Source organism: Capra hircus, chromosome 8 (assembly GCF_001704415.2).
Source record: "Capra hircus breed San Clemente chromosome 8, ASM170441v1, whole genome shotgun sequence".
Lineage (NCBI taxonomy): Eukaryota > Metazoa > Chordata > Mammalia > Artiodactyla > Bovidae > Capra > Capra hircus.
In genome coordinates this window covers 97,130,484-97,202,572 of record NC_030815.1, presented here as the reverse complement: position 1 = coordinate 97,202,572, position 72,089 = coordinate 97,130,484, and positions in this window count along the sequence as shown.

The following is a 72,089-nucleotide window of genomic DNA, read 5'->3' as shown; positions in this document are numbered from 1 at the left end:
CTCACGTCACAGCCACTCCCCTTAGCGGCGGGAGATGGGCTGGCCCTGCTGTGTGGTCTGTGAACTGTCAATCAAGATGCCAGACAGTCCTTATTTCCCTTCTAGAGGGAACTAAGAGAAAGAACTCAGTGATCACTCCTATTCCCCTCACACACCTCCCAGAGCCCAAGCCTGACGATGGCAAAGACTCTGGCCGGGTTTGGTGCTAGAAACGGCATTGCAAGAGGAGGGTTGTTTCAACTCATTCATTCACTCACTCCTTCACTCACACGCACTGACTCACTGATTCACTCAATGAGTTGGTCCTCTAAATGTGTACGCAGTGTACACTCTGTGCCAGGCTCTGTGCTGGGCGCAGGGTGAGGAGCTAAGTGTGGCTCCGTTGGTCTTTGCAGTTGAGGAGCTGAGTTCTTTACACACGTCTCTGCTGGAGATATACACGTGTGTACAGGCCTGGCCTGAAAGCATGCCACAGCCATGTGCCTTTTAAACACGCCATGGAGACTCCAAAGACGGACCTGTTTCTGCTCAAGGCGGGAGGCTGGAGTGTTGGCATGAAGTGGTGAAGTGTTGGTATGAAGTGAGCCAGAGGTGAGTGGAGAGAGGGCTTTGAGTCGTGGAGACCTAGACGGTTCCTCCAAAGAGCTATTCTTTGCACCTGGTGAACCAGAGCCATTGAAAGCCTTAAAGCCAAGAATTGACTTAAGAACCCCGCTCCTTTCTGCTGCAATCCCAGTGCAGTTCAATCTGCTTTCCCCAATGCATTCCCCCAGGAGGCTAGAGACAAAGTAAATAGCCTCCCAGTTCACACCAAACACTCCTTTGTACTACTTCGGCAAATCGCTTCATTACTTTGAACCTCCAAAAGGCAAACGGCAGCAATCATGAGCCTCCTTGCCAAATAGCACAGCCATATTTTGAACAGGTACAGTTTCAGGGATTAAGCAGGCAGGTGCAGGGGTCAGACTTAGTTGACAGGCTACCTGTTATTTTGAGATCTTAACCACTTGGATCCTCAGCTTTCCTACCTCTAAAATGGGCATGATCACATTTCCCTTGTGATTGTGTGCATGGAAAAGGATAACATATGTAGAAACATGGCACAATGCCAGCACACAGTAAGGGCACAATGCATGATGTTATTACCACTGCCTCTTTTTTTTTTTTTAATTTTTATTGGACTATAGTTGCTTTACAATGCTGTGTTAGCTTCTGCTGTATAGCAAAGTGAATATCACGGCCCCTTTGTTAATACCCTATGGATATTATCCATTGCCTGGCACTAGAGTCTCTACCCAAAATGCAAGCTCAGTCCTTGTTTTTGCTGATCACTCACAAAGGTCTCAGGCCAAACTCTGAGTCCAGGCTCCCACAGTGCCCCTTCCTAGGGTTCCAATATCCATTTGAGAAGAAGAGAACTGCCAAAGCAAATCCAACCACACGGTTTCACTATCAAAGAGAAACATTACCAAAAAAAAATGCAAAACACTCTCCGGAACACACTGGTTTTTGTCCAGGGACTTCCTAAATGTCTGCGGGCCTTTCCACAGCGCTCGGGGCATGCCAGCCACCAGGATGGTTCCCGGCAGAAGCCACGGGTGCCCTCAGCCAGGCTCCAGGGAGGGCGCAGGGGAAGGCCCCGCCAGGCACAGCTGCACCCCAGGTCAAGCCGTGCCCATCTTCCCAGCCTTGCTGGCCTGCGGAGAAGGTGGAGCAGGCTTTGGGTTGCGTCCAGGGTTCTGAGGAAGAAGCTCTTTTATCTCCAGAACAGTGAAGTGCTCCTGGCACGCTTGGCCTCCTGCTGCTTCTCCTGGGCACCCAGAGCATCGTTCCTTACTGTGGCTCCTCCTCCACCATTTCTTCCCTGCTCTGCTCTCCCATTTGGGCAGAGCCAAGACTTCATCCAAAGCCCCACCTGTACCCTGGAGAAGGGCCCCAGATCCTCGGGAGGCAGATGGGAGAGGGGGCTGGACCAGCTCTGGAAGCCTGAGGGCAGAGCTGCTCAGAATTACCGCCGCATGCTGGAAGCTGGCATTGCAGCCCCAAGCACACAGTAGGGGCTCCCCAAATAGATAATTAAGCAACTTATCAGGTTTCTGAGTGATTAGATGCTATATTACTTCATTTCATGCTCATCCTAACCCAACAAAGCAGGCCTTCTGAGCCATTGTACACGCTTTGTAGAATTGAGGCCCATGCTTGTGTGGCTGACATTTCCTCTTCCAGGGGATCTTCCCAATGCAGGGATTGAACCTATGTCTCTTATATCTCCTGCATTGGCAGGTGGGTTCTTTATCACTAGCCCCACCTGGGAAGCCCAAAGGCTAAATAAATTGACTGCGGTTCCAGGACTTCCCTGTAGCTCAAACGGTAAAGAAGCTGCCTGGAATGCAAGAGGTTTCCGGGGTTCAATCCCTGGGCCAGGAAGATCCTCTGGAGAAAGGAATGGCAATCCACTCCAGTATTCTTGTTTGGAGAATCCCATGTACAGAGAAGCCTGGAGGGCTACAGTTCATGGAGTGGGAAAGAGTTGGACATGACTGAGTAACTAACACTTACGTACTCCAGGGATAGGAAGCGACGGCGCAGGGACCGCAATCAAGCCTGTCTGACTCCAGGGTTCTTTTCCCGCTGCAGTCCCTGCCTCTCCAAGTCGACCAGCCTTCAGTTTCCAGACTCTGCTTGGAGGGCTACCTGCACTGCTCCAGGTGTGGAGGGGGGAGGCTGAGACCTGACCACCAACATCCAAGGCCCTGCATCCTGACCAAGAAGACAGCTCAGGGAGAGAGTCCAGAATGGGAATAAGAAGAAGTTTTATCCGTGGTGAGCTGGAGAGAGACAGACGGTGAGTGTGAGCAGTGAGTCAGCACATGTGGAATTTGAATGCCTAGGACCGCACAAATGCCAGGCACTAATTCCTCTCATCTTAGCCTCGGTCAGGAAGACTCCATGCAGGAGGAGCTTCTGAAATCCAGATCCAAGAGTAAAGCAGTAACACTAAAAATTCGAGCTGCCTATACGGTCCAGATTAAAATTCCCATGGACGGAGGAGCCTGGTGGGCTATAGTCCATAGGGTTGCAAAGAGTCAGACACAACTTAGCTACTAACAACATTGTCCGGATACTCTGCTAGGCTTGGCAACTTAGCCCTCATAACAACTCCAAGGGTATGGGCTCTGATCCCATTTTACAGATGGGGAAAATCTGAGGCTTGGATTACAAAAATGAGAAGTGCGGTGGGTGTCATCAGAAGTGATGGATTCTGGAGAGAGCTGGAGAGCTCATGATCTAGCATTTGAGAATGTGACTCCACCGTGATCAGATCCTCTCACCTCAAGATAAGCCAGATGTAATTTCTACTCCTGGGTGTAAATCCCATATTTAAATGTTGGGGATTAATTTTAGAAAAGTCTAAACACTTGGCAATCTAAACAAAGCCTGTCTGAAAGAAAAATGTGGCCCACAGGTCACCATTTTGCATTCTCTGTACCACAGTGTGGGTGTTAGAGAGCACCGGTCACTGGAGGTACTCAAGCAGATGTGATGCAACTGACCTCAAGGGTGGGGAAGAAGCAAATGGAGACGAAGTTGCTGAGGGTGGACCTTTAAGATTCCACCCCAGACACTCACTGCCTGATCCATGAATTGGCTGAGAAATGGGCAGGTCCCTAAGCAAGAAGAAAGTTCTGAGCAAAGGTATGGATGGACGGAGCCAGTGATAGTCCTCTCATCTTCACTCACTCCAGCTTCAAAACCTTCTGTGGCTCCCCATCATCCCCTCTCATTGGCATTTGGGGATAGCTTGGCCCTAATAACTGTTATGCCCAGAGTCCAAGTCCCCAAAACTGAGAGAATAAGACGTCCACAGCAATGCAAAAGCATGCTTTTTTCTCTCAGTTTTGGGGACTCGGACTCTGGGCATAACATTTGGGGGCTCGTCTGGGATCCCTTTAACTGGGAATAATAACACTCTCCCGGTAGAAGGGATTTCCTCACTAGGAGGAAAGATATCTGAACACCGGTGTTAAGTCTGGTTAAGTCCAGCATAAGGCCGAGGCCCAGCATACTCACTGGAAGGCAGCTGACTCTTGTTAGGCCTAATCAGAGGTGAATTAGCCGTCCTAGCCAGCGTAAGACTGAGACCCAGTGAGCGCGCTGGAAGGCAACTGGCAGCCAGCATGAGACCGGGGCCCAGCATGAGACCGGGGCCCAGCATTCACGCTGGAAGGCAGCTGGTTCTGTGAGGGATTGGGAAGGAACATCTCTCCAGACTCCGAATCTGGTGGGCAGTGGATGCCCTTCAGTGAGACAACATTGGGAAGCTTTAGAGAGGTTAATAGAGGCTTTCAGGCAGTATACGCCCATGGACCCTCAGGCTGATGAGTCACGCGCAGCAGTCTTGCTAGCCTTTGTTAATCAGGCAGCTCTGGATATCAGAAGGAAGTTACAGAGGATAGAGAGGCTGGGAGAACAGTCAATACAGGATCTGGTGAGGGCAGCTGAGAAAGTGTTTAAGGAGGAAAGGGAATTTAGAGCTAAGGAAAACCGAAGAAATCAGGAAGAGCTGGCTCAAATTTTCTTTGCAGGGACGAGACTGGGACCTGATTCCCGGAAGACTCGAGACACCCAGCCGAGAGGAAGGGAGAAACCAGCCAGACCGACCCTAAAGAGAGACCAATGCGCCTATTGCAAAGAGCAAGGGCACTGGAAAAATAAGTGCCCCAAGCGAAACCTGAAAAAAAGGACTGTAAGAAAAGAAGAGTCTCCCTCGGGTACCCACATTTTATATGCAGGAGAAGATAGTGATTAGGGGGGTCAGGGCCCAGCACCCCTCCCCGAGTCCTGGGTAACTATTAATGTGGAGGGGAAACCAGTCGGCTTCATGGTGGATATGGGAGCCCAATACTCTGTCCTCAATCAAAAATTCGGGCCGATGTCCAAGAAGATTAGCTTGGTCCAGGGAGCCACCGAGACAAAAAGATATTACTGGACTACTAAACGAAAAGTGGACTTGGGAGCCCAACGGGTGTCCCACTCATTTCTGGTGATCCTGGACGAGCCCCCAAATGTTATGCCCAGAGTACGAGTCCCCAAAACAGAGAATAAGACGTCCACAGCAATGCAAAAGCATGAAGGGGTTTTATTTCTAGCTCAAGCTAGGGCTCCTACCACATCCAACACAGTGGAGTGGAGCAAGGAGCCCCGAGCCCAGATTTACAGCAGTATTTATAGGTTTTAGAACAGAGCGTTGGCAAGGGCTGATTGGCTGCAGGAGTTTCCTAGTATTTACTAATTGGCTAATCTTTATGGGCTGCAGGGGGATGTCTTTTACGTCCTGATAAACTCAAACCAGGTTACGGGGAATATGCTGATTGGACAAGTCCTGGCATCCACGGGGATTACCTCACTGGGCAATGACTCAGCTTTTCCCGTGAGTCCTACCTTAGTCCCTGAAGCCTATCATGGCGTTTGTTAGGTCCCAACAATAACTCTATTTAGTTTGGGCTGTACTGTGTCTTTGTTGCTACATGTGAGCTTCCTCTAGTTGCAATGGGCAACTTCTCATTATGGTGGCTTCCCTTGTTGCAGAACATGGGCTGTAAGGTGAGGGCTTAGTAGCTGTGGTACATGGCCCAAGTTGCCCCTTAGCATGTGAAATCTTCCTGGAAAGGGATCATACCTGTGTCCCCTGCTTTGGCAGGCAGATTCTTAACCACTAGACCACCAGAAGAGTTCTGCCCTAAAGGTTTTACAGTTGAATTTATATCCATTCAATGTAACATTTTTTGCTTATTTTACAGTTTTATGTGGGGAAAGTCCTTCTTACAAAAGGGCAGCTGCAAAACTCAGGGGTGTCTGCCACAATGACTTGGTTTTATTAGAAAGGATGAGCAGTATTCAAGAAACCAAAGCAGGAGAGGGACAAATCAGGAGCCTCTCCACGTCATATTCAGGACACAGAGCAATAAAATGCAGAGCTAAAATTTCTGATCAAGGAATTCTACTTCTTCATAGAAATTGTTTACCATTTGGTACAGCATGATACTTTCATCCAACCTCGGGAGGAGTGTGCAATGGCACTAGGAAATACCACCTTCTGTGCTTCCTGGACTTGCCTCCATGCCTCCCACCTCCCCAAGCCAGCATCTCCCCTTCTCCAGGCCTCTTCTCCAAACTCTCATCACACTTAGAATGGTAACTCCCAACCTAGATGATCACAAAGGCTGGTCACCTGTCATTTGCCTTTTCTCCCCAGATGGCCCATAAACCCCGAGTGTTCCTGGCGTTCCTGCTGTGTCAGGAGCTCTCTGCTGGGCATTCAGGCTATCACCGCGGACCAGACAGCTGTGGTCCCTTCTGCATTCATAGTTCCGTCGTCTCATCAGTCCTGGCGGTGCAGGAGGTACTCAGCAAAGACTTGCTAAATGCAAGCAAACGTGGATGAGACAGAGATAACCTTAACCACCCCATCTCTCTCCCTCCAAGCCTCCGTACCTCCTCCACGGGCAAACATACAACCCTGGTAATTCTTCCTAAAAAGCTCTCATAGGCATTAGAAGAGGCACAGTTGTTAAAAGAGAAAGAATTTTCAAAGCCTTGGGAATCTGTATAAAAAGTAGTCAAAAGGTGGCGTCTTTTTTTTTCCCCCTAATGGTCTCCTCCGTCCAGCATGGCAAAGGCCCACTTCCAGACACACTCCTCCTGGAGCTGGAAGCTGGCCCTGCCTCTGCTGTGGCAGGCAGCCCTGGGTCGGCTGCCAGGGCCTGGGGGTGGAGTACAAATAGCCCCATCCCCCCTCCAAGGAGACTGAGAGCCAACAGCTCACCCCCCCGGGCACCCAGCCAGGTTCCCTTCAAGCCAGGGCCTGAGCACATGGGCCCTAATCAGCTAAAATCCCCCACCCTTCCTTCTGCAAACACCCTCATGGCCAGCCTCAGGGCAGGCCCATGGGCAGAGCTGACCTCCCAGCTTCTCCGACCTAAGGAGCCGGCCAGGGACCCTCATCCCAGCCGACTTCAGCTGGGTCATCTGAGCAGGGCTGTCTGCCGCCCTGGGACCCAGAGAGGCATTCAGATCAGAGGAGGACTCAGACTCTCCTGGATGCCTGCCTGCCCTCGGGCTCCTTCCAGTTCTCTGCTTAAAGCCACCTTATCAAGGAGGCCAGCCCTCACCTCCTGCCATTAGGGTTAGGGTTCACACACAGCCCCCCCCACCTCATCGAGGCGCTTGACCATGCTTTCTTCTTCTTTATAGGAACTGGTTACCATTTGACAGAGCTTTTGTTTGTTGGTTGGTTTGTCTGTTTTACTGTCGTATTTGGGGGAAGTGCTTCTTACAAAAAGAGCAGCTGCAAAATACGAGGAACTCTGCCACAGTGGGGCTTCCCTGGTAGCTCAGATAGTGAAAAAAAAAAAATCTGCCTGCAATGCAGGAGACCCAGGTTCGATCTCTGGGTTGGAAAGATCCCCTGCAGGAGGGCATGGCAACCCACTCCAATATTCTTGCCTGGAGAATCCCCATGGACAGAGCAGCCTGGCAGGCTACAGTCCAGGGAGTCGCAAAGAGTCGGTTGGGACTGAGCAACTAACTCTTTCAACACTTTCTGCCACCATGGCCTGCTTTCCCTGAAAGGATGAGGGGAATCCAAGGAATCTGAGCAGTAGACAGATCAGGAGCCTCTCCAAGTCATTTTCAGGACACAGAGCAGCAGAACAACAGACCCCAAATTTCCTATCAAGGGCTTCTTCTTCTTTATAGACCTTGTTAACCATTTGATGCAGCGTGATGTCTTCACTTGTGGGAAAATTACTAGAATGAAAGCCCTGTGTGGACAGGGGCTTTTTTGTTCTGTCACTATCTGCAGCTCAGGGTCCTGGTTCCTCCCATGTGTTCCGCAACTGAGGCAGGAAGGGAGCGAGGGAAGAAGGAAGAAAGGGAGAGATGAGGGGTTTTGGAGAGGGAAGGCCCTGGTTGGCCATCTTTTCTTTCCAGTTGGCAAGTCTCTCCTCCAGAACTACCCCAGGCTGCTGGCCCATGGCCTTCCTTCCAAGTGACATGACTTGAGTTACCATTGCTTTTTTTTTTTTTTTTAATTTTATATTGGATCACAGTTGATCAACAGTGTCGTGTTAGTTTCCAGCATACAGCAAAGTGATTCACTTATACGTGTACATGTATCTTTTCTTTTTCAAATTATTTTCCCAGCTAGGTCACTCCAGAACATCACACAGAGTTCCCTGTAGAGTAGGTCCTTCTTGGTCATCTACTCTAAACGTCACATTCTGTCCTTGTCAATCCCATATATCCCTCCCCCCACCCTGGCCCCCTGGTGACCATAAGTTTGACCTCTAAGTCTGTGAGTCTGAGTCTATTTTGTAAATAAGTTCATGTGCATCATTTTGTTTAAGGTTCCACCTATAAGTGATATCACATGATATTCGTCTTTTTCTGTCTGACTTACCACTTCTTAAACTGCTGTTTAACCAGGGTCCAGCCTGCTCTGGGTTAGGCAGTGGAGACATGTGACCGTATTCTCACCAACTCTGAGCTCTGGGCAACGACTTTGACTCAGCTTTCTCAGCATCGTCACTTACGACCTTTGGGCCACACCATTCTTGGTTGTGGGGGCACTGTCCTGGGCATTAACGAGGGGTCAGCACCATGCCCCGCCCTTGGCCTCTCCCCATCAGTTGCCTGGAGCGCCCTGCCTCCCTCCTTTGTGCCAGCCAAAAAATGTCTGCAGACATTGTTAGGTGTCCCCAGACGGCAAGAACCTCTGTGTTCATCCTACCAGTGAGGAAGCCAAGGCCCAGAGAAGCTGAGCGTGCTCCAGGTGCTCTGTCCGAGGCTGGAATCAGTCTGGTTCTGTCCTGCTTGGAAGCTGGTGTCCTGTCCATCCGCCCCAGCGGGGCTGGCCACATGGGGAGCAGTCACTGGCAGACCCAGAGCCTCTGCCCAGGCGCTGTTGGTGTCCCTGTGGCCGCAGAGCAGTGCCAGGCCTCTGACGTGGGGCAGAGCCTCCTCAAGCAGCCAGAAAAACACTTACTCACTCGCTGGCCGAGCTTGGGAAGCATCACTAATGATAAATCATATCTCTTAATTATCTGTGATTTCTGGGGCCAGCCAAGATTTCCTTTTCGTGACAAATATTTTCTCGGAGATTCCTTCCCTCCTCCCACACAGCCGCCTCCCCCCGAAACGAAAAGCAAAGCGCAGGGGAGCCCAGACAGCTCCGGTCAGCTGCAGGTCCCGCCCAGCCCTTCTAGAGCTGGGTTCTTGCCTGGGCCTGTCCCTTCCCTCCATGCTTCGAGGAGTGAAATCCTTGGGTTTCTGTTTCATTTGTTTTTGGTTTTTGTTTTCTCAGAAGGGTTTCTGAATGTTCACTTAGCTGAGTCCTGCTTGAAGTCACTGTCAGAGAGATTGGAAGATAGAAAATGAAAGAAACAGGGTCAGGAGGGAAAAGGGCAAGGTTCAAGTCACCTTGAACCTGCTGCAGAAAAAGTTACTCCACTCTGCTCACACCCCTCTGCACTGTAAGGAAAGAAACCATGCTCAGTCTCCTTCAACCTCTGGGGCCTCATCCCCCTCCTTTCTCCCTACTTCCCAGTCAGGCTGGACCCACTTACTAGTTTATAAATGTGATTTTGCCCGTTATGTCTTTATATATGTTCTTGTCTTTACAGTGAATATGTTCTTCTTCTCTTCTTCAGAAAACTTCTATTCATGCTTTGAAACCCCATGTAGATATCCTTTCCTTCTCCAATCTCCTGCCTCCAGCCCAGACCAAGTTCATCCCTCCCTCTCTGGAATCCCTCAGCAGCTTATGCTGATATCAGTTTAACTTGGTTTAAACTCAGAAATATTTGTGTCACAGGATTCCAGAGGAAATGCTGAGTCAGTGGCCAAGGCAACCAGGGATTGCCAATAGAGACGGGAAAGACATACAGATTGCTTTCCCCCAGGACCGTCTTTCTACCAAGCATGGCTTTCCTTGGTCCACTAACACGTATGACTTTTGCGGGTGTGTCTTCCAAGTTAAAAACTTGCAGAGAAGCTTTCTAGCACTCAAAGACCCTCACCCATTTTGTTCTAGATTCTGAAGCAGATGACATGGACCACCACCTCCTAGGACAACAATCTGGGTGCTGGTGTCATTACTGTGGAGCTAGGCTCTTTGAAGGCACGTGTGTGCATGTGTGTGCTGTCACTTCAGTCATGCCCAACTCTTTGTGACCCTGTGGACTGTAGCCCACCAGGCTCCTCTGTCCATGGGGATTCTCCAGGCAAGGATACTAGAGTGAGTTGCCATGCCCTCCTTCAGGGGATCTTCCCAATCCAGGGATTGAACCCGTATCTCTTACGTCTTCTGCATTGGTGGGTGGGTTCTTTACCACTAGCACCACTTGGGAAGCCCCTGAAGGCACCTGGCCCCAGTCAGTGCCTTTGCTCTTGGTATGAAATGGTCTTGGATGGGTGAGTGGGGCAACTGGTCCATAGTGACATGGAGAGCAGAAAGTTGGCGCTTACCTCGGCTGGTGAGCCTCCAGCCATAAATCCTCATGTTTCCCCTCAGGCCACGTGCAACCTGGCTGAGATTCAGGGAGACTTCTCTTCTGCTCTGATCCTGCTGGGAGAGGGAAGAGCAGAAGGAGAGCTGCCCAGAGCTAGCTTTCAGTCCCTCAGTGATGTCCTGAAATGTCCCCACCCTGAGAAAGTGTCCCATGCCTCCCTGAACTAGAGTGGCCAGTGATAACCACACAGGAGCTCCCCCATGGAGGCTGGGTTTGCGGATCTGCCGTGCTCTGCTCAGCAGCGATGTGCCTGGAATGCTGGGAAGAGCCCAGACGGGCCCCCTACTCCTTTATGTACACCTACTCCATGCCCTGAATTTACTAAACAACAAATCTGAGTAGAATGTTACCCCAGCGTCATCATTCAGAAGGTGGTCCCAAGCCCCACTCAGAAGATCCCAGGTTGTCATGGAGTAGAAAACCCAGGAAACCATATTTGATGGTAGAGGATGAGATGAAGGATGAAGAGGGGATATAGCACAGGAATAGAAGGGGTAGGTATTGAATGACAAATGCAGGATTTGGGCCGTAATTCCTCAGACACTTTGCAGCCAGAGGAGTGGCATGTGTCTAACCTGGTCTCAGGAAACCCCAAGGGGCAGTGCTAGAAGTCAGGAAACAAGAGAGCGGCTACAGCTGCCACAGGAAGAATTGCTGAGGATCCAGACCAGTGCAGGAGGTCAGGGAGGAAGAGGCAAATCTGAAACATGCAGAATGAACCGAATCAACAGGACTTGGCCATTTACTGGATTGGGTGGTTGGAAAGGGGCATCATCAAGATGAGTGTCCTGACTTGGTTGACTGGTGGTGCTCTTAACCAAGACAAGGACCAGAGCTGGAGGGGCTGAGCATGAGAGCCTGGGAAGGTGGGAGGACGAGAGAGGTAATGGACTTCAGTGTGGGTTTACTGCATTAGAAGTCTGGGCAACACCCAAGTGAACATGGATGTGCATGCATGCTAAGTCACTTCAGTCATGTCTCTGCTCTTGGTATGAAAAGGTGTTGGATGGGCGAGTGGGGTAACTGGTCCAGGGTGACATGGAGAGCAGAAAGCTGACACTCACCTCCGCTGGTCAGCCTCCAGCCATAAATCCTCATGTTTCCCCTCAGGCCACCTGCAACCAGGCTGAGATTCAGGGACACTTCTCTTCTGCTCTGATTCTGCTGGGAGAGGGAAGAACAGGTCAAAAGGTCTGCCTTAGGTGCTGTTGTGCTCTGCGCAACCCTATGGACTGCAGCCCACCAGGCTCCTCTGTTCATGGGATTCTCCAGGCAAGACTATTGGAGTGGGTTGCCATGCCCTCTTCGTGAATATAGATACAGCAGCATAAACCTCAGGGCAGAAGTCAAGAATGGAAATCAAGCTTCAGTCAGTTCAGTTCAGTCCAGTTGCTCAGTCGTGTCCGACTCTTTGCGACCCCATGAATCGCAGCACACCAGGCATCCCTGTCCATCACCAACTCCCGGAGTTCACTCAAACTCACGTCCAAGAGGCTTAGAAGTTGTTAAATCCATAGAGAAAGATGATTCTGCCCAGAAGGAGTGGAGAAAGAAAAGGGGAGGTTGGAGCAGCCCCTTGTGACTTGCAGCCTGTGAGGGGAAGTCTAGAGAAAAGAGATTGTGCAGAAAGAGACAGACTCAGCCAGGTAAGAGAGAGAGAGCTGGCAGATGGCAGGGAGAGCATCATGAGGGCTAAGTTAGAAGCAGTCGACATGGCACCCAGCACCTAGAATGTGTTCTCCGTGTTGGCAACTTTCTACCCAGTGGCAATAACGCAAATGATAATAACCAAATAACCAAATGCTAAGCACTCTCCCTAGGGGCTCACACATTCTTCTCAGTCACTGGGAAGTTGGTACTATTCAACATTATTATCTCCATTTCAAGGATAAGAGGGATGAAACACGAAGAAATGAGTAAGTGTGGGTGACACTCTGGTTTACAGATGGAGAATCTGAGCACAGGATGACAAGACAGTCAATCTTAGGAAGGCAGGTACTAGAGCAAAGAAGTGGGGCTGGTCCCTGAACCCAGTTCCCTACCCACACCTACCAACTGCCACTGACTGCGGTGCAGACTGTCGCTTGCCTGCCGGGCGGTCCAGAGCGCTCTGCTCCAGACAGCACAGCTCATGTTGACTACAAGTCAAAGGGCCGAAAGAAGCCTCCACGGTCCCCTGGCTGCCAGACTGTGATTGCAAAACAACTTCTGATGATTTAACTGTAAATGAATCTGAAACATACGGGCTGAATTTCCCTTGAAGTACACATTAAAATTTTCATTTAATAAGAATAATTTTTAAAAACTCTGATGAAAAATTGTAAAGGAAAACAAGGTGGTGATTATGTGGGGGTCAAGGGGTCCAGAAAGCAAGGAGCTGGAAGAGAGAAAACACTTCTCATGTCACCCAAGTGCAAAGCAAGTGAGAGATTTTGCAAAGGGCTGTGAATGTCTTCTGCCTCTCCTGGGAGATACTGGCCTCCTGAAACTCACAGCCAGGGTGGGGGTGTCCGATGACTGCTGAAGAGCTGGAGATAGAGGGAACCAGTTATGTAAAGTGGGGTGGATGCGTGTGTGTATGTGTGTGTGTGTGTGTGTACAAGAAACTACTTGAAAAGAAGAGATACATACATACACAACACATATACACATATACATATATGAACTATCTTCTCTTTTGAATTGAATTTAAATGGGCATGCATGCATATATATAAATATATATAATTAAAATGATTTAAAGAACGATTTTATACATAATGATTTAAAGAAGCACTTTATTCATAAAATTAAAAGTTAATTTATGTGCATTTATACAGAATTTTACATATAGAATGCTTCCTTCCCAAGCAGTTAAGTGTGTATGTGTGTCATGTGTATATACTTACAGATATATAAAGAGAAGATGGTTCATATATATATATATGTGTGTATGCATGTGTATGTATATATACACATGTATATATACATAGATAAATACATATATATGTACACATTATACAAGTAAGGTAAAACTTTAATGTATCATGTATGCCCTAAATAGACATAATCTGAAAATACGGATTTTAAGTATGTATATTCTAAATGGGCTCCCCTGGTGGCTCAGATGGTAAAGAATCTGCCTCCAATGCAGGAGACCCAGGTTTGATCCCTGGGTTGGGACGATCCCCAGAAGGAAATGGCAACCCACTCCAGTATTCTTTCCTGGATAATTCCATGGAGAGAGGAGCCTGGTATATAGGCTACAGTCCATGGGGTTGCAAAGAGTCAGGCACAGCAGAGCAACTTTCACTTTCATATTCTAAATTTATCTTTTAAAATTTGTAGTGTATATTCTAAAGCAAAACACAGCAGGAACAGAATCTTGTGGAAGAGCAGTGGAAGTTTGAAAACACTGACCCAGCTCCCAAACTCAGTCCCTAGGTGTTGGGATGTGTCAGGCACAGTGACTGGGATTTTAGGAGCTGAGCTTCTGGTGGCCTCTGAGCAGTTAATTTAACTCAAGATCATATGAGAAGTGAATTTCATCATCAGAGCTGAGCTAGACTTGTAGGCAGACAGCCAGTCACCATGCAGCTCCTCCCCGGGACCCAGAAGTCCTCTCCACCTTCACATCTGGCTTCTTCTATGATCGGATATTTCCAAACCATCTATTATGTTCTTCATCTCCTAGAAGTCACAACTGTTGGCCAAAACTTCCAATGAGGTGAAGAGAATTCTCCTTATCTAAAGAAAAACAAAAATCACCTTTGTCAGAGAAAGCGCACCAGCTCAGAAACTCTGGTTTCAAATTATGAAGAACCCAGAGCCACAGTTCAGGCTTTTTAGGGGTGGTAATGGGTTTATTTTATGTTTTGCCTCCCCAATAAATTCTACAGTCCTGTTCTGATTTACTTTCTGTCTTCTCCTAACCCCTCAGTGCTATTAGGAAATAGTTTTGGGAAACACTTGTCCAGAACACAACAGCAGAAAATGGGTTAGCAGCCAATATGTTTTTCAAAAGAACTATTTGGCAGCGCTGAAAGAGATTACCATGCTGGTACAAACCTCAGCTGCAAGGTTACAGATGTCAGAATTGTGCGTATCCAGAAATATGCACAACAAATGGAATCTCTATGCTAACGCCTGGCCCTACCGACATTGCAAAATGCTGGCGAAGAAGAGGAAGACCATTCGTTCACAAGCTTTTTCCTGAGTGGAGGTGGGGCTCTTGCAAGCCACAATTCAGTTGTCAATAAGGGTTGGAAATTCCTTGACTCTACCCGAATAAACTGAACATTTCCATGCACATCTCTGTTGAAAATGACTGTGTTTTAGGAGCGCTCCATCAACAAAAGGGTATGGGAACCTTTGCCAAGGCTGTGATGGGATGGATAGAAACTCTGCCAGTTCTTCCGGCACAAGGCAGGAGTTAACCCTTGACAATCCACTGCTGCCATTAAGAGCTCTGACTCAGGAGCCAGACTGCACCCATTCAAACCTCAGCTCAAAACTTATTTATTATGGGGCTTTGAAAGATTGATGCTAAAGCTGAAGCTCCAATACTTTGGCCACCTGATACAAAGAGCCAACTCATTGGAAAAGACCCCGATGCTGGGAAAGATTGAAGGCAGGAGGAGAAGGAGTGACAGAGGACGAGATGGTTGGATGTCGTCACTGACTCGATGGACAAGAGTTTGAGCAAACTCTGAGAGATAGTGAAGGTCAGGGAAGACTGACATACTGCAGTCCATGGGGCTGCAAAAAGTCAGACACGACTGATAGACTGAACAACAATAACATGGGGCTTTGAACAAGTGACTTAACTAACCTCTCAGCCTCAGTTGCCCCACCTGTAAAATGGGCATGATAATAACTATAACTACATTTAAAGATAGTATGGGAATTAAATGTGATAAACATGACAAATAATTTAATTGTGCATGTGGGCATGTGTTAGTTGCTCAATCCTGTCTGAATCTTTTCGACCTATGGACTGTAGCTCACCAGGCTCCTCTGTCCATGGAATTCTCCAGGCAAGAATACTTGAGTGGATTGCCATTCCCTTCTCCATCTTCCTGACCCAGGGGTCAAACCAGCATGTCTTATGTCTAATCTGCATTGGCAAGTGGGTTCTTTACCACTAGCACCACCTGGGAAGCCCCCAATAAGATTCACAGTCTAGTTAAAAAGATAAGCATAGCCAGAATGATGATACAACGCACAGCCACCCCCCAAGCTCAGCAGGAGGGTCCTCATAAAGCAGAGGAAGGAGCACTGTGTTCTGACTTGAGGAATCTGAGAGGGCTTCGTGGTGGGTGGACTAAGTTTAGGCTTGGAGGTGAGCAGGATATCGACAGTCATACAGAAGAGCACTCCGTGCAAGGGAAGCAGCTGGAATAGGGGCTGGGAGGGCCTCACGACCTCAGCAGAGAGTAAGGCTTCAGGTGCTAGGACCGCGGCACTTGCCACGAGCCACATGAAAACAGGAGCCAGATAACGGAAGAGTCGAATGTCCTGCTCAGGGGGTGGCAGTCCTTCCTGGGGACAAAAAGGAAAGCAATGCAGGTCAACTTGATTCCTACTTGCCGACTTCGGCTCAGCTCAGACATCCCCTGTCACAGGACCCCTCCCCTCGCCCTCAGCCAGTGATGCCCCTTCTTTGCTTTGGCACTCAGAACACTCAGGTGGGCTCATCAGCCACCCTGCCTTCTCGTCTAGATCTGGCTCCTAGAAGGCAGGATTGAACATCACCAAACTTCCAGTGCTAGCATATGGCTGTCATCTAGAGCACGAATATGGGAATGGGTGAGACAGCGAAGGAATGAATGAGTCAATCCATCCCATCAACAAGGAAAGGTGAACTGAAGATGATAATTCTGAATTACCAGCAAGAGAACGGCTGGGAGAAGGCAGGGCTGGCCTGGATAACTTCCTTGAAAAATACTATGTAAATAGCAGAAAGACCCCAGCAGAGAAGCAACTGTCTAAGCATTTAATCTGTTTGTGTCCATCATAAAGGTATGAGTCAGTGCTGAGATCTGAGGCTCCCCAGGGTGAACTAGCACCACTTTTGCCAGAGATCCAAGGAGACAGAGATCAACTTGTACCATGACAGAGTGAGAAGAATATGGATGTGGTAACATAGGGTCAATTACCCATGGAAATGGGCCATGGGGAGACTTGCATTTAAAAATCCCATAGAAAGGAGCCTCTTAGTCTGGTTTTTAGATCTCAATCTTTCAGCAAGCAGGGCTCCAAAGCAGAACAGGAAGAGAAAGGAACACAGACTAGAATCCCATGATAAAAAAAATAAAAACATAATCCCATGATATTCCAGGAACTGTGCTAAGTTCTTTGCACAGTCTTAGGAGATAGGCAGTAGTATCTCCATTTTGCAACTCAGGCTCTTGAGGCTCAGAGAGGGCAAGCAACTTGTCCAAAGCCACACAGCTAGTAAGGGTCAAAGACGGTAGATACACCCGGATTTGCTAACTCCAAATCCTGTGTTCTTGCTTCTGAATCACACTGTCCCTCTTCTCTTTCATGCTCTCATGGGAGCACTCCAATTCCCACCATGCATCCAGTTCTCAAAGGAAACCTTAAACTGTTTTTGTGTTTGTTTTTTTTTTAATTATCATTTGGCAACCGCACACAGTTCTTCAGGGAAATCCGGGAGCTCAGGATGAAACTCCTGCCCATGGATTAGCTGAAATTGCTTGCATTTCCTTGAAAAATGCCTGGCATTGCCAACAAACTCTGGTCTGGTTTCCAGCAGTGGCCAGGCATTGTCCAACCGAGAGGCTCTGAGAATCGATTGGCTGTGGTCTCCTTGACACTGATGCCAACAGATGCTGTGAGTCAGAAGTTGCCATCTGTCCATGACACTCAGCTTTATGGGGGCTTCCAGAGCCATTCAACCTGAAGAATCAACCGAAGCCCCATCAGGGCACTGCCATGGTGCATCCCCAGCACTGGTGGAATGCTAGCTTTCCAGTGGGAAAACACTGGTGGGCGCTGGGGTCCAGAGTGTGCTCAACCACAGCGTGGAAGGCAAAGGGGGTGCAGTGCTCTTCTGGAGACCAAAAGCACGGCCGCCCCCAAAAGATACTACTCATGTGACAGAAGCGGGAATAGGCAGGTTTGCAGAAGGGAAGAACAAGGAAAACACCAGACTCGACATCACTTGTTAGAACCAGGAAATGGGACCTCCACATTCCGCAAACACTGTGCCTCCCTGGGAGTAGAAAGGACACTGGATTTTGGATTGGGAACCTGGGTTCACACCCTGGCCTCACGGAGTACAAGTTGGATTACCTGAGGCAATCACACACCCTCCTCCCCTGCCCTTCCCACCATCACTCACACCCCCATCTCCCTTCACTGCGGTGTAGTACAGCTATCTGTCTACACTTCTACCTCCTTACTAGACTGTGAACCCTGTAAGGGCTGACACCATGCCTACCCATGCCAGCATCCTCAGCCCTCAGCATGGTGCCGAGCCCTGCTTGGGATTCTGCAAATATTAGCTGAATTGAGGAAAGAGAACAAAAGATATGATTTACCAATTCTGCATAAGGTGGAGTCCACTGTCATGGATCCTCCATTCTGAGACATTTTCAGAATAACCTCCAGAGTTACTTCGTTTGACAGAAGACTCTGAAAAAGTATCTTGGAAAAGAACTGGGGAGAGGAACCAAGAAGGAGGCAGGGAGGGGCACTGGCTGGAGAGCACAGAGGGCAATCTTGAGTGAACAGCTCAAGGACCCCAAGAGTCTCAGACCTCCAGCACTCAATGAGAAGAGATAAACCCTCCCACTGGAAGGTCATGGGGGGAGATGGCTCCATTGGAGACTATGCAAAAGTCCCCCACCACCCCCAGGGGAAGTAAGAAGGATGCTCTAGCTCTCTCCTAAACAGAAGTATATGAATCTCAGTCCACAAACTCAGATGGGAGAGAAAGAGCACAATACTATACACAAATCAGGTTAGTTTTGATCCTGAGTGCCCTCCTATCAGGATGAAAGAAATTCAACCCCATCACTCCATTTCCAGAACCTGCATCAGTAACTCTAGGCCATCACTTGGTATCCAAGCATTATGAAGGTCCTTGCGTAATTATAAATGACTTGTCCAGAGCACTCCCTCCTGAAACCAACCTTCATCGTCCGGCTGCCATGATCCCACAGGTCAACCCCTTGCCATGTGACATCAGGCCGTCCGACTGGGGGAGCCTCACATGTACTACCAGCCACCTGTGGTGGTTTAGTCACTGATTCGTGTGACCCCCACGGACTGTAGCCCACCAGGCTCCTCTATCCATGGGACTCTCCAGGCAAGAATACTGGAGTGGGCTGCCATTTCCTTCTCCAGGGGATCTTTCCAACCCAGGAATCAAACCCAGGTCTCCTGCATTGCAGGCAGACTCTTTACCAATTGAGTTATAAGGGAAGCCCCACCACTAGCCTCCTGGGTGAACCACAAAACTATTCCCTCTGAATTCTTGCTCTACTCTTTTGGTACTTCAGGGATTCTGCTCAAGGACTCCACAAACACATCCCTCTCACCCACAGCCTGGGTGAATGTCTCTTTCATCTGGGAGAATCCTCTCCCCAAAGCCTGGACCCCATTGCTACATTAAAGGTCTGCCTTCAATTGTCCGGATGGGTTTCATCCAGCAGAGTATACACTGGCACCTGTCTTAAAATCTAAATCGAATCAATTGAGAATCATCTTGATTCTCTAGAAAACTGAGAAAATCTGGCATCTCTGGGGCCAGAGTGGTAGCTGATCCCTTCTGAGTGACTAAGTCCTCTCCACTGCGTATGACTCCTCCACCACTAATCATATTTCCAAGCAGCCTATTTCCTCTATGTTTTGCTTTTTTCTCACCTACCTGAACCCTGAAAGAATCTGATTTCAACACTGAGGTTAGCCACACACCTTCAGCTATAAACCTGAGATAAAGAAGCATGACTTTCTACTGACTTGAATGGGGGAAAGTGAAAGAGAAAGGAAAGGAAGAAAATCCAAGGAGATAAAAACAAATTAACTTTAAATGACCCTGCCTTAAGTATTAACTCAGATCATGCTAGAGGCCAAAAAACAAATCTCTGTGCTTCTCAAATCTCGCAAAGGCCATCAAGGGAGCTAGAAAGACATACCCCCACCACCCAATATGGCAAAAGGGCTGACTTAGTGCCTGGGGAGTCACTGAATGTTGTGAGAAGATAGGGGTGAGTGGTCTTGGTGTCTGTAAAGGGCTAAGATAGGACCTGGCATTCATCAGGCATCCATACAAGTCCATGTTACGTTAAAAGAGTCAAAACATCATAACTTTTTAATTCTCACAAGACCCCTGCAATAGAGATAGAGATATTCCTGTGGTACAGGTGGAAAAACCAAGGCTTCTGGAGACAAAGTTAACTTGTTCAAGGTCCCCAAGCTCATTGGAACAGAGAGTTGTTGTTGTTCAGTTGGTAAGTCCTATCTGACTCCTTGTGACCCCATGGACGGCAGCATCCTAGGTTTCCCTGTCCTTTACCATCTCCCAGAATTTGCTCAAACTCATGTCCATTGAGTCCATGATGCCATCCAACTCAATAATGTTGATTTTCGATTGGACTATGCATTGATGCATAGTCCAGTTGGAACTCACCATCATTTCCATCGAGAGAAGGAACCAATGACACCAATGGGCTTGGGGATCCCGGCTATACTGAGCGGGAGAGGGGAGTTTGAGCACCAGTCATGAAGCCACTGGCCTGGAAAGGTTTTGGGTTTCAATCCCTGTTCTGCTTTTTACCTGTGTGAAGCGGGACGAGTTATTTCACTTTTATGTGCCTCAGTTTCCCCGTCTGTGAAATGGGGCTAATATAGGACCATCCTCACAGTGTTTGGAAGGAGCTGAAATCTGCGATGCATGAAAGATGGTACCCAGCATATGCACAGTCTAAGAGTTGCCCTGGTGAATGCTGGTGGTGTTCCCGAGTCACGGCAGCAGGCGAGGCCACAACGCCCTCTCGGGTCTGGTGCCTGGCACGGCTTCTGGACTGCTTCCGCCTGCAGGCTCCTTGAATGTGGCCACAGTTCACCTGTATCCTTCCCCACTCTCGGAAGTGTAGCGCTTCCAAAGGCAGACACACCACACGGGCTGATCTTTGTTATTAAAAGCCAACACAGCATTCAGTTCCAGTGACTCCTTTTCAGATTTTATGGAGCACAATAACCTTCAGCAGAGGAGAAACACGGTTTTCGAAGTGTGTGAAATTCAGCAGCTTGAGAAACGGTAGGAAAGACTGATGGCTAGGGTGGGGATGCGTGGGAAAGGAACACAGAGCTTAGGCAAGGCGGGGCATCCATGCGGGCAGGGATGAGGGGGTGAGCTTGCAGCAGGAGGAGACAGTATGGGTATGGCGTAGGTGGAGTATGATCAGGGAGCAGAGCCTTCTGGAAGCAGACAAACTGCTGTGGAGCAATATTGACTCTTCGCAGGAAGCCTGGGAGACACAGGGATGCAGGAACTCAATGACTGGCCTGGGTCGACCTTGGTGGGCAGGGGAGGGGGCAACTTCAGGGCCAGGGGGCGTGGATGACCCTCTCTGCCTGTCTCTAACCCTCCTGTCTATGCAGATTCTCTGAGGGCTTAGTCTTTATGAAAGTGTTAGTTGCTCAGTTGTGTCCAAATCTTTGTGACCCCCTGGACTCACCCGGCTCCTTTGTCCATGGGATTCTCCAGGCAAGCATACTGGAATGGGTTGTCATGCCCTCCTCCAGGGCATCTTTCCAACCCAGGGATCAAACCCACATCTCCTACATTGCAGGAAGATTCTTTATTGTCTGAACCACCAGGGAACCCCCAGACTTTCAAACAGGGTTTTAAGTATCAAGTTCACTGATATCTGAGACTCAGATCTTCCATATACTAGCTGTATGACCTTTAGTAGGTAATCCCTGTATTATAAAGTTGGTGTGAAAATTCAATCAGTTATTCAGAATTAAGCTCTTGGCTGAAAAGAACAAATTATGCAGAAACAATTACAGTTATTATGTAAGTAGATAAGGTAGGAGATCCCTGGAGAAGAACCAAGCCTGGCTTTCTTGACCATTTTTGGCCTAAGTCATCTTGTGATCTAAGCCTGGCCACAAGACTTGTCCTTGAACAGGTTTTAGTAATAATGATCTTAAGGGAACAAAACAATGAACTGTTATCAGGCAAGAGAGGTAACAATAACAAAGATAGCAAATCAGTTATAAAAACTCCCAGTTCCTTTTCAATAGTGAAGAATAGCTTGAAGCACTTTGTTGAGCCAGTTTACAAAATGTAAATCCTCCAGGTGCTCAGCAGTCAGATCTACTGAACCTAAAGGATGATGACATTGAAATTTTCTAACCCTGTAGACTTTAAGCTGGAGAAGGAAATGGAAACCCACTCCAGTATTCTTGTCTGGAGAATCCCATGGACAGAGGAGCCTGGCAGGCTACAGTCCACGGGGGCGAGCCTGTAAGTGTGTTAGTTAGTCTGTGCTGTCTGACTCTTTGCAACCCCATGGACTGCAGCAATGCCAGGCTCCTCTGTCCATGGGATTCTCTAGGCAAGAATACTGGAGTGGGTTGCCATGCCCTTCTCCAGAGGATCTTCCTGACCCAAGGATCCAATCTGGTTCTCCTGCACTGCAGTCAGACTCTTTACCTCCTGAGCCACCAGAGAAGCCCTTTAATCATCACCCAAACTCCTTCATGAATATGCGTGCACCCTTAGATTAAAACTTCCTCAATTTCTCAGGGATACATAGCTTTGGGAAAGATCCCTGGAGTTTTCCTGACTTGCTGAAAGTGATAAGTACTTCAGTCTTCTGCTCCTGACATAGTTGGTTGTGTCTTTTAACTCCAAATCTGCCCAGAAGCTTCCCTGATAGCTCAGTTGATAAAGAATCCACCTACAATGTAGGAGATCCTGGTTGATTCCTGGGTCAGGAAGATCTGCTGGAGAAGGGATAGGCTACCCACTCCAGAATTCTGGGGCTTCCCTTGTGGCTCAGCTGGTAAAGAATCCGCCCACGGGAGACCTGGGTTCGATCCCTGGGTTGGGAAGATCCCCTGGAGAAGAGAAAGGCTACCCACTCCAGTATTCTGGCTTAGAGAATTCCATGGACTGTATTCCATGGGGTAGCAAAGAGTGGAACAGGACTGAGTGACTTTCGCTTTCTTTCACTTTCACTTTCTGCTCAGAGGCAAACCCAGGTTTCTAGTAACAGTTACCCTTGTGAGGGCTCAACTTCTGCTTCCCTGACCTCAATCGCAGACTTCCCTGACTCGTTTTCTCTCCTTCCAGTTGTTTCTCTGGGCTACAGACTGGCTGCCTTCTCTCACTGGTCCTAGAACTAGGACTCTGTTTATTTTTTAAAATTTTTACTGGAATATAGTCGCTTTACAATGTTGTGTTAATTTCTGCTATACAGCAAAGTGAATCAGCTATGCATAACATATATCCCCTACTTTTGGGGATTTCCTTACCATTTGAAGTGAAGTGAAGTCGCTCAGTCATGTCCAATTCTTTGAGACCCCGTGGACTGTAACCTACCAGGCTCCTCCGTCCATGGGATTTTTCCAGGCAAGAATACTGGTGTGGGTTGCCATTTCCTTCTCCAAGAGATCTTCCCCACCCAGGGATTGAACTGGGTTCTCCTGCGTCGTAGGCAAACACTTTACCGTCTGAGCCACCAGGGAAGTTCCTTACCATTTAGGTCTTCATAGAGTACTGAGTAGAGTTCTCTGTGCTTTATAGTAGGTACTCATTAGTTATCTATTTTATGCATCCCTGCATGTTAAGTTGCTTCAGTCATGTTCAACTCTTTGCAACCCTATGGACTAGAGCCCACCAAGCTCCTCTATCCATGGGATTCTCCAGGCGAAAGTATTGGAACAAGTTGCCATGCCCTTCTCCAAGGGATCTTCCCAACCCAGGGATTGAACCCTCATCTCTCACATCTCCTGCACTGGCAGGTGAGTTCTTTACCACTAGCAGCACCTGGGAAATTCCTCTATTTTATATGCAGTATCAATAGTGTTGATTTTTCCAGTAGTCATGTACACATGTGAGAGTTGGACCATAAAGACGGCAGAGCGTAAAATTGATGCTTTTGAACTGTGGTGCTGGAGGAAATCAAACCAGTCAATTCTAAAGGAAATCAGTCCTGCATATTCATTGGGAGGACAGATGCTGAAGCTGAAGCTCCAATACTTTGGCCAGCTGATGTGAAGAGTCGACTCATTGGAAAAGACCCTGATGCTGGGAAAGATTGAAGGCGGGAGGAGAAGGGGACAACAGAGGATGAGATGGCTGAATGGCATCACCAACTCAATGGTCATGAGTTTGAGCAAACTCTGGGAGACAGTGAAGGACGGGGAAGCCTGGTGTGCTGCAGTCCAGGGGGTCACAAAGAGTCAGACAAGACTGAACAACTGAACAACAAGAACATCAATAGTGTATATAAGTGTCGGTCCTAGTCTCCCAGTTCATCTCACAACCCCCTTGAACTCCTTTGCCTGAGATCTTCCAAAGGCTTCCCGAAGGCACTGTGTCTTGGCAAGACTTTGTGCCCACTGTTCTCTCAGCAGGGAACACCTTCCTTGGCTGCAGAGCAAAGACTTCCTGAGGACCCCCAGCCCATCCTGCTGAGCCACTTCTGAGTTTTTGGCCCCCGTCAGATCTCCAGGAACGGTTCTGCATGGAGTCACTAGGATCATCCTCTAGGCCTGCTGGCCCAGAGCATGCCTTGGTTACTGCATTTACCATACTCCTTCCAGAGTGGTTCCTACATCATAATCACCCTCCAGACACAAGCTCTGCCCTGGGGGCTCAACACACAGCAAGTGCTCAGTGAATATTAGTTACCTGAGTGCATGACTGAAAGATGGGTGCATGGATGTCCTACGACTCGGCGTCTCCCTGATCTCAGCCACACTTCTGGCTCCACAAAGACTTCTGAGTGTTCCTGCAGCCAGAACACAGAACTTGACTTTCTGGGGTCTTGTCTGCTCCTGACCCTAAAGACTGTTGTCTCCACAGGACTCTTATCATTTCCGGGGAAGGTGAATTTCCATTATTTGTGTCTATGAAAAAATAATACATAAAAAAGATGGGGATCAAAAAGGATTGTATGTATCTGAGAACATGATATCTAATTTCTTTGTGATTATACTGGAGGATTATTTTTTAAGTCAGAAATGACCTTTAGACATTAAAGGAAGGTCCCCCAAAGTATGACCTCGTAGTGCCCAAAGGGAGTTGCCCCCACCGAGGTGCCACCGTCATTGGTCTATGGCCCAACAGCAGCTGCAAACCTTTGACTCTCCTTGCAAACTGAAAAGCCAAGACCTTGAGCCTGTCACATGGACTTGGAGCCTTGGGTCCCTGGCGTGGCTGGGGAGGTCATCTCTTCACCACGATGGAGTTGTGGCCGGTAAGAGAATAGAAGGAATGGAAGCAAAAGAAAGGAGACTCACCTCCTGGACACCTGGGCCCTCACTGCACGCCCGTCACTTTATATGCACGATCTTATTTTACCTTCACAAGCGGAAGGGCAACCTGATAAGGTGGGGCCATCCCCTCCTACCAGGTGAGAAAACCACAGCTCCAGAGGGACTCACGTCGGGCCTCATCACTAGTAACTAGTGAACACACAATTCGAAACCACACAGGGTAGCTCTGAATCCTGTGTTCTAGGCTGTTGCAGCCTCTGGGGAATTTGATGAGTGCTGTGTATCTGAAAGGGTTTCCCTGGTGGCTCGTTGATAAGGAATCTGCCTGCCAATGCAGGAGATGTGGGTTCAATCCCAGGAAGATCCCCTGGAGAAGGAAGTGGCAATCCATTCCAGTATTCTCACCTAGAACACCCCATGGACAAAGGAACCTGGTGGGCTATAGTCCATGGGGTCACAAAGTGTGGAAGACAACTTAGCAACTGCACAACAACAACAGTGTATCTGAAAAGCCTCCGAAACTTACTGCCTCTTTTTTTCATTTTGAGTATCAAACATGGATTGAGCACTATTCTCAAATCACCCTGGGAGAGGTGTTCTGAACCACTCTGTTTTACAGAAGAGAAAACCTCTCAGCCAGGTGATAGACATCATTTCCTTGGTTAAGACCTCTGCCAGCCTGGACCATGAGCAAATCTATAGCCCTGAGGAAAGAGGAAGAAGGACAAGGACTGTGTTTATCTACAACACACACGCGTTTGCACTCTCTCCCTCCTGTGCTACTGTGCTGGAGTCCTGTGTGCAGACAGAAGTTCACAGGAGACAACCTTCACCTGCTCCTCCAAATCCTCCAGACCCCCAAGAAGTTACATCCTGTTCTCCCATTTTTCCAGATAGAGAAACCGAGAGGGTGAGCAGGAGAACATACAGGAAGTAAAGCCCAATAGCTTCCGAAGTGTTAGTTGCTTAGTCGTGTCCAACTCCATGAGACCCCATAGACTGTAGCCCACCAGGCTCCTAAGTCCATGGAATTCTCCTGGCAAGAATACTGGAGTGGATAGCCTTTCCCTTCTCCAGGGGATCTTCCCGATCCAGGGACTGAACTCAGGTCTCCTGTGTTGCAGGCAGACTCTTTATCATCTGAGCCACCAAGGAAGCTTTGTCCAAAGAGGGGGCTAAAATTCTAGACCGAGGGGCTACACCTTAAAAGATCCTATCCCCCCTGTCCCCTTCTTAGGCCCCTTCTGCAGCAGACCCCACTGCCTGAGAGAGAGGCAGCTAAGCAGTTTTACTTACCGCACTGAGAGGTAGGTGTGGACATGGCTTCAGGGAAGCAACCGGGGGCCCTTCCTGGACAGCTGAGATGATCTTCTGTGGAGATGAGTCAGATAAGATGGAAGTTTCCCAGGAAGGTTGCTGAGCTGAGGCCAAGAGTGGCTCCTTTTTGTTCACCCAAGGAAAGATGTAGACTTTCACACCTGAAGCACCTTCTTTGGCAAAAGGAAACTTTCAAAAGTCAAATATAACCGATCAACAACCTTCCTTAAGATCCTTAAGGTTCCAACCTCAGTTACCACCAGGATTTTGACCCAGTAGCTTAGCCAGATGTCAGGGGCTCTTCAGCCGGTCTCTTCAGCCTCCCTCCCTCCACCCCTCCACGTGAGCCTTGTATTTCCACTTGGTCATATGGTGTAGCTGCCCCCAAACCCTCCAAGCTGCACAGGGACTTAAGCTTTTTGCTGTTGCTCTTCCCCATCTCAGGAATTTATAGCCTTCTTCTGTAATTGGAGAACAGGTCTGCAAGCCTCAAGACTGATGCCTGAACACCCCCTCATCCCCTGACACCATCCTTGAGGCACCACCCAGCCACCAGCTTACAACTCAGTGAAATCCACACCCCTCTCCCTGGATGCTCCTCTGCCTCCCAGTGGTCTCTCCACACCAGTATTTCAAGCCATCATTGTTTCTGCATTCGCCTATCTCCCCACCAGACTGTGAGCTCTCAGGGAGAGGGACTGGATCCAGTCAAACTCCAGTTTCCCAAATGTTTGCGCCGATGGTCTTTTTCTCCTGGGTAGACTGAGACCAAGGGTGTGTTCCTGTCTGCTTGAACCCACAGGATGTGTTGAGAAGAGGTGGAGAGAAAGAAGCAAGCAAAGTGCCTTGGGCACAGTGGTCCTTTCATTGGAAGAAGATTCCTGCTGTCTGGCACTACATTGTGACGTCCTGACTAAAGAGCAGAAGTGACTCAGTGTCCGCACTGTCTGAAATATCCCCTTCTCTGGCCTGCTCTCACGCCTACCCCATATCCAGTCTTTCATCGAGTCCTGTGGGGTCCACGGACACAATGAGTCTTGAGCGCAGATACTCCTCACTGTTCCCGGCCCGCCGCGCTGGGCCAGGCCACCCTGTCTCTCTTGTGCTTTGCTGGAGTTGCCACCAAATTGTTCCTCCTGCTCCTGGCTTTGCTCTCCTACAGCCCATCCTCCACCCAGCAGCCAGAGGGTGGTTTTTACAAACTGAAAATCAGATCATGTTTTGCTCCAGCTCAAAACCTCCCTGTGGCTTCTACTCCCACTTAGAATAAGATCCAAAGTCTTTCCCACGGCCTGCAAGGGAGGCCCTGGTAATCCAGCTCCAACCCCATCTCTGACCTCATATCCCCCTCTCTCTCTGCCCTGCTCTGCCCCAGACACACTGGCTGTCTTGACATCCAAAACATGCCTCACTCATTCATGATGAGGTAATCTGTGATCTTCCTCCTCTCTTGGCCTAAAAATCCAGTGCCCCCTACTCCTCGTTGGTCAGGACTACTCTTGAATTTTCCTTCCTTAAAGTGGCTTCCTTGGTCACCCAGTCCCAAACAGTAGACCCCACCTCTCACCGCCTGCCCCTTCCCCGATTGTTCTTCACAGCAGTTGTCCTCAGCTGAAGGTATATACACGTCATGTTTTCGCATCCATGGTCTACTCACACTTGAATGAAAACTTCATGAGAAGCGAGGACTCGGTCATGTTTTTATAGCTGAAATGCCAGTGCTTAGAACCTAGTAGACACTTAATAAATATTTGCTGAATGAATGAACAATTGAGAAATTTAGAAAATAAATGTGATGAATGTTTTCAGACAAACTTCTGAATCGACACGTCACTCCTGACTGATTGCTGACACGTCACAGATGACATACCTCCCTGAGACTTGGTTGCCTGGCGTGGATATTTTGAGGACTGAGAAAGGGTATTAGGAAGGGGAGGGTGTGGCTATAAAGGGTCAACGAGAGTGATGCTTACAGTGCTGACTCTGTCGTGTATTATGAAAATAACAGCAAACTATGCTTGTGATAAAATTGCACAGAACCATATACACACACATACACACAAATGCGTCCAGGGAAAACTGGATAATGAATACAATCATAGATGGTATCAATGACAATGTTCTCCTGTATATGTTTATGTATAACTGAGTCACTTTTGCTCTGCATCTGAAACTAACACAACATTGTAAATCAACTTACTTCAATAATTTTTTTTTTAAAGACAATATCCTAGTTGTGACATCACACTACAGATTTGTAAGACAATGCCATTGGGGGAAACTGAGTTTATGGGATCTTTCTGTATTTTATTTTTTGACAACTACATGTAAACCGCAAGTTATCTCAAAAATTTCAATTAAATATTAAATTACTTAAATGAGGGGGAGCATTCTGCACACTGAACACTCAGTTCACAACCTGGTGCATCAGTTCAGTCTCTCAGTCATGTCCAACTCTTTCTGACCCCATGAACTGCAGCACGCCAGGCCTCCCTGTCCACCATCAACTCCCAGAGCTTGCTCAAACTCAAGTCCATTGAGTCGGTGATGCCATCCAAACACCCCATCCTCTGTTGTCACTTTCTCCTCCTGCCTTCAGTCCTTCCCAGCATCAGGGTCCTCTCCAATGAGTCATTTCTTTGCATGAGGTGGGCAAAGTATTGGAGTTTCAGCTTCAGCATCAGTCCTTTCAATGAATATCCAGGACTGATTTCCTTTAGGATGGACTGGTTGGATATCCTTGCAGTTCAAAGGACTCTCAAGAGTCTTCTCCAACATCACAGTTCAAAAGCATCAATTCTTCTGTGCTCAGCTTTCTTTATAGTCCAGCTCTCACATCCATACATGACTCCTGGAAAAACCATAACTTTGACTAGACAGACCTTTGTCTGCACAGTAATGTCTCTGTTTTTTAATATGCTGTTTAGGTTGGTCATAGCTTTTCTTCCAAGGAGTAATCATCTTTTAATTTCATGGCTGCAATCATCATCTGCAGTGATTTTGGAGCCCAAGAAAATAAAGTCTCTCACTGTTTCCACTGTTTCCCCATCTATTTGCCATGAAGTGATGAGACCAGATGCCATGATCTTAGTTTTCTGAATATTGACTTTAAAGCCAACTTTTTCACTCTCCTCTTTCACTTGCATCAAGAGGCTCTTTAGTTCTTCACTTTCTGTCATAAGGGTGGTGCCATCTGCATATCTGAGGTTGATTCCAGCTTGTGCTTCATCCAGCCTGGCATTTCACATGATGTACCCTGCATATAAGTTAAATAAGCAGGGTGACAATATACAGCCTTGACGTACTCCTTTCCTGATTTGGAACCAGTCTGTTGTTCCATGTCCAGTTTTAACTGTTGCTTCTTGACCTGCATACAGATTTCTAAGCAGGCAGGTCAGGTGGTCTGGTATTCCCATCTCTTGAAGAATTTTCCACCGTTTCTTGTGATCTACACAGTCAAAGACTTTGGCATAATCAATAAAGCAGAAGTAGCTTTTATTTTTGGAATTCTCTTATTTTTCTATGATCCAATGGATGTTGGCAGTTTGATCTCTGGTTCTTCTGCCTTTTTTAAATCCATCTTGAACATTTGCAAGTTCACGGTTCATGTACTGTTGAACCCTGACTTGGAGAATTTAAATTCACTAAAGGTGAGTCCCTGCTCCTAAATACTTATTTTATCTCTTATCAGCTTTTCCCATGTTCTATCACTAAGTGGTTTATGTCTAACTGTTTGAGCCGGCTGGCCCAATTCATAGCCCTGATTGAAGGAATGAAAACTTTGAATTCCACCTTGCCCTGGTGAAACATTTCTTACAAAGATGGGCATTTCAATAGTAAGACTGGTATTGGGTGTGTGTGTGTGTCTGTATGAGAGAGAAGGTTTGAGGGGTATTTTAAGCTAGTTTGAGAAGGAATTAGTAACAGCTGAACAATTAGTGACCCCCAGTTGCCCCTGTGCTTTTTCCTAACCACTGCCATTTCAAGAGACTTCTATCCCAGATTTTCTGCTATGCAGTGGAAATCTCGGTACAGAATCCATCGTGGTTAGCCCATCCCTGCTGTCCTGCAAAGCCTCAACATATTCCTTCTCCAGGAACAAAAGTCTCCTTCCCCACAATACAGTCTTTTTGTTGTTGTTGTTGTTGTTTTTTTTAATGTAAACCTTTTTTAAAGTCTTTCCCTGGAGAAGGAAATGGCAACCCACTCTAGTATTCTTGCCTGGAAAATTCTATGGATGGAGGAGCCTGGCAGGCTACAGTCCATGGGGTCACAAAGACTCAGACACGATTGAGCAACTTCACTTTCTTTCTTTTTTAAAGGCTTTATTGAATTTGTAACAATATTGCTTCTGTTTTTTGTTTTGTTTTTTTGGCCAGGAGACGTGGGATCTTGGCTCTCTGATCAGGGATTGAATTTGTACCCCCTGTGTTGGAAGGTGAAATCTTAACCACTAGACCACCAGGGAAGTCCCCCACCCAGAGTTTTGACCTGAATCCTCTCCTCTCCATCCAAACCTTAGACCCTTGAATCTGGGCAGTGCATCCTCTTGGGAAGCTTGTATTCAATTTGTTTAACAGTGTCCATCTCAACTGCTCTTTACTCAGTTTGATGCTGAGTCTGGGGAGCGCTATATCCCTCAGCAACAGCCCATCTAAAAGGCTGATGAGTCAGTTCTACCTGTTTCCTTCCCTTTTCCTTCCCTACTGCCTTGCCTGAGTCCAACCTACAGTTAAGTTGCTCAGTCGCTCAGTTGTGTCTGACTGCTTCCAACCCCATAGATTGCAGCACCCCAGGCCTCCCTTTAGCCTGCTCAAACTCGACTCCATCGAGTCGGTGATGCCATCCAAACATCTCATCCTCAGTCATCCCCTTCTCCTCCTGCCTTCAATCTTTCCCAACAGCCGGGTCTTTTCCAGTGAGTCAGTTCTTTGCATCAGGTGGCCAAAGCATTGGAGTTTCAGCTTCAGCATCAGTCCTTCCAATGAATATTCAGGACTGATTTCCTTTAGGATGGACTGGTTTGATCTCCTTGCAGTTCCAGGGACTCTCAAGAGTCTTCTCCAACACCACAGTTCAAAAGCATCAATTCTTTGATGCTCATCTTTCTTTATAGTCCAACTCTCACATTCATACATGACTCCTGGAAAAATCATAGGTTTGACTAGACAGATCTTTGTCCCCACAGTAATGTCTCTGCTTTTTATATGCTGTCTAGGTTGGTCATAGTTTTTCTTCCAAGGAGCAGGAGTCTTTTAACTTCATGACTGCAGTCCCCATCTGCAGTGATTGTGGAGCCCAAGAAAATAAAGTCTGTCACTGTTGCCATTGTTTCCCCATTTATTTGCCATGAAGTGATGGGACCAGATGCCATGATCCTAGTTTTCTGAATATTGACTTTTAAGCCAACTTTTTCACTCTCCTCTTTCACTTGCATCAAGTGGCTCTTTAGTTCTTCACTTTCTGCCATAAGGGTGGTGTCATCTGCATGCTGCTGCTGCTGCTAAGTCGCTTCAGTCGTGTCCGACTCTGTGCGACCCCATAGACGGCAGCCCACCAGGCTCCCCCATCCCTGGGACTCTCCAGGCAAGAACACTGGAGTGGGTTGCCATTTCCTTCCCCAATGCACGAAAGTGAAAAGTGAAAGTGAAGTCACTCAGTCGTCTCCGACTCTTAGCGACCCCATGGACTGCAGCCTACCAGGCTCCTCTGTCCATGGGATTTTCCAGGCAAGAGTACCGGAGTGGGTTGCCATTGCCTTCTCTGGTTATTGATATTTCTCCCTGCAATCTTGATTCCAGCTTGTGCTTCATCCAGCCTGGCATTTCACATGATGTACTCTGCATATAAGTTAAATAAGCAGGGTGACAATAGACAGCCTTGACGTACTCCTTTCCCAATTTGGAACCAGTCTGTTGTTCCATGTCCATTTCTAGCTGTTGCTTCGTAATCTGCATGCATTTTTCTCAGCATGCAGGTCAGGTGGTCTGGTATTCCCATCTCTCGAAGAATTTTCTGCAGTTGTGATCTACACAGTCAAAGGTTTTGGCATAATCAATAAAGCAGAAGTAGCTGTTTTTCTGGAATTCTCTTGTTTTTTTAATGATCCAATGGATGTTGGCAATTTGATCTCTGGTTCCTCTGCCTTTTCTAAATCCAGCTTGAACATCTGGAAGTTCACAGTTCACATACTGTTGAAGCCTGGCTTGGAGAATTTTGAGCGTTACTTTGCTGCCAACCTGCCAGCAGGAGGTTTATTTTGAGTCCAACCTGCCCTGAAGTTAAAGTCCCAAAGTGAAAATGAAAGTCGCTTGGTCATATCTAACTCTTTGTGACTCCATGGACTGCACAATCCTTGGAATTCTCCAAGTCAGAATACTGGAGTGGGTAGCCTTTCCCTTCTCCAGGGAATCTTCCTAACCCAGGGAGTGAACCCAGGTCTCCTGCATTGCAGGCAAATTCTTTACCATCTGAGCCACAAGGGAAGCCCTTTTCCAAATCCTGTGTCAGGCTATCTGATAAGTGCTGGGTGTTCAGAGAACAATAAAACACACTTTCCTTCCTTGAGGCTTCTATGGGCTCAGGCAGAAGTGGGAGGAGAGATAGATGATTCCAAACGCTGAATATGGAGGTGTTCTAAGATGCCGTGGAAGGCTAAAAAAAGGAAAGTGAAAGTGAAGTCGCTCAGTCATGTCCGACTCTTTTCGACCCTGTGGACTATAACCTACCAGGCTCCCCCATCCATGGGATTCTCCAGGCAAGAATACTGGAGTGGGTTGCCATTTCCTTCTCCAGGGGATCTTCCCAACCCAAGGATTGAACCTGGGTCTCCCGCCTTGCAGGCAGATGCTTTAACCTCTGAGCCAGCAAAATCTGAAGGATGTTAGGGAAGGGCTTCCTTGGTGGTCCAGTGGCTAAGATTCCGCACTTTCAGTGCAGGAGGTGAGGGTTCGATCCCTGGTCAAGGGGCTAAGATCCCATAACTCACATGTTACATGGCACTGTAAAAAAAAAAAGTTTTTTTTTTTTAATTAAAAAAAAAAAACCAAAAAGACATTAGTGAAGGAAATCTTTGAGCTGAGACCTGCAATATGTCTAAGGACTAGGTAAGGAGACGCAGTGAAGAAGTGCTTTTTAAGGAAAAGCATTGACAAAAACAAAAGCCTGGGTTGGCACGGCTGCTTCTGGAAACACCAGGATGTTAGTACACCTGGAGCATGAACTGCAAAGGCTAAGTGTCTGGAGATGAGCTTGAGCGAAAGACAGGTCAAATCATGGACAGTCTGGGGGTGCCTTTATCAGGAGCCTAGGTTTCTAATGTGCAAACCAGTGAGGAAGAAGAATGAGTAGTATAACTCTTCAATAGAAAAAAAAAAAAAAATCTTGGACACAAGTTATCTGGAGATGATAATAAGTCAATCTACATGACCCCATAAACAGTTGAATTTTACCTGGGTACTGATTAACCCTGGCCATGTGACTTCCCACAGGTTCCATATGTCCTTGGGAGGAATCTGGCTAACAGAATTGCTCTCCTGGATTGCTGGGGCATTAAAAGTAGGAACCACAGGTGACTCTCTATGGCTCCTTAGCTGAACTCTCACAAAGAGAACAACAAAGTGACTCATGGTGAAAGCACTTTGGCCATGGAGCTCTTTCTCAAGATTGCCATCATCACCAAGAAAAAGCCATGTTCTCGTGGCCAGCAAACCCAGGCATCTGCTTAGCAGATGCTCTTGCCTCAGACTGGATACAACTGGCTTCCCAGTTCACCGTGTGCAGAGAGGATTCAGTGCAGGCATCGGGGTCGGGCATGCCTTTGTTCACACCCCAAGTCTACCATGGGCCAACTCTTCCATCAGGGGCAAGGGACTGCAAGGCTCAATCTCCCCATCTGTAACACAAAAGTGTCCATCCTTGCTTCAGAGTACTACTAAATAACAGAAAACCAGGAAAGCCCTTAAAAAAGAAGAGATTCTCAAAGACAGAGATAGGTATTATTATCACTGGCAGTCAAGTCCTGTTTTTAGCCTAGATCTGGAAAGCAAGGCACTGAGGACCTCAGAGAGCCAAGCCTTCTCCCAGCCACGTGGCTATACCTCATTCCAGGGCACACAGAGACTCAGCCAAGGAGGAGCTGGCAAGTGACTGGTCCTCCTGGCATGGGCCTCTGTCTTCCTCTGGCTGTTTGCCTCCCCATTCGGCAATGGGGATGACTGCCCATCCCCTGGATAATGCTTCTATCACTGCCAAGGAGCCTGCCAAGGGACCCGAGGTTGGAGGATGGAAGGGCAATTCTGGGAAGAAAATATTTGCCCAAATCCCTTTAGAATTCTGAAGTTCCAACCCTGACACTTCAATGAGAGACAGAAGCAAATATCTCCCAAGTCCACGGTCAATGGGCTCAACCCAGCAGGAAAAAGCTGGGAATGAAGTGACTACTATATGGTGGTATTGCCCGTGTAACCTTGGGCCAGGACTGACTAAACAGAATTAGCCCTAAATTAATTTCAGACCCTGGCGTCAGGGAATGTCAAGCGCATTACACAGGAAAAAGAGCAATGGTGTTCTGCTCACACTTAAGTGGAGAGTGAGTCTTCCTGCCAACTGGGACTCAAATGCTCTTTCTAGGGTCACAGCAGAGAACAGTCACCCTGAAGCAGGATGTATTCTTCCAGAAATAGTGTAGACCAGTGTGTTCAAATTCAGAAAAGGCAGCTCCTCCTTCACATTCCTTGTCAGCAAGCAGAGGACATAGGCAGCATTGTAGAGAAGACCTTAGAGGGGAAATTCAGCTGCCATAGGGCGTTGCTGGTGGCTCAGTGGTAAAGAATCCTGCTGATGCAGGAGACACATTTTCAGTCCCTGATCTAGGAAGATCCCACATGCCGCAGAACAACTAAGGCCATGCGCCACAACTAATGAGCCTGTGTTCTAGAGCCGAGGAGCTGCAACTATTGAGCCCATGTGCCTCAGCCGCTAAAGCTGGAGCGCCCTAAAGCCCATGCTCCTCAACAAGAGATGCCAGCACAGTGAGAAGCCCGAGCTCTGCAACTAGAGTAGCCTCTGCTTGCTGCCACTAGACAAAAGCCTGCGGAGCAACGAAGACCCAGCACAGCCAAAAATAAATAAATAAAACTATTGTTTATAAATAAAAGAAAAAAGAAATGCAAAAAGGCAAAATGATTGTCTGAGGAAGCCTTACAAATAGTTGAGAAAAGAAGAGAAGCTAAAGGCAAAGGACAAAAGGAAAGATACACCAATTTGCATGTAGAGTTCCAAAGAATAGCAAGGAGAGATAAGAAAGCCTTCCTCAGTGAGCAGTGCAAAGAAATAGAGGAAAATAATAGAATGGGAAAGACTAGAGATCGCTTCCAGAAAATTAGAGATACCAAAGGAAGATTTCATGCAAAGATGGGCTCAATAAAGGACAGAAATGATATGGACCTAACAGAAGCAGAAGATATTAAGCAGAAGTGGCAAGAATACACAGGAGAACTCTACAAAAAAGATCTTTACAACCCAGATAATCACGATGGTGTGATCACTCACCTAGAGCCAGACATCCTGGAATGTGAAGTCAAGTGGGCCTAAGGAAGCATCACTATGAACAAAGCTAGTGGAGATGATGGAATTCCAGTTGAGCTGTTTCAAATCCTAAAAGATGATGCTGTGAAAGTGCTGCACTCAATAGGTCAGCAAATTTGGAAAATGCACCAGTGGCCACAGGACTGGAAAAGGTCAGTTTTCATTTCAAACCCAAAGAAAGGCAATATCAAAGAATGCTCAAACTACCGCACAATGGCACTCATCTCACATGCTAGTAAAGTAATGCTCAAAATTCTCCAAGTCAGGATCCAAGAGTATGTGAACTGTGAACTTCCAAATGTCCAAGCTGGATTTAGAAAAGGCAGAGGAACCAGAGATCAAATTGCCAACATCTGTTGGATCATAGAAAAAGTGAGAGAGTTCTAGAAAAATATCTACTTCTGTTTATTGACTATGCCAAAGCCTTTGACTGTGTGAATCACAATAAACTGTGGAATATTCTTCAAGAGATGGGAACACCAGGCCACCTGACCTGTCTGCTGAGAAATCTGTATGCAGGTCATGAAGCAACATTTAGAACTGGACAAGAAACGACAGACTTGTTCCAAATTGGGAAAGGAGTATGTCAAGGCTGTATATTGTCACCCTGTTTATTTAACTTGTATGCAGAGTACATCATGTGAAATGCCAGGCTGGATGAAGCACAAGCTGGAATCAAGATTGCCAGGAGAAATATCAATAACCTCAGATATGCAGATGATACCACCCTTATGACAGAATCAAAGGAGAACTAAAGAGCCTCTTGATGCAAGTGACAGAGGAGAGTGAAAAAGCTGGCTTAAAAGTCAACATTCATAAAATGAAGATCATGACATCCGGTCCCATAACTTCATGGCAAATAGATGGGTGAAACATTGACAGACTTTATTTTCTTGGGCTCCACAATCACTGCAGATGGGGACTGAAGCCATGAAATTAAGAGATTCTTGCTCCTTGGAAGGAAAGCTATGACCAACCTAGACAGCATATTAAAAAGCATAGACATTACTTTGCCAACAAAAATTCATCTAGTCAAAGTTATGGTTTTTCCAGGAGTCGTGTATGGATGTGAGAGCTGGACTATAAAGAAAGCTGAGCGCCAAAAAATTGATGCTTTTGAACTGTGGTGTTTTTGGAAGGACTGATGCTGAAGCCGAGATTCCAATGCTTTGGCCACTTGATGTGAAGAACTGAGTCATTTGAAAAGACCCTGATGCTGGGAAAGATTGAAGGAGAGAAGAGAAGGGAATGACAGAGGATGAGATGGTTGGATGGCATCACCGACTCGATGGACTTGAGTTTGAGCAAGCTCCGGGAGTTGGTGATGGACAGGGAGACGTGGTGTGCTGCAGTCCATGGGGCTGCAGAGTCGGACATGGCTGAGTAACTGAGCTGAACTGAACTGATCTTTTTCTGAAAACAAACCCAGCAATAAAGGGGAAATGCTTTCAAAGTCTCTTTTGAGTAAGTCCTCAGGTGGAGTTTTGTCAGTTTTCTGTGACTGTGGTTTCATTCTGTCTGCCCTCTGATGGGTAGGGATGAAAGAGGCTTATGGAAACTTCATGAAGGGAGAGCCTGACTGAGGGGAAACTGGGTCTTGTTCTGATGGACTCGAGTCTGAGCAAGCTCCGGGAGCTGGTGATGGACAGGGAGGCCTGGTGTGCTGCAGTCTATGGGGTTGCAAAGAGTTGGACACCACTGAGTGGCTGAACTGAACTGAACTCAAATGGAGACTAAGGACCTCTGAATGGAGCAGCTGGTGTCTCAGTACTCACTGCCTGAGATAAGACGGCATAGAACACCCCAGGTGTTCTCTGGGAGAAAAAGAGTCAACGTGGGATGAGAGCTGAGTCCTCACCTACCCTTGCTAAACTCCATTTCCTGGAGTACCAAGAGGGAACCTAATATCAGTGCCGAATGCAGACCCTGTATCGTTAGTAGACTCTCTATAGAGAGACTCTACATTACCTTCATGATTATCATCATTGTTGTTCTCATTATCATTACAGAGTATGAGTTCAATCACCAAGGTATCCTTAACAAATCCTCTGTCATCTTCATAAAGTCCTAAGTCTAAAAACCTGGAAGTGGGGTGACTGTGTGTGTGCTAAGTCGCTTCAGTCATGTCCAACTCTTTGCGACCCTATAGGCTGTAACCCGCCAGGCTCCTCCGTCCATGGGCTTCTCCAGGCAAAAATATTGGAGGGGGTTGCCATGCCCTCCTCCAGAGGATCGTCCGACCCAGGGGTCGAACTCATGTCTCTTAAATCTCCTGGATTGTCAGGTGGGTTCTTTACCACTAACACCACCTGAGAAGCCCTGGGGTCCAGGGTGAGGGGGGGATAAATTGGGAGATTGGGATTGACACATATCCACTATTGATACTATGTATAAAATGGATGATTAATGAGAACTTAGTGTATAGCACAGGGAATTCAACTCAGTTCTCTGTGGTGACCTAAATGGGAAGGAAATCCAAAAGAAAGGAGGATATTTGTAAACATATAGCTCATTCACTTTGCTGTACAGTAGAAACTAGCACAGTATTGAAAAGCAACTACACGCCAATCAAAATTAATTTCATAAATAAATAAAAATAAAAACTACCCTAGGGACATCCCTGGCTGTCCAGTGGTTAAAGACTCAGTGTTCCCACTACAAGGGGTTTGATCCCTGACTGGGGAATGAAGACCCTGTATGCCACACAGTGTGTCCCCAAAAAACGGATGTAAAAATTATCCTACGTACCAGTATGAAAAGGTTTCCAGCTTAGAAAGATTTGACCTGACTATTCAAATCAGTATTCTGTTGCTCAGGGTGGGTAAGACGAGATAAGCAAATTCTTTAGAGACACTGGCAGTAGCCAAGCCTAGGGTAAGACGAGATAAGCAATTCTTATCTGGCAGTAGCCATGCCTATTTCTTGCTAGATATGACACATTTACACCAAGACCGTCTTCAGCCTTCTCAGACTGGAACAAACGCAGAGGCCTGCTGCTCAGATCTCCCTTCAAGAAAGAACTCACCAGTCAGCTGCAAGGAAAGAAGGTAGATGGTAGCTTTCAGCCATAACATTACAGGTGGTACCTTGGCTTTCAAGCCAAGGCCATGGTCTTCCTGGGAACCCTCTAGCCAATGCTCACGTGTGATGGGCCATTTCTACCTAACCTAGGATTCGTTTGACAGGTAATCTTTGCTCCAGAGCAACCAACTGAGTTGGCAGAAATGTCATGCAATCTGAATTATAGTCTGAGGTGCTCCTTATCTCACTGCTCTATTTTTCTTTTCATTCACGTCAACTTTGCATCATGGTCTTGAAGACTTTTTCTGCCCAATTCTGCTTCTTCCCTCTCTTATCTGTCACAAGCAACAAGCCTCACCGCAAACTAATAAACTACTTTACTCCTAATTCCACCTCATGGGCTGCTTCCCAGAAAACTCAACTGAAAAACCTGGTACCTTGTTTAATATGGATACCAGCTTGCAAAGTAGGTGGTAATGTCCCTATTTTACAAATTAAGAGGCTGAGAATCAAGAGAAGTAGATGGGGGAGCTGTCATTCAAACCCAGGTCTGCTTGATTAGGGAAAAAAAAAAAATTATGAGACAGCATTTGCTACTCAAACTGTCAATAGAAAGGACAGTTTTGCTAGTGTTGGCTTAGTCTGAGTGAAGATATGACAAGAACTCAAAGTTGAGGTAAGGGTCCTTTTATCCCTCACGAGATTTGTCTGGGCAAAGGAAAGTTCCAGGCAGAGATCTGGCCCCAGAGGTTTCTGAGGAGGAGCCTCTACCCTCATGACAACCACGGATTTTTGTACAGGAGCCTTTCTGGCAAACTGGTGGCACCTACAGACCAGGTCTTAGAGCAGTGTTTTTTAATGCATTGAATGAAATATGTCAAATTTCAAGGAAAGCCAATTATATTTTTTAAAGCTATTAAAATGTGTTTAAAACCTGACTTTTTAGTAATGCATTAAATAACAAGGTCTTAGAAGTACCATAATTTTGAAGTTCCCTGGTGGCTCAGAGGTTAAAGCATTTGCCTACAATGAAGCAGACCTGGGTTTGATCCTTGGGTCAGAGAAGATCCCCTGGAGAAGGAAATGGCAACCCACACCAGTATTCTTGCCTGGAGAATCCCATGGACGGAGGAGCCTGGTGGGCTACAGTCCACGGGGTTGCAAAGAGTCGGACACGACTGAGCAACTTCACTTTCACTTTCACTTTCACCTTGAATTTGAAAGACATGTTGAGATGTCTACAATGACTCCAGCTTGACGTGAAAAATCCATGGTTTGTATCAGTGACAAAGTCAAGGTCATGCTAATATTACTGTGCTTTGTTGCTTATGTTGCGATTGGAAAACATGTTAAATTTCAGTTAGAGATTAGTAAAAACAAGGATGTAATTTGTTCCCATGCAAGTTCTCAAACCCTAGATTAGGAAGCCCTTCAGTAAACTCTGATAATACTTGACAAACTGTGTGGCACATTCTAACTGATGCAAAACTATAATCATTCCCAACTAGGCAGTATGTAGACCCTTAGAGGGGCTTTCCAAGTGGTACAGTCGTAAAGAGCCTGCCTGCTGATGCAGGAGAGGCAAGAGACACAGGTTCAATCCCTGGGTCGGGAAGATCCCCTAGAGGAGGAAATGGCAACCTACTCTAGTATTCCTCTCTGGGGAATTCCATGGACAGATAAGCCTGGTGGGCTACAGCCTACGGGATCGCAAAGAGTCATACACAACTGAGCAACTGAACACACACACACAGAGCCTTAGAGAGGGACAAATGAGCTCTAGGAGCCATTGAGATTTCCAAGAATAAGTTATAGCAAATAATCCTATTTGATTTTTGCAATAGAACCAAGAGACGAATAGGTTAGGAAGGCTCTGTGTATGACCATATTATGCCTGAAAAGCCCTTGACCCAAACCCTCATGATACCTTTTAACTGAGATAAAGAGATGCAATCTGGACAATAAAGCAACTGGTTTAGGTTGACCTCCTAGAGAGTTCAGCCAGTCTCCAAATGGTCAAAGCCAAGCTGGAGAGTGTGTTCCAACAGCATCCAGCAAGACTCAGCCCTAAGCCCTGGCTGACCCAATGGTTTTTTTTGCAGAGACTTGGATGAGAACCTAGAAAACCAGCTGAGCCAATTCTCAAAAGACATGAAACCCCGAGGCTTGTAAATACTCTGGATAGCAGAGTTCAAATCCCAAACAATGCTAGGGAACCAGAAATTAAAAAAGGAACAGAATTTCTCAGGAAGGAATTTAATAAAGATGGATGAAAAGTCAGACCTTGAAATTTACAAGTCTAAGTGCAGGTGCAAAGGATGAAGATGAAGAGCTTATGAGCAGAACGTGTGGGGATGCCTTTCACTGATATAGCCTGCGCTACCCTAGACTGAAAGCTGTTGTGCAGAATAAGGGGGCCAAGCCTCTTCCTCTTCGCAAAGCTGGATATCCCAAACCCAGAGGTAGGGGGAAGAGGGATGTGTGCTGTACTAGGAGTCACATTCAAAGGGCTTGTAACGAACAGGATTGCACTCGGAGGAGAGCCAAAGGAACCAAACTCTAGAACATAGAAATAGTGGTTCAAACCACCAACAGCATTTGGTCTGATAAAAAGCACTTTGGGAAGGAAAAGGACAGAGAGAGAAGATCAATTTTCTCAAAGGCCGTTACATATCACTGGAATCAGCAAACATGTTCTGTAATGGGCCACATAGTAAATATTTTCTGCTTTGCAGACCTGTGGCATGTCTGATTTCCATCACAGCTACACTCTGCCATTGGACGCAAAAAGCATCCATAAACAATATGGAAATGAATGAGTATGGCTGTGTTCCAATAAAACTTTATTTACAAAAACTGATGCTGGGTCAGGTTTAACCTGCAAAACATAGTTAGTCCACCCCTAGTGTAGAAGGAGGAAAGTAACACTTCCTTAGAGTCTGTGCTGTGCTGTGCTTAGTCACTCAGTCGTATCTGACCCTTTGCAACCCCCTGGACTGTAACCCATCAGGCTCCTCTGTCCACAGGGATTCTCCAGGCAAGAATTCTGGAGTGGGTTGCCATGCCCTCCTCCAGGGGATTTCCCCAACCAAGGGATCAAACCTAGGTCTCCCGCATTGCAGGGGGATTCTTTACTGTCTGAGCCACCAGGGAAGCCCAAGAGTACTGGAGTGGGTAGCCTATCCCTTCTCCAGGGGACCTGCCCAACCCAGGAATCGAACTGGGGTTTCCTGCATTGCAGGCAGATTCTTTACTAGCTGAGCTACCAGGGAAGCCCTTCTTAGAGTCTACTCTGTGTCAAACAGCTGCATATTATCTCGTTGATTCCTCATAGAACTCATGGAACCAAGGTAGGTACATTTTTACAGATGGGAAAACTGAGACTCCATGTATTCCTATATTTGTATATGTCTACATGTGTTAGTAAGAAAGTACACCCCAAACCCCACAGCTAGCATGAGATGGCCCTAAAATTCTAACAAGTGTCTACCATGGCACTCATCCCCTGGAGAACCGGTGTGTGGCCATGGGAAGATCTACACGTGGCCCAAGTACTATGCAAAGAGCACATCTGGAAGGACCACCAAGGCCCAGAAGCATCTTGAGAAATACAAAGACCGTGATTCCAGTCACGAGGGGAAGCCCGGGGTCACTGAGTTGAAAGCTATGACGAAGTGATCTTTGGTACCCACTCTTGATGGGAACAAGCCAGCTAAACGTTTTCTCATTGTTTTAAGAATTTTTTTTAATTAGATGATTCATCAGCCACAGAGATATTTTCCACAGCACCACTTACCGCAGCACTTCCTGCCAAGAACAAGGTCAGAGGCAAGGGTCTCTGAAAGCTGTAGCATCAGAGTTAGAGCGAGGCAGTAACATCTCCTCCCTGTCTGGGTGGAAGAATCGCCTTCCCCCCTCTCCTGCCTCCCCTCACAATACAGCCCTTGGAAGCCTCCCCATAGCTTTGCAGCCAGCCCTTAGACAGTCAGTCACTCTCTGCCCTGCACTCTCTCCAGACCATCGTCACACATACTATTACTCATTTCTTAGGACCATCAAAATGGCACAAGTTGCTCACTGGGACTGCGTGCTCAGTTGCTTCAGTCGTGTCTGACTCTTTGTGACCATGACGACTGTAGCCCGCCAGGCTCCTCTGTCCATGGGATTCTCCAGGCAAGAATATTGGAGTGGATTGCATGCCCTCCTCCAGGGGATCTTCCCACCCAGGGATCGAACCTGTGTCTCCAGCATCTCCTGCTTTGCAGGAGGATTCTTTGCCATGGAGCCACCAGGGAAGCCTGAAGTTGCACATTACTTGTCACTGAATCCCGTGGCTCAGAGGGTGCCTGATACATAGACTCGTTCAACAAAAGTCTGTTTCATTAAACTTAACTAAAGCAGATCTCAAGCAAATGCACTTGCCTACATTTCCACCTGACTTCCATGGCAATCACTTAAAAATCACCCTCTGTCTTACTTTACAGAAATAATAAAAAGTCCCAAAAGGTACCTGGATGGAGGCAGAAAAAGCAGTTGGTGCCTGCTAGAAGCCAAGCCTGTTTCTCTCGTGCTCCATGAGGTCTGTGTCCCTCCTCCACGTCGAGCCAGGAAGAACATTAACATGGATGTCAGTCAGGTTGCCAACTGCACAACTTTCCTTTGGGATATTTCCTGGAGGACGTCGATTTTTTTTCTTTTTCCCTAGTTCAAATCAGCATCTAAAGGCCACTTCTGGAGCAAATTGAGAATAAACTAACTGGATAGGCCAGTTCTGACCTGGACCCACTGTACGACACAATTGCAATAATCACCTTCCTCTTGTGTTCATTGATAGTGTCTTCACAGACCCAAGGCAGTATAAAGAAGCAAGCAAGGCTCTGACATCAGACAGACCTGAGATGAAACCCTGCTTCTGCCATTGATCAGCTCTGTGACCTTAAGCAGTTGGCTTAATCTCCCAGGGTCTTGATTTCCTTATCTGTAAAATGGGGTTAAGAATGTCTACCTTGTAAGCTTGTGAGATTAGAGAAATAATGGGCCAGGAAAAGCATTTGTAAAAATGTTGATATAGATTAGATAGATCAGCGATAGACTGATGGCTAGGTAGCAACATATAATATGAAATGTATTTTGTAACTTGAGAAATTGAGTGTTAAGATTTTAGGAAAAGGAAGAGTAATGATATTCTCATAAACACTTATCCTCTTTCTCAGTGAAGGACCTGAGACTTAAGAGATATGAGATAACTTGCTTGGTGGCACCCTGCTAATAACTGACCTGCACTTGGACATCATACAACCTGCAATTGGACAATGTCTGCATTGCACTAGGTGTTCAGTGAGCATGTGCAGACTAATCAGTTGAAGGAATGATGAGATGTGGTCTAAAAACTCGGGAGTACAGTGCTCTGGTCTCCCTCAGGAAGGGTCATTCTTACTGCATCTTATTGGGATCAACAGTCTTAACGAGTTCTAGTGTCTCCAGGAGGTATTGTCACCATAGCTCCAAGAACTAATTTAACTTGTTGATAATGTTCTAAGCAAGAGAAGCTGCCGTTCAAAAACATGGCAGTTTTAACTGCTCCAGTCGAATGTTACTGATTGGTCTTAAACAAGTAAGATCAAGTTCTTTTGCAATGAGACTATTAGAAAATTCAATTTACTGATATTCAGTGGACTGTCAGTTCCCATTCGTTTTAATGGCATAGAACTAAGTTGAATTCTGTAGCGTCACAGTGGTATAACAGAAAGAGCACTGGATTAAACATTAGGAGACATGGGTTCAAATCTTGGTCCTTATGAGCTCTAGACAAGTGTCTTAGCCTCCTTTCCTCTGTTTCTTCATCTATAAAATGGGACGATGATACTTGCCTCTCTCCACTATAATAGTGAAGACTAAGTGGGGATCATGTATGTTAGAATGTCTGTTTTGGTGCTTAGCACATGTGTGTGCTTTGCATTCTAAGTCGCTTCAGTCATGTGCAACTTTAGTGATCCTATGAGATTACAGTCCGAGGGCTCCTCTCTCCATAGGCTTCTCCAAGCAAGAATACTGGAATGGGTTGCCATGCCCTTCTTCGGGGAATCTTCCCAACTCAGGGACTGAACCCGCATCTCTTACGTCTGGTGCATTGATAAGGGGGTTCTTCACCACTAGAGCTGGCTGGGAAGCCCCCCAGCACATAGAAAAAGCTTAATAAATATTTATCTATCCGATGCAATGCACATGAAGTATCTGGCACATTATATACTCATAATTGAGGCTATTCAACCAGTTCAATCTTAACATTTAGACCAGAGTCCCTAAAAGGCCCTTGTGTGCATGTGTGCTCCATTGCTCAAACATGTCTGACTCTTTGTGACGCCATGGACCCTAACCTGCCAGATTCCTCTGTCCATGGGTTTTCTAGGCAAGAATACTGAAGTGGGTTGCCATTTCCTCCTCCAGGAGATCTTCCCGATTGAGACTGAACCCACATCTCCTGTGTCTCCTGCATTGGCAGACAGATTCTTTACCACTGAGCCACCTGAGAAGCCCAAAAGGCATTTACTAAATGCTTATTCAGTCAATGGAATACTTGCCCAATGACAGGCATAGTAGTTGCTTAATGAATGTTCATTCAGTCCATGGAATCCCAGCACAGTGCCTTGCACTCAGTCGACACTCCATAAATGTTAGTCAAATTCAAGTAAGGACAATATAGGTTCATTCATTTAATGAGATTTTCCAGTCTTATAACTATTGTATGTTGTTGCCAGTGCTGTACAAAGCAAATCAACCGTTCCTGAAATGTTCTTAGCTTTTGCTGGTTAACAAACCGTTGTAAACTATTTTCCAAACAAGCAGCATTCCATGAATGCTCCGTAATAACACTGGAAATGCTAAACACCCCCCAGATCCTAAACAAGTGATGGGAGAGTGCAGCATATAAATTAACTCAGAAGTCAACAAAGGATCCATCTTCACAGAAACAAAAAAAAAGCTACACAATCTTTCCTAAGCTTGCCCAGAGATCCGCTTGACAACTGTTCTGGCAGACCCTAGAGACTGAACTCCAAGAAAAAATCCCCAACTGTAGGCAGAGTCTGTGAGGAATTAGAAATGCTCATATGCAAATGTGTGTATTTGGCAGAGTAAGTGTATAGAGAAAATCTTTTAAAGGATTAGTCACTGAAAGTTTTGTTGTATTTAGGTACACTGCAACATTCAAGCATTTTTTTGTCCTTGGGAAAAAGAGGAGTGGCTTTTAATCATGTAATTTCTCCTTTTAGTGGCCACATTCTCTAGAATGGTCATCCAAGAAAGGCTTTCAAGAAAGGAGGGGCATTTGGTTTTCCCAGCCAATCAGAAGTTCAAGAGGGAGGGACTTCCCTGGTTCCCCAACCCATACACCTCAGCTACTGAGCCTGTGTGCTCTTAGATCCTTGGCTCCACCGGAGAAGTCCATCTGCTGCAACCAGAGGAAGCTGGAGCCACAACAGAGACCCAGGGCAGTCAAAAGTAAGAAAATAAATTTTAAAAATGTTTAACAAGAAGTTCAAGTTCAGTCCATGTCAGTTCAGTCACTTAGTTGTGTCCGACTCTTTGCAACCCCATGAATTGCAGCACACCAGGCCTCTGCAACTCCTGGAGTCTACCAAAACTCACGTCCATCAAGTCAGTAATGCCATCCGGCCAACTCATCCTCTGTCGTCCCCTTCTCCTCCTGCCCCCATTCCCTCCCAGCATCAGAGTCTTTTCCAACGAGTCAGCTCTTCGCATCAGGTGGCCAAAGTATTGGAGTTTCAGCTTTAGCATCAGTCCTTCCAATGAAAACCCAGGACTGATATCCTTAAGAGTGGACTGGTTGGATCTCCTTGCAGTCCAGGGGACCCTCAAGAGTCTTCTCCAACACCACAGTTCAAAAGCATCAGTTCTTCGGTGCTCAGCTTTCTTCACAGTCCAACTTTCACATCCATACATGACCACTGGAGAAACCATAGCCTTGACTACACAGACCTTTGTTGGCAAAGTAATGTCTCTGCTTTTGAATATGCTATCTACGTTGGTCATAACTTTTCTTCCAAGGAGTAAGCGTCTTTTAATTTCATGGCTGCAGTCGCCATCTGCAGTGATTTTGGAGCCCGCCAAAATAAAGTCTGACGCTGTTTCCACTGTTTCCCTGTCTGTTTCCCATGAAGTGATGGGACCGGATGCCACGATCTTCATTTTCTGAATGTTGAGCTTTAAGCCGACTTTTTCACTCTCCTCTTTCCCTTTCATCAAGAGGCTTTTTAGTTCCTCTTCACTTTCTGCCATAAGGGTGGTGTCATCTGCATATCTCAGGTTATTGATATTTCTCCTGGCAATCTTGATTCCAGCTTGTGTTTCTTCCAGCCCAGCGTTTCTCATGATGTACTCTGCATATAAGTTAAATAAGCAGGGTGACAATATACAGCCTTGATGGACTCCTTTTCCTATTTGGAACCAGTCTGTTGTTCCATGTCCAGTTCTAACTGTTGCTTCCTGACCTGCATATAGGTTTCTCAAGAGGCAGGTCAGGTGCTCTGGTATTCCTATCTCTTTCAGAATTTTCCACAGTTTATTGTGATCCACACAGTCAAAGGCTTTGACCTAGTCAAGAGGGAGAGACAAATTCAACATGATTCCTGTGCAGAGTAAGTGAGCAACACCGAAGTTTAGTTCTGAAGAATGAGCATGGATTCTTTCAGCAGGAAAGGCAGAGCAAGAACATTCCAGGTCTGAAAGGGAAAGTGACATTTAAGGTATGGCAATGAGTTTGATATGGTTGAGGATCAGGTGGAGCCCATTGCATAGTATCAGCAAATAAAAGGTGGGCCGCACTGGGAGATCTTTAAGCCATGGTCCGTGACCCCTGAGGAATGCTGTGCTTGCCTCTCTTCCATAACACTCATCTCCATTTGCCTTATTTTGAACTTGGGTTTTTTCCCTCTACTTCCTTCTTCCAGTCTGGAAGTCCTTGAGACCAAGATTGCATGCTTGTTGCCTTCACATCTGCAAGTCTAGTTTAGCATACTGCCCCTAAGAAGTTCAAAACAAGTTTCAAAGTAAGTAAAAATCAATAACACCCTTCCAGAAGTTAATAACTGTTGCCTACTATCTAATCCTCCTTCATATACAAGGCCAGCATGTCAGTTAGGAGTTAATACAGAGAAAAGAAGTCTCTCCAGGTATTTTAAACAGAGGGCATTTAATACAGGAATGAGGTGTTTCTGTAATTATTTACTATAATTTTTTAATTTATTTTTTAATTGAAGGATCGTCGCTTTACAGAATTGTGTTGGTTTCTGCCGAGCATCAACATGAATCAGCCATAGGTATACATATGTCCCCTCCATCGTGAACCTCTTGGAGGGCTAAAGGAACCACTCTGAGGCAAGTGGCTCAAGTTCACAGCTCCAAAGCTGATATTCAGAGGTCAGTGCTATTACCGCTGCTTCTGACTTCAACTGCCAACACCTCTCATTCTCAGAAAGCCAATGACTGCATTACATGCCTTAACCCTGAGTCAGTCCACAGACACACATGTGAGTCAATGACCTCACTGGCCAGTAGCAATGACAACAGGGCTGGGGCTTCCAACTCACTTTAAACTCCCAGGTCTCCTGAAATTTCATCTCATTGGTGGAACCTAATTTGCTGCCAGAACCCCCATAGCAAGGGAGTCAGGAAAATGTAGTTTCTAGCCCCCGTGATAAAGAAAGATCCCTAAGAAGCAGAAGGGAATAGTTGCCTGCTTCTAATCAAAGATACCCAGCACAGTCAAGAATAATTCTAATAATTGCCTGCTGAACACATGAAGTATGGGCTCTTTAAAAAACAAACAAGCAAAAACCTTTCTCTAGCCTGGATAAAGTTTTCTCAGAAATGAACATTTTTTTCTAGCAGTCTTATTTTTTAACTAAAATCAAAAGCACCTGAAGCCAGATGAAAGGACCCCCACTGGCCAAATCTGGGACCCTTTGAACATCAAAATAAATAATAACAGCAAAGGATGATAAGTCATTGAATAAAATAGGAAGCAACTGATGAACAACTTTGTAAGGTGAACATCTGACCAAAAACAGGATATTAAAAAAATATTTAGTTTCAAAGTACATGCCCATAAAATTGCAGAGGGAAAAAATGAGTGTCATGTGACAGCAAGAATTTCACATAGCGTGCTGGGATGCAATGAGAAGAATAGCATCGCTTGTGGAATTGTCCTGCCGGAGCGGCACATCCAAAATAATGTTGTAAAGACATTATCAGAAAAATGTAATTGAACTGATGTTCTATGAAATAACTGGCCCGTAATCTTCAAAAGTGTCAAGGTCATGAAAATAATGAAAGACTGAGAAACTGTCCCAAGCTGAAGGAGACAAAAGGGCATTAACAACTGAGGACAATGATTTGAAAGTTGAGTCTTCCAGCAGATCTAACAGGAAATTGTTAGGGGGTGAAATGTGCATGGGGTCAGAGGATTAGATAATAGTATTGGCTAGATGTTAATATCTTGAATTTGATGATTCATTGTGATTATATGGCTTCCCAGGTGGCTCAGTGGTAAAGAATCCATCAGCCAAGCGGGAGACGCGGGTTCAATATCTGGGTCAGGAAGATCCCCTAGAGAAGGAAATGGCAACCCACTCCAGTATTCTTGTCTGGGAAATCCCATGGACAGAGGACCCTGGCTGGCTACAGTCCACAGGGTCGCAAAAGAGTTGGACATGACTGAGCGACTACAACAACAGCAACAAAGGTACAGTTATGTCGGAGAATCTCCTTAACTGAAGGAAATACCCACTTCACTATCTGAATGTTATAGGGCATCAGATTGGTAACCCTTCAAATAATTCAGAAGGAGATAAAATTCTTCACATAGTACTTACCACTCTTCTGTAAGTTTGTGGGGGTGAGTGGGGTGAAGTCGCTCAGTCGTGTCCGACTCTTTGCAACCCCATGGACTGTAGCCTACCAGCCTTCTCCGTCCATGGGATTCTCCAGGCAAGAATACTGGAAGTGGGTTACCATTTCCTTCTCCAGGGGATCTTCCCGACCCAGGGATCGAACCCGGGTCTCTCGCATTGGAGGCAGACGCTTTAACCTCTGAGCCACCAGGGAAGCCCATATTTCCAAATAAACTTCATTTGTAAAAAATGAGAAGTACCCATGCTTCAGGAGAAGGCATTTTTATGAAATCGAAAACCAAAAATCTCACCTGACTTACAGCTTGAAAAGAACTCCATTTCACCTTTCCAAACAAATGAGAGTCCTTCTTTTCGTATTAGATCTGGGAAATAGAAAATGGAATTGTATGAGGTGTCTGGAATAGGCAGTCTTCCTGGAGGCTCTGCTGGATACATAGCCACCTCCAGCCTTCCAGTGTCGATCACAGTGTACAGAAAGAAAACTTGGTGAGGAATAAGGAGACCCAGGGTCTAAATGTCATTTTCCCCGCTTCCTAAATATGCTACTTTGGGCAATTGCTTTACCCTCCCTAAGTCTAGGTTTCCTTAACTACAAAATGGAAATAATAATGACTCCATAATTCCTTCACAGTATTGTTGGAAGAGTTCAATACAATAATGGGTGTGAACCTGCATAATGATTGGCATAGGAGCAGAAGGGTTTTGTTTTTAATTGCACAACAATTTAATCTTATATAACCTAACAAGTTCCTTTGACCCTGACATAATTTCTCCTGCTTATAGCTGGACATATTTGCCACTTATTCACTCATTCTCACTCATTTATGCACTTAATGTCTGACAAATACTGAGAACCTATCACACAGAGTTCTATGGTACAAGCCGGAAACAGTAAACTGCAAGTTATCCTTTTCATTTTCTTTTTCCTACAAAAGAAGATGCAATGGAAAACAATGCTTTACATCCAGCTGTGAATTATGAATTTAAATCAGTTTAACAATCCAACTAAGGGTGTGTTTGCATTTCATTCCCTCTCTCTTATTGTAGCTGTTGAATCCACCCACATCTCCATCACATACATATTTATTTTCCAATGAGTTCTGAAAGATTTCCAAGGTAGAGCAAGACACAGGGAATGCAGCTGACGTCGGTTTCCCCTTGGGAATTATGTCACTACTTCATTTAATTCCTCCTGACATTTTCCCCATTGTACTCTCTGCTCTTCATCAAAATACATCCCTCTCAGAAAACAAATGTACTTACTTATTGACTACCCAAGACAATCTTGGAAACAGTTGCAATTCATCGTGTGTAGAGTTTAAAAAAAAAAAAAATTGAAAAACCAAACGCAGAAACATAAGATCTCCAGAGCAGTAACCAGTTGGTTGATTCTGACATCCAGAGTCTCAGGGATTTCTCAGTAAACCCCACTTAGGCGAGGCAGACAGATTTCTTTCCCATTTTTAGGCCATTGGCAATTTCGTTTGCTTAGGCTTAATTGTTCCCGGATATTGAGAGGGTACAGAAGGTAATTGTGTGTTTGATTTTAATGACTCTTTTGGCCTCGGTTTAATATCCTTGCTGACAAAATTACCAACGAACTCACAGGCACACAAGGTTTTTTGTTTGTTTTACAGTTTTCTTCCTCAAGAAATTCGCCTGGGGGTGACATGCAAATAAAATCCAGCTCGGCGGCCTATTCTGAGTGGACGGTTTTCAGCCGCTCAGAGCGGACATCACAAGCACAGTCTAGAAAGGGCCCCCTTTCTGTGTCAGAACCAGGGAGACAGCGGCTGTGTCCTCAGGCAGTCAGGGGAGCCCACCCCACCCCGACTCTGGCATTTCCCCTGAGCCCCGCAGGCACCCCGCTTCCTGCAATCCCAACTTCTAAAATTTCTCTGGCCAAGTGGCACCATTTTGGGAACACCCCCCCGATTGCCCAAAGATGGAACAATTTTAACTTCCAGAAATGTGACAGAACTTTCAGAAGTGCATGAAATCAGCTTCCTAAATTGTGAAATAGCTGCTGTGCGACAGCATCAGAGCATACAGTCAAGGTCCCCTTGCAAAGAGGAGATGACCTGACCACCATTCTCCTGGGCATCGGCCTTGCCATCAGCCTAAGTGCCACGTGCACCCAGAGCCAGGCATGCACGGGGCAGGCCTCACCCTGGTCCTCCGCAGCACCTGGCACCGGTGACCGCACCCTAGAAACCCCCTCCTCCCTGCCGCCTCCCCTCTAGTCCCTACCCCCCTGTCTCTTCTTCCTGTTTTTCTTTCAATCATCTTTCCCAGTCCTCCCTTTAAAAATTGGCATAACCCAGGCCTCGGGTGGAGGAGGGAGAGCAAAATGCCAGCTGTATATGTCAGAATTACTAAAATAGGATAAATACATTTTGAAAAAGCATATTTAATAGTGTAAGTTAATATTTAATAAAGGAAAGAGATGTCTCAGTTTTGTTTTTTTTTTAATGTATGGGTATATATAACACAGTTCAAGGTTCACGTTACAGGATTGTTTCAACTTCTGTGTACCCAACAGCCTTGTTGCTATTTAGTCATAAAGTGGGTACGAGTCTTTGAGACCCTATGGACTGTAGCCTGCCAGGCTCCTCTGTCCATGGGATCTTCCAGGCAAGAATACTGGAGTGGGTTGCCATTTCCTTCTCCCGGGCATCTTCCCCAGCCAGGGATCGAATTTGCATCTCTTGCATTGGCAGGCAGATTCTTTCCCGCTGAGCAGTCTGGGAAGGCCACCTGATAGCATGCTCACCACCAAAAAGTGTGGTTTCCACCCCTCGCCCTACAGTTGACCCCCTTTACCCGTTTCGCCCCCACCCCACCCTTTCCCCTCAGGTAACTACTGCTCTGTTCTCTGTATCCACCCGTTTGTTTTGAGATGTCTGTTTTTTTAATACCAACCTCTGAAACTTACACTGCAAAATCTCCTTGGTGATGAAAGATGCAGGGACTCAGCTGTGCTCATGGAGTTCTATCAGTTTGTTTTTCAGGGTTTTTTGGGGGGTAGGGGGCTTATGTTTACCAAAACAGTACATGCCCTGTGTGTGGAGTTGAGAAACACTGTTCTCAGTAACCTCATCCACTCCCACAGCTTCGATCATACCTCGAAGCCGACAACTCCCAGCGCTCTATCTCTAGCCCAGATCTCTGCTTAGGATCCCACAGGGACTCCTTACTGGATGTTTCCAGTTGTGAGGCTCAAACCTAACAGGTCTGAAGGTGAGCTCACTGTCTGCCCCATGACCCAGGCCAGGCCCTGGGGATGCCTCCTTGCCCTTTCTTCCCATGTTAGAGTCAGCTCTAAACTATCTCATACACCCATCTTTTCCTCTCCTGCACTGCAGGCTGGCCTCTGCTCAGCCCTCCCTTCAGGGTCCCTTCAGAGATAACAGCCTCCAAACTGCGTTCCTTGGCTTTGAATTCTCCTTCCACGCTCTTGGGAAATGCCCCATCTAAAATACTCTAGTGCCTCCTTGTTGCTTGTAGAATAAATTTTAATGTTCTCAGGTAGGACGCCATTCTACATTTCTTGTTTCTTTTCTTTCCAACATTCCTTTCAATTCTACTTCAGCCACCAGACTCCCTCAACCCTACAGACTCCTTCCTACTTGCAGACTTTATTCCAGCTCCCTGCCTGACTACATAGAAAACCCCTATTCTTCCTGCAGAACCCAACTGAGTCACCTTCTGTGTAGAGCCATTCTATTGCAGACAGCCATTCTGCACTTCCAGGGCCTGAGAGTAGGCATTTGTCTGACACTCAGAGAAGAATGATCCAAGGAGACACACATGCTGGCAAAGCAAAAGACTTTATTGGGAAGGGGCACCCCGGCAGAGAGCAGCAGGGTAAAGAAACCCAGGAGAGTTGCTCTTCCCCCTGGTTCGGAATCTCAGGCTTTATGGTGGTGGGATTAGTTTCTGGGTTGTCTTTGGCCAATTGTTCTGACTGGTGGTGCATGCATTGCTCAGTCAAGATAGATGCCAGCGAGAAGGATTCTGGGAGGTGGAAGCACACGTGGCATCTCCTTGCAACCTTTTCTGAACTCTTCCGGTTGGTAGTGGCTTGCCAGGACCTCCTGTCATAAAGTAACACACAGATCATTATGGCAGTGCCTGGCCAGAGCGGGCAGTTTCAGTCTGTATGCTTCCACTCACATTTCCCCATTTCTCCAGGTAAAAATATTGGTTCCCCTCATTGTTTCCTGCTGCTCTTCCTACAGTCTCCTTAAAGGCCTTATTAGTTTGCAAATTCAGTTATTGGATTAGAGTCTATCTTCTCCTGTATATAATGACTTATTCGAGTGTAGAAGCTGAAGTGACATCTACGTCTATGTTTCCCTAGAATCTTACATGGAGCCTGGAAGAGAGTAGGTACTGAATGAATGAATGATGGTGCCCACTGCCTTTTCCCAACATTATTGTCCGCTCAAGTCCTCAGTGATGTAATAGGACCATCAGGGCAGTAAAGAATTGCTGTATCTTTACATTTGTTCACTAATGCTGCTTAACAAATTACCCCAAACTCAGCAGCTTAAAAAAAAAAATCAGTCATCACTTGTGATCTCTCTCTGGACAGGGCATTTGAAGAGGGCACTAATCCCTCCCTCATGATGTCTGAGACCTCGACTGGAAAACTCCACGGCTGGGGCCCGGAATTATCTGAAAGCTCATTTACCCACATGTTGACATTGACTGTCAGCTGGGGTTTAGCTAAACCGTCAGCCAAAGCACTTCCATGTGGCTTCTCCGTGTGTCCTGAGCTTCCTTACAACAGGGTGTATGGTTTTCAAGGACAAGGGTCCTAAGAGTGAGAAGAAAACCAGGTGGAAACCATATTGACTTTTATGAACTCCCCTTGGGGGCCGTACAGCCTCACTTCTGCCACATTCTATTGATTGAGGCAGTTACAAAGCTCTCACCAGTCAGGTCCAAAGGGAAGGAACATAAAGTCCACGTATTGGTGGAAAAGTGTTAATATCGCATTGTCATAAGAACAGGTGGGAAGGCATATACATTGGTGTGGCTGTATTTGGAAAATATCTGCTATGATCTCAAGGAACACCACCCTCTGCTATTGTGTGGGCGCTAACCTTAATCCCATGAAGTATTGGGAGCACATTAGACAAATAACCTTACATGGCTTTCTAACTTGGTCATGAACAGTTGCTATGAATCTCAAATGGAAGCTTTCCATCTAAGTAGCAAGAGTCTTGAAATCTGAGGGATATACAACTGTGTAAAGAGGACTGAAGGGAATTATTTAAGATCTGTTTATTGAATTCACTCACCAAAGACTGACTACCCTGTACCAGCTCTATAGATAAGCCAGACATATCCCTGGCCTGCCAGAAACAAATATACTCAAAACCACTTTTTCTTGTTACATTAATAAACATCCTTGAGCCAAGTTGGTACACTTTTACATTCCCTCGATACAGAACCTTGGTTCCATGGGTAAAATGGACTCCAAGGATGTGCCCTGGGATACCTGCACCCAGAGACAAAGACAATTTAGGCTTCCAAGCTGAGGCTCTCTATTGCACAAGGAAGAATTAACTGTCTACCATAAAAGTAAAACAGATAAAACATTCTTGGTGGCTCGAATATGTAGGTATTACAAGATTCAGTCTCTTTGTGTGGGAAAGCTACAAACCAAGAGCCAAATTCCGCCAGCAGACTCTCTTTACAAATAAAGTTTTATTGGAACACAGCTCTGTTCATTGATTTCAGAATGGTCTATGGCCACTTTCATATGGCAGAATTCATTCGTTACAACCGTGACTAGTCCCACAAAACCTAATATTTAATATACAAAACCTAATATTTAAAATATTTATCATCTGGCCCTTCACAAAGTTTGCTGCATTTGCTCTAGGCTAAATTTGTTTACTTGCTTGCATCAATCATACTGGCTGCCTTCTGTCATGCCTCACCTACACAGCAGGCTCTGTGCTAGGAATTTCTGGAGGCATTATTTTCAAAGTTACATGGAACTGCCATGTGGCAGATGGAGAAAATCAAGATTTTTAAGAAGTAAAAGATTTGCACAAAGGCACAGACCCAGGTGGGTACAATTCAAAAGCCATGCTCTTTTCATCATGTCTTTTCAGTCATGTCTGACTCTTTGAAACCCTATGGACTGTAGCCTGTCCGTGAGGATTCTCCAGACAAGAACACTGGAGTGGGTTGCCATGCCCTCCTCCAGGGGATCTTCCTGACCCCTTCCAGGCACAGGGGTGGAACCTGCACCTGCTGCGTTTCCTGCATTGGCAGGCAGGCTCTTTACCACTAGGGCCATCTGAGAAGCCCTTTCCTTCACACCGTTCAGTAAAAACATGGGGTATAGATACTTCTGCTGTCTGGCTAAGAAACAACTGGACTCCAGGAGCCACTAGACATGATTATTAGCGTAAGGAATCTGCACTGAAGCAGAACCACTTACCCCAAATGACTGTAATGGAGAAGATTCATCATCCAGAGAAGCCAGGATCACGGAGTTTGCCCCTTGAAGTGGCAGAATGAACAGAGAGGAATAGGCCACCAAAACCCAGAGCCCAGCAGAGACAGGGGACTCGGAGCTACAGATCAGAACCATGAAGTGAATTCATCACTTCCTTGAAAGCTCCTCAATCTGGAGGGTTGCACAGGCCATTTAGGGATCAGAAAGAGTCCAGCAGTGACAAGGAGCACTTATCCGGACAGCAGCCACTGCTACAATGAAACTTAGCACTTGGCCAGATCCTGTGCATCGCCACTGCAGCTGGAAGCTAGTACCCCTCAGTGTGAGTCTGCATTCGTTGGCTCCAGACCATTAGCTTCCTTAAGTGATGGGAGGCAGAGATGTCTAGGGGCACAGGGCACCCAGGACCACAAGGAATCTTCCCAGATGTTCCCTGAGAGCTCACACGTCACACACATATTTGTTGGCACTGGTACCCAAGTTGAAGCTCTGCTAACAAAAAGGAAGACATTGCCTGAGTATACAAAGGTATTTTGTGGTTATTGTTTGGTTTTTAAATTCTCTTTCTTTCATTACACGTTTTTATCGAGCATCACCATGCTTGATAAATAAATGAAAGAAAATTCCCTGCCATCAATAACAATTATTGAGTGCCTACTCTATACCAGGCATTTTTCTAAAAGCTGTGCATGCAGAAAGACATTTAAAACTCACAGAAACACTATGAGGTACTTAGCCTTGTCTCATTTCACAAAAGAAGAAACTGAGGCACAAGAATGATCATTCATTCAACAAATTCATCACACACACACATAGAACAAACTTTCTATGGTAATATTTCCAGTAACTAGCATGTATACAACTCAAGGCCTGAAGTTTGAAAAAAAAAAAATCCTAATCCTACACATTTACATACATTTTTGTGATTGGACCATCCTTGATAAAAGAGCCATTTCACAAATGGGAAAATCTCAGAGAGGTTTAAGGACTTGCATGAGGTCACACAGCCTGCCTATCAGGGCAATGCTTTTCACAGAAGGACCAGACTAAGAGATCCTCGAAGTACCTTTCAGCTTTAGAACCCAAGGGATCAACTGCTGGGGGCTTTCCTCTCCTACTCTGCCCACGTCCCCTCATTGGGAGTCTCCCATCACTTGCAGATCCCTTCCAACAAAAATTAAGTGTCTCCAACAGTGTGAAGTAGATGTAGAAACCCCTTACCTCCAGGAGGTAAAGAGGCTGAGAACTAGCCGCCTGCCTTCAGGGTCCCATAATAACCATCAGGGCAGAACTTCCTCATGCAAAACAACCCAGTGGGGAGGCTGAGTGCTCCCCTGGGAGGGTCACAAAGGAAAAGCCACCACTAGAGCACATTTCCCTCCCCTGATGAGAGGCTAAGGGCATTTGGCTGTCTGAGAACTACAGCGGGAGCAAGTCATCCCTTGCAGAGAGGAAGGAAAACGGCCTTCCAAGAAGCAGAAATCCACTGGGAGTGAAGATGAACAGGGTAGGGAACTAGGGACATAACAGTTGCTGTTTACTCGCTAAGTCTGGCTCTTTGCAACACCATGGACTATAACCCACCAGGCTCCTCTGTCCATGAGGCTTCCTAGCAAGAACACTGGAATGGGTTGCCTTTTCTTTCTCCAGGGGATCTCCCAAACCAGGGATCGAACCCAGGTCTTCCACATTGCAGATGGATTTTTTACCAGCTGAGCCACCAAGGAAGCCCCTAGGGACAGGTTGCTTGGTCCCAAAGCACCTGTGCCTGAGAGCTGCAGGTCTGGCTTCTGATGCTGCTTGTAAGTGCATTCTGGAAGCTTCTGAGAAGTTCTCAACATTGGTGAGGTCAGCCTTCCAGAGGGCTGCCAATCCCAGATCCTCCAGGGGATTTTACTGCCCTGGGTTAAATAGTGGGGATCATTTTAGGGGGAAAAGAACATATGAATGCCAGGTGCTGGCTGAGGGGATGTTCCAAGAGTTGAGTGGGGTATCCTGGTGTGAAACTTGACGCACCCACCATGCTGAAACCGAATGGATGTAGCTTAAGATCTTCAAGAGGAGTTTGTTTCAGTTCAGTTCAGTTTCTCAGTTGTGTCCGGCTCTTTGTGACCCCAAGGACTGCAGCACAGCAGGCTTCCCTGTCCATTACCAACTCCTGGAGCTTGTTCAAACTCATGTCCACTTAGTCAGTGATGCCATTCAACCATATCATCCTCTGTCATCCGTTTCTCCTCCTGCCTTCAATCTTTCCCAGCATCAGGGTCTTTTCCAAAGAGCCAGTTCTTCACATCAGGTGGCCAAAGTGTTGGAGCTTCAGCTTCAGCATCAGTCCTTCCAATGAATATTCAGGACTGAGTTCCTTTAGGATGGACTGGTTTGATCTCCTTGCTGTCCAAGGGACTCTCAAGAGCCTTCTCCAACACCACAGTTCAAAAGCATCAATTCTTCAGCCCTCAGCTTTCTTTATGGTCCAACTCTCACATCCACACCTGACTACTCAGGAAAAATTTTCTGAGTATCTACCAAGTGTCAAGCATCGTTCCTTGTTGCTGGGGTTACAGAGGGGAAAATGGCAGATCCCTGCTCAGACCTGTGGATGGATCAACAGGTGCACAATGATCACGGTGCCAGGTGAGGGCTGGGGCCGAGGATGAGCAGGAGAAACACTGACTCTATGGGACCAGGACTGGGATAAGAAGACTGTCCACACTACCAAAGCCTTGTTTGAGCCATGTGACCTTCATGCAGCTACTTAAACTCTTTTTGCCTCAGCTCCTTGTCTGTAAAATGGAAATAAAAGCCACGCTTTCATTGAAAGTGTATTGTAGGATTAAATATTAATCTATGTAAAGTATTTAGAGTAGCCCCAGTCATATCCTGAGTTGTCATTATTGGGGAGCTGTCATTATTAACTGTTCATTATGAACTAGGTCCTGTTCTAAGTTTTACACAAACAACTCTATGGTAGGGACTCTTGTCGACCCTATTTTATCAGTGTACAAGGAGGCACGAGGAGCCTGGGGAGAGGAGGTCGCAGAGATGATAAGGATTTGACCCAGGCAGTAAGGCTTCCAAGTCGATGCTCTTGACCTAATATTAACACAATTCTGCCTCAGGACCCCACCGTGCTGACCCAGCACAGAAAGGGCACAGGTGAGTGGGAAATCATTCCAGAAGACAGAGCTCTGGAGCTGGTCTTTGATGACAACTGGTATTTGCAAGGAGTTAGTGCGGTAGAATGGAGGTGTGTCACCTGACAGAGGGCTCAAGGGCGTTGATTTGGGAGTTAGAATCCTCACTATACAAATCACCAGTGGTATAACTTCCAGTGAGTTTCTAAGTATCTACATCTCAGTTTTCTCATGCGTAAAATGGGAATCACCATTCCTAACCTGAGATGCTGTGGTGGCAGATGAAATGAACTCAAGCATTTGGGATGCTCTCTGTGCTGTGTTGTGCTTAAAAAATGTGCAGGAAGTGGAGGCAAATATTTCTTCCCAGCTTCACTCATCTCCTGCTTCCTTGCAACCTTCTTGCTTTCACCCTTTCTCTCTCCTGCTCCTGGCTATGACCCACCTCCATTCTCTTTAAGGAACATTGGAGGTTAGTTTTGCTTTGTCTGTCTTACTTTGTTCAGCTTTTCCTTATCCCCTCTGGAACCACTTTTAAGTAACTCCCTTCCATTTTCTTTCCAAGTACCTATTCCTATGTCCATTCTTATGTATATATTTTTAAATTTCACTGATTTATTTATTTTTGGTGGTGCTGGATCTTCACTGCTGCTCGAGGGCTTTCTCTCTAGTTGCGGCGAGCGGGGGCTACTCTTCCTTGCCATGCACCAGCTTCCCACTGCAGCGGCTTCTCCAACTGCGGAGCGCAGGCTCTAGGGCACGCGGGCTTCAGGAGCTGTGGTGCACAAGCTTAGCTGCTCTGCAGTGAGTGGAAACTTCCCAGACTAGGGATCAAACTTGTGTCTCCTGCGTTGGCAGGCAGATTCTTATCCACTGTACCAGCGGGTAAGTCCCCTATGTTCATTCTTAAACATGGATGTTTCCATGGGTTCCACTATTAGTCACCTAATCTCTCCCCATTCTACATAGCTGTGTAATCTGCGCATCAGTATACTGACAACTCCCAAATCTGTATGTCTGGAGTGGATCACTCTTTTGCGGTCCTGACCCACATTTCCATCTACCATCTCTACTGGGATGTCCCAAAGCTACGTATCCAAATTGGAACCATTCTTCTCATCACTAAGCCTGCTCTTCCTCCTGGCATCCCAGTCTTAGCAACTGGCACCAACACCCATTCAATTGCCCAAGCTAGAAACTGGGAGTTGTTCTAGAATGCTCTTACCATTCCACCTCCACATCTAATTAGTCACTGAGTCTTGTTGTTTTCACCTCTTCTGACACCTTCCCCTTCTCTCTAGCTCCACTGTCTGCCTAGTTTAGATTATAGGCCATGACTTTAACAGTTTATGCAGGGCTTCCTAACAACACTCCTTCTCACCAGATTTTGCTATCCTTTAATGCATCCTCTTACATCAGAAGTTGACAAACTTTTTCTGTAAAGGATCAGATAGCAACTATTTTAGGCTTTGTGGCCGTAGAGTCTCCATTAAAACTAGGGGATTCCACCATGGCATGCAAAAGCAGCGACTGGCAATGCATAAATCAATGGGCGTGGCTATGTTCCAACTGAATTTTATTTAGAAGAACAGGAGCTGGATGGATTGGGCTCATGAGCCATAATTTGCCCATGCTTGTACTACATTATAGCCAAAGTGGGTCTAACAAAGCTAAGGGTCCCATTCATTCATCTGTTGAAAACCTTTCTGATCTCCCAGTGCTGTCAAAATAAAGCCTAAAACCCTTCATACGGTTATAAGTTCCTTTGTGATCTGTCCTCCCCTTCTTCTCCTCCGTCCCCTTTTCCTCATCCTCCTTCTCCTCCTTCTTCTGTCCATTCATCACATGCTCCCTGTGCTTCAACTTCTCCCAGCTGCTACAGATCCCAGAGTATATTGTGGATTTGTTCATCTCTGTGTTTGTACATGTACTGATTCTTCTGCCCCCAAATGATGCTTCTCCTCATTTATTTAGAGCACTGGCATTCTTTCCCAAAATTCAAATTAATTTGCATCACCTGTTTGAAGTCTCCCATTGCACAACCTGAGAAAAATATTATTTCTTGTGGAAATACTTGTCAGTATTTCATTGACAAATTGAGAGGTCTTTGATGATAGAACTTATCTAACATTCATTTCAGTTTTTTGGTGACTAAAGGAACTCTCATTCTTCACTGTACATAAGAGGAAACTGAGGCACAGGAAAACCATGGTATGAACTTAAGGTCACATAGCAAAGAAGGCTCTGTGCTAGAACTGAAACCTGGAAAATACAAAGCCTGAATTTAAAACCTCTGCTCTCTCTACCTCACTTTGAAAGTCAGGAAGAAAGATCTTTGTCCAGTGTCTACCTATTTAATAGCATGAAAAAAAAATATCACTAGGCCTTCTCCATATCCATGAACGCCTTCAACAGAAGAACAGCAGAAACGGGATTCTGTGTGGATCCTTCAGGAGAAGCTATGCGATCTTTCTCTTTCCTCTTACTCTCATTCTTCCAGGCAAGCTGATGAAAGCAACACATTAAGTTCCAAGTGTCACTGCTGCCTCAGTACTCTAAAGAGATTTCGTGGAGCCCCCTAACTGGCTGAGTAAGGCTTCTTCTGATGCTGGCTCTGTGTGCAACCTTCACAGAGTAACTCATTCTGCAAGCAAATGAATTTTCCTACCTTATCAGGTGTGCTCACAACACAACGGACAATGAAGTTCACGGTCCCCATGGTGTGTGTCTCATATTACACACATTCCTGTACAGAGAGGGCAGACTGATACTGCACTCTGTGGCGAAGAATGATGTGAAAAGACCAAAAATGGAAATGCAAAACTCAAGTGTATCCCTTCTCCAGGGGATCTTCCTGACCCAGGGATCAAACCCAGGTCTCCTTCAGTGCAGCCAGGTTCTTTACCAACTGAGCCACCAGGGAAGCTCAATAATTTGAAGGCCCAGCTCAACTGATTATGTTTCCATGGTGCCCTCCTTTATTTTCTCAAGCGTAATTAGTCTGCCACCTTCTCCATAAGCCCATTACCCTTTGTTCACATCTTCAAAGTGTCTAGACGCTGTACTAAAATTATTGATCTGTGTGTCTCATGTCCCAACCAGCAGTCCCTTAAGGATAAAGATAGAGTCTTAGACATCTTTGTATAGGTCACTCACTTCCCTAGCACCCTTACCCCTTCCCTGGAATTATCACTGCTTGATATGTATTTTCTGCTCAATAAACATAAAAATGAATGAATGAATCATGGATGTAAAACATTAAAAACATGCAGACACAAAGAAGAAAAGATTCATTCTTACTAGGGATATGAGAAAAGGCTATGTAGAGAAGATGGCATAAAAATCAAGCCTCAAGAAATTATTAGAAGTGTTCCTACAAGAGAGAGGAGGACACTCCTAGGGAGAAAGCAGTATGAGCAAAGGTAAGGAGAAATGAAAGAATGTGACAAATTTGGGGGATGATGACTACATTGATCTGGCTGGAGCTAAAAAGCAGAGAGCCAGGATGGCACTGGATAGGAAGGTGGGGGTGGGGTCAAGTAATGATGATCTTGATGTCCCCTCTGAGGACTATAGATTTTATCATGGGGTCAATGGAGAGTCACTGCAGGGGAGTTACATTCAGACATGGATTCTAGGAGGTTAGGTGTGGACTAATTAGGGGGTGAGAGACTGGAAGCCAGGAGACCCTTCAGAAGTTGCTGCCTTCATCCCTGTCTAGAGGATGGATGGAGAAGATGCAGACGAAGACCATGAATGTGAAGGTGGAGATGAAGGATGGTTTAAAGGACTTTTAGGAAATTCAGTTCAGTTCAGTTCAGTCGCTCAGTCGTGTCTGACTCTTTGCGACCCCATGAATCGCAGCACGCCAGGCCTCGCTGTCCATCACCAACTCCCGGAGTTCACTCAGACTCACGTCCATCGAGTCAGTGATGCCATCCAGCCATCTGATCCTTGGTCGTCCCCTTCTCCTCCTGCCCCCAATCCCTCCCAGCATCAGAGTCTTTTCCAACGAGTCAACTCTTCGCATGAGGTGGCCAAAGTACTGGAGTTTCAGCTTTAGCATCATTCCTTCCAAAGAAATCCCAGGGCTGATCTCCTTCAGAATGGACTGGTTGGATCTCCTTGCAGTCCAAACGACTCTCAAGAGTCTTCTCCAACACCACAGTTCAAAAGCATCAATTCTTCGGCACTCAGCCTTCTTCACAGTCCAACTCTCACATCCATATATGACTACTGGAAAAACCATAGCCTTGACTACACAGACCTTAGTCAGCAAAGTAATGTCTCTGCTTTTGAATATGCTATCTAGGTTGGTCATAACTTTTCTTCCAAGGAGTAAGCGTCTTTTAATTTCATGGCTGCAATCACCATCTGCAGTGATTTTGGAGCCCCCCAAAAATAAAGTCTGACACTGTTTCCACTGTTTCTCCATCTATTTCCCATGAAGTGATGGGACCAGATGCCATTATCTTCGTTTTCTGAATGTTGAGCTTTAAGCCAACTTTTTCACTCTCCTCTTTTACTTTCATCAAGAGGGTTTTTAGTTCCTCTTCACTTTCTGCCATAAGGCTGGTGTCATCTGCATATCTGAGGTTATTGATATTTCTCCCAGATTACTCAACAGGAACTCTAATTTTGCAGGAAAAAAATAAGACGCCCAGACACAGAGAAAGGAACTGATGAGACGGTGAACTAGAGGAGGCAGAATCAGATCATCAAGTGATTTGAAACACTAAGGCAGAGGGCTTCCCGAACGAAATGGTGCAAACTCAGAAGTCAAAGGAGTGTTCCTGTGAACAGGGAACCCACACTTCACATTTTGCAGGGCTTGAAAGACTGGTGAGGAAAGCCGGGTTCTTGGATGAGGTTTGAATTGGAGCTGATCACCAGGGGCAACACGTGCATGACTAACAACCCCATAACAGGCCCTTCCTTACGACTGTAATGGGAGCTACGCTGACAGATGTAACGGGTGTTCTCAGCAACCCTTGGGGACTGACGACTGCAGCGCTCACTTACAAAAACAGGTGAGACTCACTCTTGAAACATCCTAGCTGTTGGCGTGTGAGCATGCTGGGTTCTTCAAGCACCCTGAAAGCTTCCTTCACCAATTTGGAAGGGATATCCTCATGTCCCTGCTGGGGCTCACTTCCATTACCTATAAAAGAGGGATAATATACCAGCTCCTTTGAAAGGTGATTATGAGAAATTGATGAGTTTCTTGCCAATAAACTAAGAAGCATGAATAAATGTTTAGGGTTAGCAGCAGTATTTTACAAGTCGAAAATGTACCTGGCATTTATAATATTTCTCCGTATTTCTGTGACCCGTTTCTGTATGAATTGTGCAAACCATACAAGCAGTTGGCATTTTTTTACCCTCATAGAGAAAAATTTTTTCTCTCAAAAGAGAAGTGATAATGAGACTGCCCTGGGGATCCCATGGCTAAGGCGCCACACTCGCAATGCAGGGGTCAGGGTTTGATCCCTGGTCAGGGAACTAGATCTCAAAGGCCGCAACTGAGAGTTTGATGCCCCAATGAAGACTGAAGATCCCAAGTGCCACAGCTAAGACCCAGTGAGGCCAAATATATATATATATTAAAGGGCAGTGATGCTTTGCTAACAGAAAACATATCAGAAATGTTGAGTGTGGTCTTCCCAATGCCACTCAGAGGCAAAGGAGCACCAACAGTATGAACCATGGCTCTGAATCAGCAGAAGGCAAACGGAGGAGACCACGAGGCCAGGAAAGAAGATTCTAGAGCTTGTCCCCTCTCAAAAGGCCCCAAAGGCCCCAAAAGGCCACCAATGGCTTGCCACATCTCTGCAAGAACTTGGAAACTAAGATGGGAAAGAATAGCTCCACGTCATAAAATGTGCCCTCTGACTAAAAATGGATACTTATGGGGAAGACTGGCAAAAACATAGACTAGGGAGGGCTGGAGACTTTGTTTGTTTTTAAATAACCTGTGTCCCGGGCATTGGGAGCTCAAAGTCTTAACCGCTGGGGCACCAGGGAAGTCCCAAGACTTTTTAAAATTTTTCACCAAGTTTTCTCTGTGACGTATATTATGCTCAGAGGTTTGTTTAGAAAACACTTTCATTCTTTTGTTCTCTGCAGCCCTCACTAAGCCATTGAGACAAGATTATTGTGATTGTGATTATTTCCATGTAAGAGCTGAAGGAACTGAATCTCAGAGAGACAGGCAGTCACTAGCAGAACTGTGTCGCCTGGCTCCCAGTTTACCTCCTCCACATATACAACCCAACAGCAAGCTCCCCACGTGCAGAACCGTGGCTTCTATTTCCCTTCACGCCTAATCTATGCTCCAAGTGAGTGCTTCCTGATTCAGCTATCTTATTTGCTTGTATATGTATTCACTCCACACACGGGTACGTGTGTGCATGCTCAGCTGCTTCTGTCGTGCCCAACTCTTTGCAGCTGTAGTTCACCTGGTTTCTCTGTCCGTGGGATTCTCCAGGCAAGAATATTGTGGAGTGGGTTGCCATGCCTTCCTTTAACGGATCTTCCCGACCCAGGGATCAAATTCACATCTGCATTTCCTGCATTGCAGGTAGATTCTTTACCCACTGAGCCACCTGGGAAGCCCCCACATATAGGTAGTGGGCACCAAATAACGCGGGTGTGGATAATGAATAACTTATATGCAAACTAAATTCTGCTTGAAACCTGGTAGGGGAAGAGGGTGAGGAAAAGAAACAGAAAGAGCATTTCGGATTGAGCCTATAGGAAGAAACACAAGCAGAAAACAGTATTTGAAGAGACTGGCATAATGCCTGTTGCCAGTGAAGGAAGAATGATATTGGGGAAATATGGGGGGCCTTAATCCACTTCCTCTAAGCCAGGGCTTCTCAAACTGGCGTGTGGCAGAATCACCTGGAGAGCAATGGGAAAATGCAGAGGCCCAAGCTCCTTGAAGGAGGATCAGGTCTAGCCTTTGGTATTTTACCCGAGTTCCCCAGGTAGTTCTGACTTTGGCCGAAGTTTGAGGACATTCTAAGCAGACTTTTCTCAGGGGTGAAACTCAATAACCATGACTGAATTTCCTCTGGTTCTTCCCTGGTGTCATAAAGGGCATGAGGCTTCTGGTAGAGGTCAGTGGTTGACCTCTGCCTGATACAGGGTACTGCCTATGTACGAACCACAAGAATTAGTCAGAGCTGCCAGTCTCTCGTTAGGACTTGAGGAGGGGGAACTGGTGGTGGGGAAGCTCTCTAGGGCCCCATCACCCCTGGGAGGGATATTATTTTAGCTGCATGCTTATGACGTCTTCCCCAACACACACTTCTGCCCTTTAAACAAAGTTTCAGCCAATGAACGCTGATGAACCCATGACCAAGTCCCCAGGTCTGGAGCACTGAGTCAGTCTCAGAGGGCAAGCAGTCAATTCTACCTGCAGAGGTCTCCCAGGCTGGCGGAAGAGACCAGAGCTCAGTGAAATAGCATCGTAAATGTGTAACACCAACAACAAAGATGAGAGCCAGTGGCTGGAAGGCTAACTCCGCAGGGGCCAGGAGAAGTTCCCAGAGGAAGTGGCATTTGGGAAGTACATGCACATCAGGTGGGGAAGGGGAAGCAAGCTCTGGGTAGAGAAAGCAGCTGGTGGCAAGGCCAGAGGGCTGCCCAGGCAGAGCAGGACTGATATGCAGGGGGTGGCTGAGAGGCAGGATGCAGCGACCAGACATGGGGAGCGGCGGGGCCAGATGGGGAGGGCCTGGGAGGCCACCGAAAGCCGTGTAGGCTTCATCTCAACAGTCAAGAGCCTTCTCCTCATTGTTACCTTCCCCTCTCACTGGTTCTTTCTATTTCATGTCTCCCCTTTAGGAGACTTGAGAAGAGAGAAAAGAAAAGGAGGAAGGGAGAAGGGAGAAAGGAAGAGAGACATTTCAGTTCCTTTCTGTTGGCCCCACCTTGACATGCTGTTGCTTGTGTCTTGTAAAGAACTAGAAATATAATGATTTCTGGCTTCACAAGAGACATGAGTGCTGAACTTCAACCCGGGAGGGCTGGGCTCAATTCTTGGGTCACAGTTTAGGTAGAACAAATAGAGTTTAGAGGTTCCCAAACTCTTGACTTCAAAGGTCATCCCTCACCTGCCATGATTTTATATAGGCTTGTAGCATCTATTGATGGAGAAAATATGAAAGGAAAAAAAAATCCATTAATTCAGGAGCACTCTAGAGTAAATTTGTATTCATTCTATACAGTAGCATCCACACACTTGAAAGTTCATTAGTAAAACAAAAGGCAAATAATAACATATAGACAAATATCTGTAACGTGATAAGCCAAGAGTTATTCATTGGTGGGACCGATGCTGAGACTGAAGCTCCAATACTTTGGCCACCTGATATGAAGAACTGACTCATTGGAAAAGACCCTGATGCTGGGAAAGATTGGGGGCAGGAGGAGAAGGGGCACAGAGGATGAGATGGTTGGATGGCATCACTGACCCAATGAACATGAGTTTGAGCAAGCTCCAGGATATGGTGAAGGACAGGGAAACCTCACATGCTGCGGTCTATGGGGTCATAAATAGTCGAACCAGATTGAGTGACTGAACAACAACAAAATGCCTTAATATGTAAAGAGTTCTTACAAATTAATAAGAAAAAGACCAACAAACCAATAGGATTTAAAAAATGGATGGCAAGGGACATTTGCAATGGTGTTCATAGAAGAAAAAACATTACAACTACCTTAATTTTTCTCATAATGAAAATATTTTTGTATATGAAATATCATTCTTCTTAACCTGTTAGAGTTACAAAGATTAAAATGTTTGAAACTTATAGAGTGGAAAGGATGTGCAGGAAAGGAAAGTGGAAAGGAAAGTGGGAAAATGCCAATTTCATTAATCACCGGGAAACGTAAATGGAACAAATTATGTGGAGGACATTTGACTACATCTATCAAAATTTAAAATATATTCTTGCTTGCACAGAATCCCACTTGTAGAAATTTATGGTGCATATAAAATCACACTTGTTCACAAAGAATGCAGAATGAACCAGGTTTGATAAGTGGCCGTTAGAATGCAACTTTGTTTTTCTCACTGTGTCCTTTACCTTATCCTTTCATGCATGAAAGTCTCCGTCATTTCAAAGCACACACCAGTGTATTTACCAGAACTCTGAATAATCTTCAGGATGGACCACATAAAGAGGAACTAGAGAAAGGGGCGGGATTTCACCTGGCCAGCAGTGCTGTGCCCTCTGGGCTGGATGGTTTATTTGAGTTTCCCAGAAATCCCACCTTTGGGAACTTTGCTAACAATTTCCTAGATACAGGAGGCCTCCTCCTGCGTTGCTGTTATTTGGTTGCTGTTATTGCTAAGTCTTCCCTGTCCTTCACTGTCTCCTTGAGCTTGCTCAAACTCATGTCCATTGAGTCAGTTATGCCAGCCAACCATCTCATCCTCTGTAGCCCCCTTCTCCTCCTGCCCTCCATCTTTCCCAGCATCAGAGTCTTTTCCAGTGAGTTGGCTCTTCACATCAGGTGGCCAAAGTACTGAAGCTTCAGCATCAGTTCATCTTTCTCCTGCGCGTTCCCTTTAATTTTTGCCTTAGGCCCTGGGCAGTCCCCTTGTTTGTTCCTTCTGAAACCCTGCTGGGACTAGTCTCCTCCAAATAGCCCTTGTCTCTCTCTCTCCCTCTCTCTGTCTCTCCTGCTGGTCTTATTTCTTCCTTTCTATTACTATTTTATTTTCTTTATATTTTTTTAGCTGTACCTCACAGTATGTGGGATCTTAAGTTCCTGTTCAGGAATTGAACCTGTGCCCTGTGGTGGAAGCACAGCATCAAAACCACTGGATTGCCAGGAAATTCACCTGCTGATCCTTTTTAGATGCTCAGAACCCAGGTTCTTCTAGCCTTTGTTGGAGGAAGCGTCCTTGTTCCCAGCAAGATGCTCTCTCTTTCTGCCACCTCAGCCCAGCCCGGCCTCTCCTCACTGATTTTAGAGTCCCGAGCTCAGGCCCCAGAATCTGATGCCATGTTCTTCAAGAGTCTTCACTGAACCTTTCTCACTGGACTTAATCCAACCTACTTTTTGGAAGGAGGTGGGGAGTGGACTGAAGTCAGCTTGACCACACTCTTGAAAAGAGTTCTCCCTCCCCAGCCTCAACCCTGTCTGCCCTCTGAAGACTCACGTCAGCGGATGGTCCACACTAGCTGTACATCTCAGCAGGACCTGCTTAGGTGGGTTAGGGCCTCATTTAGGATTGGGGAGGGAGATATTTACTACTGACTGTGTTGTTTCTAGGGATCTGGAGACACAACTGAGGCTAACCCTAAGAGGCTCAGTCTAAGGCTGAGAAACAGAGCCTAAAAGAGCCTCCATTTACCATCCTGTTATATGTACATACCCAGAGGAGGCAATGGCAACCCACTCCAGTACTCTTGCCTGGAAAATCCCATGGACAGAGGAGCCTAGTAGGCTGCAGTCCATGGGGTCATGAAGAGTCGGACATGACTGAGTGACTTCACTTTCACTTTTCACTTTCATGCATTGGAGAAATGGCAACCCCCTCCAGTGTTCTTGCCTGGAGAATCCCAGGGGTGGGGGAGCCTGGTGGGCTGCCGTCTATGGGGTCGCACAGAGTCGGACACGACTGAAGTGACTTAGCAGCAGCAGCATATGTACATTCCACATACATCATTTACAACACTGTTTAAAATAGGAAAACGTAACCTAAATGTCTGATAAGTAAATCATGAAACAATCATATGATAATCTGCATATGTCATTACAGGAAAAATTCTACACAATATATTATTAAGCTAAAAAAGAAGTAAAGTGCAGAACACGGTGGCCTCCATGAGTGGTCTAAAAAGGACATTTTGTCACATACACAGTAGCGTCTGCGTAGAAGTTTTGGAGAGAAGGTTGGTGAGAAGACCTACTATTCACTGTGTAACATTTTATGTGTCTTAAATTTTTTCAAGGATGTATTAGCTTTGTAATTTTAAAACCTATTATTAACAGAAGAAAAAAATAAAGACCACCATCGATCCTTTTTAGAAAGCACTGGTTTTATTTACAAAAACAATACACTTTCATTCAAATAATTGTCAATTAAAAAAAGATGTACAACTTGAGAGTTGTGAGTTAAGTTTTAATTGGGGCAAAATGAGGCCTGCAGACCAGGATAGCTCTGAGAGATTGCTCCAAAGCGGCAGTGGGGCAAGATCAATATATAAGGTTTTGGTGAAGGCGGAGTTCAGTGCCATGAAGCACTCATTTTACAAAAGGTTTTCTGTTAGTCACGAGGATCTGATGTCACCAGGAAGGGATTTAGTGCTTCTATAGATACTGGGCTTCCCTGGTGGCTCAGCTGGTAAAGAATCCGCCTGCAATGCAGGAGACCTGGGTTCAATCCCTGGGTTGGGAAGATCCCCTGGAAAAGGGAAAGGCTACCCACTCCAGTATTCTGGCCTGGAGAATTCCATGGACTGTATAGTCCATGAGGTCGCAAAGAGTCAGACACAACTGACTTTCACTTTCACTCACAGAGATGAGATGCAAGGATTGAGATCATAAAATCTGTTCCTAAAAACATCCAGCTATCTAAAGACCTGTCCCACCAGACTCCCTGGAGCACAGAGGGCCTCACTCCACCGTGAACGCCCTCAGGGTCTGTTGAAGGTCATCAGCTGCAGCAGCATGGGGTCCAATCTCAGTAGAGGCAGATGGCAAAGGCCTTTTGTTGTTCAGTTGTTGGCATGGTTCTTGAGTGAGTGAGTGACTGAAGTCGCTCAGTCGTGTCCGACTCTTTGCGACTCTATGCACTGTAGGCTACCAGGCTCCTCTGTCCATGGGATTTTCCAGGCAAGAATACAGGAGTGGGTTTCCATTTCCTTCTCCATGGCAAGGTTCTTGGTAAGTGCCAATTTGTAGTTGACAGGATATAGAAATACATCAAGAAAAAAAAAGAAGAAGGAATCTACAGAAACTATCTAGAAGGAAAAAATGAAAAACATATACTCCATAAATTTAAAAAAAAAAAATTCATCTCCCACCCTCTCTGTCCTGAGCAAAGTTAGCACTGAATTGTTAAATTTTTAAAAAAAGGATTCATGTTGATGTACGGCAAAACCAATACAATATTATAAAGTAATTAGCCTCCAAATAAATTTATATTTTATAAACAGCAGTTAAGTGTTTATCTTCTTCTAGGTGTTTCTCTCTGACTTTACAACATGTATAATCTTTTACACCAAAAATGGAATTCCACTCTATGGAATGTTCTTAAGCCTGAATTTTGTTTTCACTTTAAAGTAGACCTTGGACCACCTTCCAAGCCAGTGAACAGAGACTCACCCCACTCCCCCCAGCCTTTGAAACAATACACCTCTGTGTGTCCCCAGCATGCACACAGCTACTTGACTTGAGACCGCTGCTCTTTTTGCCACTGTGGTGAGGACTTCCATAGGTCTGTGCACTGTAACACCATCCCCAGCCGTTAGATCCCTTAGCTGGGTTGCTGGGACTACGGTGTTGACAGACATAGTCAAAATTCCACAGAGCTACCCTCCGTCCTGAATGTTCAGCCCTGA